This window comes from Vicia villosa, linkage group LG3 (assembly GCF_029867415.1).
Source record: "Vicia villosa cultivar HV-30 ecotype Madison, WI linkage group LG3, Vvil1.0, whole genome shotgun sequence".
In the NCBI taxonomy this organism is placed as follows: Eukaryota; Viridiplantae; Streptophyta; class Magnoliopsida; order Fabales; family Fabaceae; genus Vicia; species Vicia villosa.
In genome coordinates this window covers 193,368,375-193,440,463 of record NC_081182.1, presented here as the reverse complement: position 1 = coordinate 193,440,463, position 72,089 = coordinate 193,368,375, and the positions used below count along the sequence as shown (strand labels likewise).

The following is a 72,089-nucleotide window of genomic DNA, read 5'->3' as shown; positions in this document are numbered from 1 at the left end:
TTAGCATAAGGCTTCTCAAAATCCAATTTAAAAAGCAAACAATCTCTTTCTTCTTTTCTATCATAATCCACCACTTCATTCGCCACTATAAGGAAGAAGATTAACACAATTTGGTTCACTACTTCTTGGTGTATATGGATTATGTGAAATGAAATACTCTTTGATAATGTTTCATATAGTTTTGATAAGGTGTATTTCAATATTTTGTATTTTTCTTGGAGTTGGTTAGCTAGTTCTAATCCGCTTTCGCTTCCTAGTATCTACGATTGGTATAAAGTACCAATGGATTGTTTCAATCATGTGTAGCTTCTCTGTATTGTAAGGGTTTCACCCCTAGTGCGAGTTCTTATATTCAATTGCCTATTAAAAAAACAGTACTTTGTTATCATCAAAACTCAAGGAGTATCAATAGATTTTGTTCTTACGACAATTTATTTGATTAAATTCTTTGATAAATTATGTGCGAGATTTAGGGTGTTACAGGGTAGGAGAAGGGTTATATATGATAGGCGATATTGGGTTCAGACAACTTGGAATGAACATTTGTGAAACAATAAATATGATTCTCCAGCTTTAGATATTTGACTGGAATAGAACAACATACATTATTTTTTATTTAAATTTTCTAAGATGGATAAATTGTAAAACTAAAATAATTATTAATTTTTTATTTTAACAAATTTTAGTTTTGGAATTGTTATGATAGATCTTCAATTTATTATTTAATTTATAAATTAATGATAGATACAACTCATTTTACATTCTAAAATGAATTTTTCATTTAAACTAAATAATTATTTTTTTATATATTAAAAGAATATCCATAAAATTTGAGATGATTAACATTGTATTTAAAAGAATATTATATTTAAAAATCATTAAAAAAAATAACAAAAGTATAGGCCGGTTCCTTTTAACTTTAAAAAAAGTGAACTTTTTTATTTTAAAATTATTTTATAAAAGAATTTTATAAAAAATTTAAAATTATTTTGAAATTTATTTTTTATAAATTGAGAGATTAATTTTGACGATTAAAACATGTTCAAAATCTTACTTTAGTTATAAAAATATTTATCTCAAAATAACTTTTAATGAAAGCCTATTTAAAAAATGTTTACAAATTTAAAAAATTTTAATATCCAAAATAATAATAAAAAATATTGAAATATTTTAAAAAATTATTTAAAATATGTTTTTAACAAATATTTGTAATTTTTAAAGAAGAAAAATATACAACACCATACAAATTAAATAATTTTTAAAAATTTGAAACGAAAAAAATATTATATAATTATTTTAAAAAAAAGCTGAAACAAATTAGAGCTATATATGATATTAAGTCATTATTTTCCTTAAAAAAACAAATTATTATGACCCTAATTTTAAAAGTGCAACAAACTAATCCTATAAAATCCGCCTTCTATGTAGATTAAATATTAGACATTCAATCAAAAGTTTTAATAAGGAGTGTTACTAAAAGACTAAATAATAAAATAATATTTGAAATTATTGTAACAAACTATTCCTATAAAATTAGTGTACCAAACTATTCCTATAAAACGAGTGTAACAAATTTTTTTGTAGACTTACTAAAATACTAAATAATAAATACGTTTAATATTTTTTATTCAATTTTATAAACCAATTTTTTTTTTGAAATTTATTTTAAATTAACAGTGAGGTAACAACGACAAACACAGTGTGAAAAAAATGGTTACATAATTTAAAAGTCAAGTCAATAAATTATTTATAATCTTAGTTTCAAATCTCTCTAACAAACTTTTCCTTAAAAAAATAATAGCCTTTATCTAACTAATCTACCTATTTAATGGAGAATCACAAAATTATAATTCATTCTTTAGACTCATTTTCATATAAAAAGTCACAAGAAAAAGCCTAATTCAGATAGTTACTACTCGTATACAGTAAAATGAATCCATCCAAAGCAACGTTGTCACCAATATCAAAACCAAAGAAAAACCATGATTACAAAATTAAGGGTGAAAATATAAGTTACACAAGTAACAACATGATACTCTTAAAAACGGCAATGAAGAACTCAATGAAGAAAAAAGGAGGGTTGGAGGCTAAGCTTGCAAATAAAATGTTTATACAATCCAAACGTGTATCGAAAACTCATTGTTATCTTCGTCGTCAAAACTTTCAAACCAAGCCGTCTAGATTATCCATCATGTCTACCGTACAAGAAGAAGACTCGTCCGTCTCACCGATGCCATCTAAGATACACAAAGGTGAAAATATAAGATACACAAGTAACGACATTATACTCTTTAATACGGCAATGAAGAATTTTTTCAAGAACAAAAGAGTGTTGGAGGCTAAACTTGCAAATAAGAGGGCTATAGAGTCCAAACGGGTATGGACAACTCAATGTTATCTTCGTCGTCAAAACTTTCAAACAATGCCGTCTAGATTATCCATCATGTCTACCATCCAAGAAGAAGACTCGTCCGTCTCACCAATGCCATCTAAGATACACAAGAGTGAAAATATAAGATACACAAGTAACGAAATTATACTCTTGAATACGGCAATGAAGAATTTAATGAAGAACAAAAGAGTATTGGAGGCTAAGCTTGCAAATAGGAGGGCTATAGAGTCCAAAAGGGTATCGACAACACAATCTTATATTCGCCGTCAAAACTTTCAAACCAAGACGTCTAGATTATCTATCATGCCAACCATCCAAGAAGAAGAAGAAGACTTGCCCATCTCACCATTGTCGTCTAAGCTATGTTAAGTAGACTTAGGAAAGTTTTGATACTATCGGTACCGTCCTAACACCCTAAATTCCCTAAGTATGTGTGTCCGATTTGAATAACCATTATGTCGAGACCTCGAGTTCTAAGTTTTGAAGTAGCCTCTTAAGTAGTTTATACTAGCAGTCGGCACCATCTTAAGCACATCTACATTTGGCGGCCGATGAATATAAGTGAATGATCCTGAAAAATAACGAATGAATGTTCGATTAAATTGAAAAAAAAAAGGAATACACCTTCTAAGTTAGGTGACCCTCACCCGGTCATTTAGCCCAACGGTTGTTGATTCTAAAAAAAAAAAGTAACGCCCATTGTTAGTTGGTCCATTGGTCTCTGGTATTGGACTCGGGAGGGCGGATTACGGTCCGATCCCCCACAATTGCGATGGGTTATAAAAAGGGGTGTGCCACTTTTGTAACTAGAACCCTGTGCTAATGAAAAGGATCATAGTCGCTAACCGGTTTCCTTACTATGAATGTGTACGGATAACGGGCTTAATGTGATTGCGCTAATGGCATAAATCGGATTGGTTTTGCATAGGAGGGAGTTTTTGTCTGTGAAATGCGGATATGTGTCACTACGGTATCCTTGTTATCAATATCTATTACCTATCTATTTAGCACTAGCCTGACAGCCTCGGGAGAGTATGGTTTGTTGTTTTTTTTCTAGTATGGAATCCTATGTAATGTGCATAATGAGATGAAATAAATTTGTAGAGTTTTATTGGTTAGCCACTTTATTTTTTATTTAATTTTTTATTAAGCTTGCAAATGCAACCAACAACTTTCATTCATCGAATAAGCTTGGACATTGTTATGAAAGAGTGGACAAACCATATAATAAAATGTATTTTTTTAATGAAATTTGAAGAACACGCAAAAAAAGAGTGGACAAACCATATAATAAAATGCTTCAAAATTAAAATTGCACCAAATATCTTAGAGTATAACAATATGACAGCCACTGTTTGCTTCTAATCCATCATAAAATTATAAATCTAAAAACTTACAACCACCTAAATATGCATGTGCATGAGATCCCTACAAAGCAATAAAGTGCAATATGATTTAAAACCAAATCCAATTAGATAGTAGTAGTCACCAAATCCAGTCAAATAAGAAAACAAAGAACTCACAACACAACACATGACAAAAAACACATCCAATATAAAATGATCAGCTTCTAATCTTTCTCTCTTTGATCTTCGTTAGTGGAAGGACTTGGAGAATTCCTTTGTTCGGGGGAACTAGAAGCATTTGTCACCTATAAAAAATAAAACAAAAAAATTTACAAATTCAATTAAGTTATTGTTTTGATAATATTCTAAAATATGAACTCAAAGAATAAAATAAAATATACCTGTCTTGCAGCTCGTAAAATGTCATTCACATCTTCTCCCGCAAATCTATATATAACTGAACAAAAGTGTTGACACTGTAAAAACAACCATGCAAAAAAAACTTAAACTTAAAAAATGGTTGAAATACCACCTCTTGTACCATTTTCAAAATAAACTAGTGATGAAGTAACTAATGTTGAAATATCATATATAACTGAACAAAAATGTTGACACTGTAATTGCAAACAAGCCAATACTACTAGCAACAAGATTCATGATAAGGTCCATAAAGCTAAACAAAAAAAATGATATAGTCACCATGTTAGGGGACTAAAGAGCTAATGAAAAAATTTATAATTCAAATAGTAAAAAGTTGTGGACTCAAATGCAATGACCATACTAAAAAAATGATATAGTCAGATGTGCCAGCTTATAAAGTTAGAATCAAAGTGACACACAAAAACTCTAAATAACAAATTCTCCAAAATCAGAAGGTAACAAAGCAGCAAACCAAAAGATATATATGAATGAAAGAAAATCTTACAATCAATCTTGCTGCTTTTCTCAATTGAGGATGATTGTAAGAAATTAGGATGGCAGGCCAAGTGCTATGAGTTATACTCATAGTCTTAAAAGGATTAAATCCATCAGAAGCCACCCCTAATCGAACATTACGTGGATCTAACAAAAATGTTGGATATCGGGAGTTAAATTCCTTCCAAGCAAGTGATTCAGCCGGATGCCTAAGAGAACCATCATTCAATCTACTCTCATGGTGCCATCTCATTGATTCAGATATTTTAGATGACAAGAATAACCTCTACAACCTTTGTTTCAAAGGAAACCAACGAAGGATTTTTGCGGGTAAGTTCTTCCGCTTTTCAGAAGTCTCTTTTCATTAGCTTGTACATCCTCATTTGTTGTTTTCCACCTTGAAGTACCACACTTTTGACTTATTTGGTCATTGATATGTTTATCCCAATACAATAGGAAATCATTGGGACAAGCATGGATCTTTTCATACCCCATTTCTAACCCTGAAATCATCTTCTTTGTTTCATAGTATGACTTTGGTAAAACATTTCCTTCTGGTAGAGCATCTCTCAATAAATTTAATAACATAGAGACTGACTTGTCGCTCCACCCATGAAGACACTTTAAATGATATAAATGCACCATAAAGGATAGTTTGCTATACTTCTTACAATTTGGATATAGAACTTGCTCATTCTCTTTCACCAATTTGTAAAATTTAACATTTTCTCCTACTTCTGGATTCCTTTCACCTTCACCAGAAAATGTAGGCATTGCAAAAACATCATGAATTAACCCATCCATATCATGTCCCATTTTAAAATGTTGTTCATTTGTGTCACTTGAAGTTGTGGGTCTCTCACCGTGAAATATCCACTGTGTATAACCTCTAAGGAATCCACGACGTGGATCAATTAGGTGTTCATAAACACTTGAGCGAGTATGTGACTTACAGTTGGCACATTTTATACAAGGACACCATATTTTTTCATTGTCTTTAGACTTTTGAAAAGCAAATTCAAGAAATTCATTAACCCCTCGAATATATTCTTGACTTTGTTTTCATAGATCAGGGATCCACTCTCTAGACTCCATTTGACGAAATTAACTAAAACATTTTCATTTAATTAACAAAAACAAATGAAAGAGCTAGTGCAACAGTTATTCAAGATTTACCAAATCAAAAAACAATTCTATTTTTCTATTTTCTATTCCAAATCACAACCAGACAAATATTTATTACACTAACATCGAGTAAAATTTTATAAATCAGATATTTTTTTAATAAATAAAAAAATATCCAACATGATTTCTAGGTAGTATCATTGCGATAAAGAATAAAAAAGATTCCTTCTTAAAATTATAAGTCCGTAGAGCATTTTCTAAAATTCCAAAATTTCTAACATATAAGCTCTTCAATCAATAGTGAACTAAGATCCAAACATATAAGCTATTAAATTATAAATAGGTTGATTAGAGTGTTTCTATGATGCATCCGATTGTCTAATACTAGATACATTTTCCTAAACAACTATAAAATTTTGCCCTTCTTTTGAACACAAATTTGATAAGTAGCTGGTGGGCCATGGTGTTTCACAAATTTGATGAGTATTGCATTGCTTAGCTAGGGAAATGTATTATGTGAGATGAAAACAAATGGATTTAGTTGTTTAAATAAAAATCCTCTAACAGGGAATGTTTTTTTTGTGTAAGCAAGATATATTAATAAACGGAGAACTAAGGGTTCTGCAACCTGTTTACACGAGGAAACGGGAAAAACCCGACAAAAAAGAAAATTACAAACCAATTACGGCTACGACAAAAAATGCAAGGGATCCATGCAAAACTCGTAGAAAGAGTAATTGGGGTGCGTAATTTTCCCGTAAAAAGACCATCTCCACGCTAAATGCTTAGCATTCCAAACTGTATTATTCACATTCCAAACTTCCTTCCGGAAACAAGCACCATTCCTAACCAACCAAATGGTCCAAGTGGTGGCAAGCCACACCACTCCCAACTTCCTATGTTTAACTTATTTGCTATGAAAAAACAAGTGCCAATCCATAAAATTCGACAAACACTCACTCTCTACTCTGTCCCCTTTACCAACCCAATTAGCTATCTCACTCCAAATATTTTTCACCACCAAACAACTAAAAAATAAATGGGAACTAGATTCCAACCAATTACCACAAAAAAAGCACTTTAAATCATAATATGCAAACCAATTCCAGATAGCTTCAGAATCCTTCAAGGATTGTATTGCAGCCTTTAGAATGCTTCGAAACTCTCCCAAACTCCAAAACCGAATCTATGTTCTTGAGTGAATTTTTACTTCTTGATTAGGGTTCTTTCTCCAGAAAATCCCCCCCTAATGCATTGCACTATGTTATGTATTTATAGGAGAACATGTTAGGTCAACTAAATTGAATCAAATCTTCATAATTTGTGAAATTGAACTTTGATTGATAATTGAATAAAATCTTTCTAAATTGGACCAATTTTGTTCTTTCTCTTTCCAATATCCTTTCACACGAATTTGATTCATATCTTGTCCCATTGAGTGATTGAAATTGATTGGAATATTCATCTAAACAAAATTTATGATTTTCCATTGATTTATTTGACTTTTAATCACTTTTTAAATGAATAAAAATTCATAATAAATAAATTAAATCATGAATATTCGTGGAAATCATATTTGGAGTTTTGGATAACTTGGGGATCAAGATTAAATCCTAAAAAGTTAGGCCCATTTATAAGAAAATCCATTTTGAACCACTTTTGTTTCACATTTTTCCTTCAAAATTGCCAAACTTTGACAATGCATATCTCTCTCAATTTTTAAGATATGGAAGAGTTTTATGACTTTTGGGAAACCTAAAGATGTCTTCTATAAACCACTTTGGAATCTTTTTTTCATTTGAAGATTTTATCTTGATGATATGGGCTTTGACAAAAAAATTGCTTTTGGTTGACTTTTGAAAAGGACCTATAATCTTTTGGACCATATCTCTTGAATGAAGCGCCTCTGGCCTTGGCATGTGTGAGACAAAGTTGTAGAGAATCCAATTTCCTTCAGACACTACGTCAAATTTGTCTTTTAGCAGCACCCCTACGAAAGCGCTTTTAGGAAAAGTGCTGGTATAGGTTTTGCTAAAAACAAAATTAAAAAACACGCAAAAAAGCGCTCTTATAGGGGGGGTTACAAAAGCGCTTTCAAAAAGCGCTGGTAAAGGCATGGGTTAGGGGACCCTACGAAAGCGCTTTTAAAAAGCGCTGGTATAGGGGTATATAGGGGCCCTACGAAAGCGCTTTTGAAAAGCGCTGGTATAGGGGTAGGATACGAAAGCACTTTTATTTTAAAAAGCGCTGCTATAGGTATGGTTACAAAGGCGCTTTTGGAAAGCGCTCTCGTAGCTTATTTAATATTAAAAATTTTAAAACAAAATAAACAAATCACGCGTTTTTCCTTCACTTCTCTCCCCCTTTCCTGCAACGACCACACACGAAGAAACCTTGCAACCATATTCTTCTCTCTCTCTCGCCAAAAACGCCAATAAACCTTGCAACCATCTCCTTCTCTCCCTCTCGCACAAAAAGGCCGTTCACCATTGAAACCATATCTAACGAAAATCCCTTCAGCGAATTCGAAAAACCCTAATCTGACCCCAGTTGCGAGTTTCTTCTTCTGCAAAACAAAATATCTTTCATCTGGGTATTAGAGGTATGAATTTAATTTGGAACTCTCTCTTTGCTCATTGTTGTAAGCTTCCACTCTCTCTCTGCTTATTGTTACTCAGATTCAATTTTATTCACTCTGCTATAAATTCAGTTGTATGACATGATTAGAATTTAGAAACTGTTATGAATTGAGTATTAGAATTTCTGTTCTTGGAACTTTGCACCAGTGTTAGAATTTAGAAACTGTTATGAATTGAGTTTATTTGATAATTTAGAATTTTAGTTATTGGAAGTTAGAACTGTTATGAATTGATGTTGGATTGAAGGCTAGTGTTGTTGGTAGAATTGGGGATGATGTTCTTGTTTTGAAGGTTTTGGGGAGTCGTGGGGAAGTTAATGTTAGGGTAGAGGATGTTGCTGAATTGGGTTCTTGTATTACATTGGAAACATATATAAGGGTGCCTTTGGGAGTCATGGTACAATAGTAATACATATGTTAATACAGGGCAATAAAAGTTATAACAATGTAGATATTATACATAATTTAAGCATGTTAATAATTGCCGGTTTGCAACAGTGGGGAGACATGATAAAAAGTATGAAAAGAAACCATGTATCTATTATGTTTTCTCATGTAATGCAATGAAAAGTAACAATTGTTCACTCATTATGTGCTTTGTAGAAACCATTATCCTTCAAAATGGACAACTTGAAAACTACTAATATATATATGTAGGATGGTAGTAGTGGTATATTGATAGCATTTAGAACCTTAAACATTTTTTAGGGTACATTCTATTCTATATGATAAATTTATTATATTTCATGAAGTTTGGTGCTTCAAATTTTTTTATGCCATTTTGAGAAGTCTCTTCCCTGTGATATGCTTGAAATGACCTTTTGATGTCAATTGTTTCTTATCCCTACAATCCATTTTTTTCTTTGCTTTATCTAACTATTTGTTTAATCTTATGTATTAGTATATCTGTAATGAATTAAGATATGGTTTGTATCGAAGAATGAATTAAAAACACACTGGAACCTATGTTGTAGCGGTACAGCGGCAAGCAACAAAAGATTTGGAAATATTTATCCGGGAATTATCGTGTCCACAGAGATTGGTGACAACAACTGCCGTTCGACTATCTCGCATTCTAAGTTTCATGAATCGGGTGCAGAAAGGTAAATAAAAGCAAATAAACATTCTCAATAGTCTAAGAGAACTAGTTGTGGAATTGCATTTCGTTCTACCCGTCGAATACTTAAATCGGACGATCTTATCGCAACACACTCACAATACGCATCAAAAGCACCGGGCATCAATCGACGCCACATCGGTGTCCATGTCTGAAACACCGACGAAAGCTCAACCACACTATTCACATCAGCGATGTCTCAACCGACACAAACAACACGCAGGCATTAAACTCGATACCCATTACGGTCATTAGCCCTAAATCCATGTCTGAAACCTAGAAACTAACGGTTATCATTCCTAATCGAGATCTACGATGTCCATTTCTGAGACAACACAAATCCAGAGCATTTAAGCAAAAAGATCAAGAACAACAACAATGATGATTTATAAAGCGAATATATAAACGATCCCAAGATCGACAAATGTACATACAAGAAGAGTAGAAATATACATCCAAAACCCACCACTGGAATGAAACATAGGGAAGAAAGAAGATGAACCGGAGAAATCTCACCGTCACAATGAAATCGATACGAATCCATGATCAATCCACGTGATGTAGCATCCAATGGTGTTTCCTAAACCTCTAAACTACCAAAAATGGATCAGAGCCACTCCAAGGGGGAAATGGGTGATAAAAACCCTAAAAAATCTGTTCTAAACTATATATACAAAAGCTGATATTGCAGAGCGCGCGACGCAAGCTCCAGCGCGCGACGCGGGCTCTCACTTAAATGAACTAAACCGCCCTAGCGCGCGACGCGGTCTACATAGCGCGCGGCGCGAGCAACACTCTGCAGGGATTGTTTATTTTTCATCTTCAGCGCGCGACGCGAGCTCCTGCGCGCGACGCGAGCTACACCAGAACAGCAGCTTTATTTCTTCAAAAACGCGTCCGCAGCCGTGTCTTCGACACTTTATTCCTCGAGGCTCCGAAACGCCAAAAATACCTACAAAAAGACAACAAAACTATCAAACGATATATATTTACATAAAAACATATTAAAACACAAACGATACAAAATATACACAAAACGGGGAATTATTCAAACGGTATTAACAAAAAGTATCGATAAGTGCCACTATTTATATACACAAAATCACTACATTTTGGCACTTATCAACTTATAATCATCAACTTATGGTTATATAGTATTTTCTATGTATATATTCTCTTTAAGAAAAGAAAGGAAGTTAACTTCAAATTTTATAATGAGGTTAGTAAAAAAATCAAAAAAAAAAAATATAGTTCTTAATACTAAAAGCCACTCAAATCATATGTGAAAGAATATTGGATATCAGTTAATGTGGAAATTAACCAATAACAAATTAAAAACTCATCTTATAACTGTCATTTTCCTTAATATAGGTTAGATTATAGGATATCAACTAATAGAGGTTAGATTATTCTGAGCAAATAAAAATAAACTCATTTTGATATTATTTGACTTTGGCAAAACTACAACATGATTCTTAACTTATATTTTTGTATCAATATAATCTTTAATATGTTTTATTTGTTTTAACTTGGTATATATTTTTCATATCAAGTTAGTTTTTTATGTTTAAAAACATCAATAAAGTTAACGAAGTTGGATCAAACCCCATTATTGTGTTATAAGTAAATAAAAGAGAAATGTATAAATAAAAAAGAAATACAAATATTTTTATTATGTATGCATGTATGTTAAGTGGTGGCTGTTATTTTACAAGTATGATGCAACTATTTTGATTAGGAAAGTTAGATAGGCTACAAAATATTTGTATAGTTGTGATTTCAAATTAAAAGGAAAGTTAGTATTTCAAATTTCTTTCAATCGATTTTGTCTTGATGGTTACTAACTTTGTGAATTTGCTATAGGGGTAACTTGTGTAGATTGAAAGTTTGATCGTTTCCCGGCCTAGTTCGACGTTTGGCATTTTCTTGAGTTCGGTAACATCCGAGGTAAATTTCTTTCTCAAATTACTAGTATTATGATGAATTTGTCTGAAATTGTGTGATTATATATGTTGCCTTTTATTGCTCCGGATTCATTCCGTTTATACTTTACGTTTTGACAGAAACGCATTATACTGACATTATGATGTGATATAATATGATCACATGCACCTACTTTTTGTAACCACTTGATTTTAATATTTTGTTTAATGGTAAACTACAAACATAAGAGTACCCTCCTTGATAGTTCATTAGTTTTATGTGTTTAGAGAGTTAATATATGATACAAAATTCCAAGATAATAAGTTGTTTTTCTATTTTTCATGCACTATCAATTTCTTGGCTTATGATTTCTAACAAAAACTATAGTCATGTTATCTATTTTCAAAGAAGAAATGAAAGAGGCTCAAGAGCTTTGCTCATTATTCCGACATGTGGAATATTCTTGATGTCAACTTCGTTAATCATTAAGATATGAACTTACTAACTTTGTGAATTGAATTCGCTATACGGGTTACTTGTGAAGAGTGAAAGTTTGATCGTTTTTTGTTTAGCTTAATTAAGACATGGATAAGACATGGATGAATTCAAACCGATTGTCGAAAGAGTACGAGAAAGGGGTATGTGAATTCGTTAAGTTTGCGGTTGCGTACGCCAAAGACCCAATTCGAATGGCGTGTCCTTGCATGGGTTGCTGTTATGGGGGTAAGGTTGACGGGAATCAGTTGGCATCGCATTTACTACGGTTTGGAATTGATAGAAGTTATACAGTTTGGAGTTTGCATGGTGAGAAAAGTAACGGGAATGTTGAGTCAAGGTGTGATACGAAGTATGCTTCAAACGACGATTGCACAGACACATACGATTATGATCGAGTCAAAGAGATTGAAGACACGCTTGAAAAAGATCTTGAGGATTGTCCCAAAATGTTCGAGAGGTTGGTAAGCGATACAGAGAATCTGTTGTATGATGGTTGTACAAAATTCACAAGATTGTCTGCGGTGTTAAAGTTGTACAACTTAAAGGCGGACAATGGATGGTCGGATAAAAGTTTCACAGAGTTATTAGCCCTTATGAAAGATATGCTACCAGAGGATAATGTTCTTCATAATCGAACGTATGAAGCCAAAAAGATGTTGTCCTCTATTGGCATGAGCTATGATAAGGTACATGCATGTCCAAACGATTGCGTTTTGTTTCGAAACGAGTATGCAGCGTTGAATGAGTGTCCTCAATGCGGTGCCCCTCGATATAAGAAAAAGTTGTCTCCGGCCAAAGTCTTATGGTATTTTCCTATAATTCCGAGATTTACACGCATGTATCATAGTGAAACCGATTCAAGACACTTGACTTGGCATGTAGATGAAAGAATTATTGATGGAAAATTGCGACATCCGGCAGACTCTCCACAGTGGATGAAAGTTGATAGTGATTATCCTGAATTTGGAAAAGAAGCAAGAAACCTTCGCTTGTCATTGTCTACTGATGGAATGAACCCGCATGGTATTCAAAGTATCTCGCATAGCACCTGGCTTGTGATTCATATGATTTATAACCTACCTCTGTGGCTATGTGTGAAGCGTAAGTACATGATGTTATCTATGCTAGTTTTTGGGCCTAAACAACCAGGGAATGACATAGACGTATACTTGGCACCTTTAATCGAAGATTTAAAGTTTTTGTGGGAGAACGGTGTGGAGGTTTACGATGGGTATAGGAAAGAAATTTTCAACTTGAGGGCGATTTTGTTTGGAACAATTAATGATTTTACAGCATACGGAAATCTATCCGGGTACAGCAATAAAGGTCAAAAAACAATGAAGGATAGAAAAACACTTAGAAAGGGGGGTTTGAATAAGTGTACTTTAAAAACTATTAAGATAAAAACAATTGCACAATGATTTTTCTCCTGGTTCGTTGTTAATGAAACTACTCCATACCACCCCCTTATAGTGATTTACCTCACCCGATGATTTAATCCACTAATCACACTTGATTACAATGGTTTTCCACTTAGATACCCTCTAAGTCTTCTAGAGTATTTTGATCACAACCTGATCACTCTAGGAACACAATGCTTAGATACCCTCTACGACTTTCTAGAGAATTCGATCACAACTTCATCTCCTCTAGTTCTTTACAAATAAATGTAAACAAATTCTTACAAGAGTATTACAATGCTTCTTAAAAGCTATAATCACAACTGTGATATTTCTCTTAAAGTTTAAGCTTAATCTCACTAAGATATTACAACAGTAATGAAGTGAGGTTGAAGATGAAGTTTGAGAGCTTTTGAATTTGACAGCGTTTCTGTATGTATGCGCAAAGTGATGTGTTCAGCTTCTCATCAGAACTTCTATTTATAGGCGTTTGAGAAGACGACCGTTGGGAGCATTTAATGCGTTGCGTGATCCGTACAGCATTGCATTTAATGTTTCACTCTTTTGTCAACTACCTCGAGCCTTGTTTTTCCTGCTTTAATTGACGTTGCCTTTAATAGTTTCTAACGTTCCTTTTGTCAGTCAGCGTAGCCTGCCATCTTGTACTTGCTTCTGATCTGATCTTTGTTGATACAACGTTTGAATATATCAGAGTCAAACAACTTGGTGCAGAGCATCTTCTTGTCTTCTGACCTTGAAGTGCTTCTAGCTTGATACCATGAGAACTTTAGTGCTTCTGCTTCTGATCTCAAGTTCTTCTGATGCTTCAATAGACCATGTTCTGATTTTGCTTGACCATCTTCTGATGTCTTGCGAGAGCATGTTCTGATGTTGCATACTTGAACCTTCTGAGTCAGTGCTTCTTGTGTTGATTTTGTGCATACGCTTTATATATTTCCTGAAATGGAAATTGCATAGAATTAGAGTACCACATTGTCTCAAGCAAAATTCATATACATTGTTATCATCAAAACTAAGAATATTGATCAGAACAAATCTTGTTCTAACAATCTCCCACTTTTTGATGATGACAAAAACATATATAAATGATATGAATTTGCAATCAGAATATCAGACGGCTAAAGACAGTTACACAGTTATAGCATAAGCATATAAACATAGTGTGTGAATATGTCTCCCCCTGAGATTAACAATCTCCCCCTGAGATGAATAATCTCCCCCCTGAAATAAATACTGGAAGAAATTTATAAATAAAGGACTTCCCTGAGTTTTTTCTCTTTCAGTTGAGACGTTCACATATGCTTAGATCTTCAGAACATTCAGAGCTTCTGCTTCTTGCTTCCATAGGACAGCTTCAAAGCTTTGAATTACTTCTTGAATCATTGCATGCTAGATTGTATCAGAACATTGTTGAATGTACCAGAGCATCATCAGAGCATCTCTACATCCTGAAATTTTTCAGAACAAACTAAACGACCAAAGTCAGAGCATGAATGAATCAGAACATAAGATATGTATCAAAGCATATAGTATGTATCAGAACATATAAAAATGCATCAGAACATATAAGTAGTAAGAATGTGTTAGAGCATATTCTGCCACGAGAATATCAGAACATTCTTCCTTCTTGCTTCTGATCTTGAAGCTTCACAGCACTAAGCTTGCTTCAGATTCCATGAGCATGTTTCTATATAGAATTGCTTTTCCCCATGTCTTTGCTTCTCATGCTGAGCTTTTTCAGAATGTCTTCAACCCTACAAAAAATCTCGAGCATAGAACTTGCAAATTCTGTTAGAAATGTGGAGACTTACTCCCAGCAACTGATAATATAAATCAAAATCATTTATCACATTTTCTCCCCCTTTTTGTCATAACATCAAAAAGCATAAAAGATTCAAGATAAAAACAAACAATATGAGAGAAGAAGATAATATTCATTGATTTCATCAGAATAATCATTAGAAGATACATAAGGAGATGCAGAGAAACAGATGCAAGAACAAAGAGACAACTAAGACACAAAAGACTACGACTAGCCTAGTATGGAAACTATCTTGGCCAGAAGGTCATGATTCCTAGCATTGCTTTCTTTCTGTTCCTTAATGAAGTCTCTGAACTCAGCATGTGCTACGTCATGCTTATCCAAGCGAGAAGAAAGAACATCTTGATTCTGTTGAAGAGCCTTGATAGCATTCACCAGAACTGAGGGTTCAGCAGAAGAATATGCATGGCTATCATTCAGAGGGATAGCATTCCCAACAGCAACATCCAGACTGAGAACATCATCTTGATTTTCCTGAACAAGACTATTCTCAGAAGGATGATTCTCAGCATCTTCCATCTCAACATCAGAATCTGATTCAGAAGCATCTTCAGCATATTCTAGATCAGGAATCACATAATCTTCATTCTCCAAAGCTTGAAGAATCTCAGCCAGATCCTTTGGAGGAATGGGAGCAGCAACTTCTGAAGGGTAAACAACTTCAAGAATGACCATATCTGGTGCTTCCTTAGAAGGATTTACCCTTAGCCAGTTGAGAAACCATTGAAAGTCTCCAGTCAGAACCGGATATCTAGGCTTCCATTCAACAATCTCCCAAGAATGTGCTTCTTGTTCAGCTGCAGGAACTTCCATCAGTTCATCAATAAAGACTTTCTCCTCAAAGCAATACCTGCCTCCAAAAGGACTATGCCAGAAATCTTCATAAGATCTGAGAATCTTACGAGGACCTGGAGCTGTTGCTACGCACTTCTTCTGAAGCTCCAAGGACATATAGTCCATCTTTCTTCTAAAGATCCTCCAGAGATTTCCGAAAGCCACATCATCCATCTTTGTTTGATATGCGGCTTTCAAGGCATCTAACCCTTCCTGCATCTCAATGTTTAATATTGCAAAATATACACCAACAGAAAATTCCCGGCGAGATTTGAGTCTGGTGATAGAAAAATTTGGTCTCAGAAAGAAGTAGGGTTGAGGTTCTCTATCGATACGAAGAGATGATTCTGCTTCATTCTCAGAGTCAAACACCACTAATTCTGGTTCAGGACAAAGCTTGGGTGTGTAGTTGCAATCACGAAGCAATTGCTCATGTGACGCAAAATCTGGGAGGTCTGAGATAAAGGGATTATTTTGAGTGGGGGATGAGATGGGTTCATAGTTAGCATGCGGAGGAGGTTGAGAAATGGAGATATTTGTGTGAGGATGAAAGAGGGTTTGAAGGGGTTGGATATCAAAAACTAGTGTTTCAAGGGGATGGTCAGAAGCAACGTTGGTTGTGGATGGAGAGGGAGGAATGAGAACGTTTGTGATAGGTGAAGAAGGAGGGGTAAGAACATTGGTTTGGGGAGAAGAAGGAGGTGTGAGAACATGGGTGAGTTGAGGTGATTCTGATGGGGCTGTTTCTGGTAGAATTTTTTGTTGAGGGTTAACCGGAACTTCTGTTGGTACAGATTCTGAATTTAAAACATAGGCAGAGACAGGTTCAGAAATATGTATACCTTTGGACATATTCCGAAGAGCTTCAAATTCAGCTTCAAGTCTTTTCTGCTTCTTCTTCTTCTCATACACAGTCTTCGCCTTCCCAAGAGAAATTTCTCTTCTTCTGACATTTTCCGGTCTTTCTTTTTCTTTATCCACAACTTCTTGACCTTCAACTTCTTGAGTTACTACTTCTTGATTTACTTCTTCTTGCTGATTCACAGCTTCTAGAATCTCTTCTTCTTCATCTGAATCTACTATTAATAATTTTCTTTTCTTTTTCTTTTCTACTTCCTTTCCATCTTCTACATTCTTATTATTTTTCAACTTTCTCTTATTCTTCTTCCTCCTCTCAGCAGTTTCTTGTTCAGTATTTACAGCAACAGCTTCTTCTTGGGTTTCCTTCTCCTGGTTAACAGAAGGACGATCAAACTTACGCTTTGTCCTTCTTTCTTTATTGGCAACAACTTCTGGTGCGGCTTCTGAAACATCTTCTGAAGCTGCAGGTCTGGAAGTGGAAGCTTTCTTACGACCACCTTTAGCAGGAGCATCTTGAGCACCACCTTCCTTGAGAGTGTTAAGATATTTGGCCTTAACTTCTGGCAGCTCACTTCTGAAGAAAGTTTCGAACTCAGCAAGAACATGACTTCTTCTGCTTCTTGCTCCAGGGAGAGGTTGAGGAATGACTCTAACAGCTTGTATAAGATTCATCTTTCTCAAGGTGTAGGCATTCAAACAGCTTCCTGTATCAATAACAGGATCCTTGATAATTTCTTGAGTTTCCAAGTCTTCAATAGTCTTGGTATGAACCAGAAGATTGGTAATTATTCTTCCGAAAGGAATAATATTACCTTTCTTTGTTCTGAAGGCATTTCTGGAGTCCATTACAACATTCCACAAATGATTGAAAATTATGTAGATAATATCAACCTTCTTTTTAGTGGCAATGCAGTACAGAATGTATTGCTGCTCTTTATTGACAAAATTTGGAGAATGGGTTGCCTTCCTGTGATAAAAACACCCTAGAAGAATCATGGTCCAGACTTTGTAAAGATCCTTCATATCTTTGGCACGCTTTGTTTTCTCTACATCTGTGTAGAGTTCAGTCAGAACGGCATCCCAATCTGTTCTCTGATCAGATTCAAAAACACCTTCAGGATTTCTTAAATCGAACATCATTCTCAGAATGTTCTCAGTGATGACAATCATCCTTCCATGAACAAAGGATATAATAGCTTTAGGGGCTACTACAGCATGAACCCAAAATTCCTTCACCAATTCTGGATACATCGGTCCACCGAACTCAAAAAACAATGACGTTCAACCTTGAAAGAGCATGTTATCCTTGAGATGAAACTCGTGTTCTTCAAGACTGTCAAAATCAACCACTAGTTCACAAATCACTTCTAACTCATTCCTCGGAATAGAGCAAGTGATTACAGGAACAAACTGTTATTCTTCTCCTTAATCATGTTGCTGAGATAAGGTACCAAATACTTGCGATGAAGAAGCAGCCATTTGAGCACAATTGAGATTACTTGATTTCTTCTTGGATTTGTGTTTAGGGTTAGAGAAAAGGGCAAACAGGTTGCAGAAATGCATGCAAGAAGAGAGAGAATGAGAGCGAAAAAGATAAATGTTATGATTTGAAATGTATATATAGAGGCGGACTTGAAAAAGAATGCAATAAGATTACGAGAATGAACAGTTACAGAATCAATTGAAATCAAATGCATTAAATGATAAATGACATTAGGTGAGAGAACGAGATATTTGAAATGATTTACATAGTTACCTATGGCGGCGTCCCATCAGTTTCACGCACGCTTTTACCTATCGTGTGAACACGTGTTCACCATCAGAAAGCACTTGATGACAGCTGTGTTACATGGTATATGCTCCTGTTGAAGAAAATAACTCTTTCGAAATACATCTTGGTAGCACCAGGATGAATATTTAAACCACTACGGTGTCCTTCTTCCAGAATACTCTTTCGAAGCTCAACAACATTGGGAATACAAACTCGATTACCAAACCTCAATATACCATTCTCGTCGATTCTGAATTCACCGCCTTTACCTTGGTTAATCAAAGTCATCTTATCGATTAACTCAACTTAACACTATTAGGAGTATCTTCACACACCAAACTCGAGTCTCTGAATTGTTCAATCAAATCCAATTCCTTCACCATTAGCATAAACATGTGCAAAGACTTCCTACTCAACACATCAACAACAATGTTTGCCTTACCAGGATGGTAATTCAAACCAAAATCACAATCCTTAAGAAATTCCAACCACCTCCTCTGTCTCATATTAAGCTCTTTCTAATCCATAAAAAAAATGGATTAAAAAGTGAAACCAATAAGACAATAAATGATATTAAAAATTAAATATATGATAAATTAAAGAAATTATTTTAGAGTTTAAAGGTAGTGCACTGACAGTGTAAACTAATTTTACACATACCACCAATCAAAATACTTACACTTGTCATGTCATATTAGTTTTTTAAAACTAAAATTGTTTTTTAATTGGATACATGGTTGTGATTGGTTGACCGTGTAAAAATATTTTACACTGTCAGGGCATATCCTTTTCCCATTATTTTATACTATTTTTATTTACCGTATATGTTCTTATTTATAGTTTTTTAAATGAATTAATTCACTTATCTATGAACATTATTATAATTTATTTTAAATAAAATTAAAATCTTTATTAAAAAAGTTACATTCCCATATAAATAATTATATTTTTTGACATTATAATGTAGGGAATTGGATCTCAACGATGATGCTTTCTACTATATGTTTGATGCTTAATAATAATAATGAATGAATTATTTAGATTGGATAATAAATTTTATAAAAAATTTAAATTTATTTCTTTTATAAAAAATTACTTCTTTTATTTCTTTTAAAAATTAATAATTAATATTGGTATATAAAAAATATCTTTGCATAAATTTATATTTGTTAACACATTTTTCTTTTTCAAAATATGAGTTTTATTTTGAAAAGATTCAGACTTTGATATATTATTTTAAAAATATTCTGCTATTAATTTTAATCTCATATTTTTGATAAAATTTTATTTTGTATAATTTTTTATGATATATCGTTAATAAATATTCATTATATGTTTAGTTTACAATTTTAGATAGATTAAAAAATAATTTTTTTAATATTTTAGAGAGATTGAAAACATATTTCATTTTTATTACATTTTAGAAACAAATGTGTGTAACATATCACTATCCGTACAGACGCATGGGTATCCATTCCAAAATTCGTGCAAATTCACTAGTTATTACATTTTTTGTATAATTAAAAAAATAAAAGTAAATATATTTTAAATAATGTGTGAATTGAAACACTGGCAAAACATATGTATTTATGTTACTAATATTTATTTATACAATTAAAATAATATTTTTAAATACTATGTTATTAGTAGATATTTATAAAACTAAATGATTGCGGAAATATTTTTATAAATAATGTAAAAAAAATAATATTTACCTATGGAAAAATATACGATTGATCAAAATATTTGTATATATAGAAAAACTATATTTATATTTGTGATCCAAATATAAATAAAAATATGTTTTTCTTTTGAAAACAATAAATTTTTTTGATTAAATAATTTCGTCTTTCTGTTTTATCATTCTTATTATTTTTAGAAACATATGTGCGTAACAGCAGTACCCATACGAATGCACGGGTATCCATACTAAAATTCATACGAACCAACATTTTATTATATTGTTGTACAATCAAAGAAAATAAAACTAAATATATTTTAAATATTATATGAATCCAAACACGGGAAAACTGTATTTATTTACTTTACTAATATTTATTTATACAGTTAAATTAATATTTTCAAATACTAGGTTATTAGTTGATATTTATAAAATTAAATAATTGCGTAAATATTTTAATAAATAATGTCAAAAAAATTGAATATTTACATATGGGAAAATATACTGCTGATTCAAATATTTATATATCTAATATTGGATAGTATTTTTTTTGGTATAACAAAAAATTTAAGCTCGAACTACAGCCATACGAAAGCAACGACATTAGTTTCTACATATGTGCATAATGGATATCTTTATCTTGGAATGTTTTAAAGCATGTACAAGTATTTTTTGTTTACAGCTCTAAGAAAGAAGGGGTTCTGGAAAATCGCAGTGAAGCCGACTCTTCAGCCGTTGAAAACTATTGCACTTGGAGAATGGAAGTGAAGGATCCGAAGACTTTTAAGAGAAATATTCGGGTAAGTTAGTTGTTACTATAATATCTAAGCTACATATTAAAAGTTATATATTATTATATAATCTCATGTTGTTTGATATGTAAATGTACTTTGTTGAAGGCATCTTCTCCACGCTCACCGCACCAATTTGTTGTGAATTCAATACCAAGAACAAAGTATAATGCAAGGGAAGAATAAAGGACAAAAAGAAGAGGAATACAAGAATTGGTTATAACTGCTATTCTTTCACTTTCTCTTAGAAAACAAGATTACAAGTTTACAAGAATAACAAATAACCTCTCTCACCCTAAATTAGGATTTGCAGCTTAGCAATGATGAGAGACTAGTATGCTATTTATAATAAAATCTAACATACTAACTAATGGGTTTTTTCAGCAAGGCCCATTACACAAGCCAACTTAATAAACAAGCTAACTTAAGAAATTAGGGTTTAAACACTAAACCTAATTTAACATTCTAACAACCCTAGCATCTTCGACACAAGCATGTGAACAATCTTCGACTTCATACTCAATCATGTCGAACCAAGAAGCTACCCTTCGACCATACTAGAGTTCGATCCAATATCTCACATAATTTCTTTCTATTTAGCACTAACTTAGCAGTATTGTGCCTATGACATTTCTTTTTATTATGTTTAATGCTATTAGATGTGAAAGTCTTATTTAAGACATTGGGTGTCACTCAAAGTCTTGTAGAAATCAATCAATGATTTTTAGTTATAAATGTTGAATTACACAATTAGTCGGTCTTTAGTAATACCATTACGTTATATTAAATGCTTTGTTGAATAATAATGCTCTTTTTTTTTTGACAAAAACAAACTTAACAACTTTCATTCATCAAACAGAGTTCAATACAAGGAAGTATCACATTAAGGAAACTACGCCTAGACCAAGAATTGACCGCCTTAGCTAACAAGTGGGCAACCAAATTCGCTTGGCGCTTAAAAAATACAAAATTATTGTATAAAAACGCTCTTAAAAAATACAAAATTGTTGTATAGAAACGCTCTTAAAAATAGAAAAGAAACACTAGATAGTTTTTTTCAAAGTTCTCAAAATATTTAATTAAAAATAAATTATCAAAATGTACAAACAAATTACTCATCTTCAAGAGAACATCTTTCCATATTCCTATGGACTTTATAATTAAATAAACCTCTAAATTCAAAGTAACGCTAACATACTTAGCTTTTTATACAAAGATATGTATATTCACTTTCATATAAACTATCACAAAATTACCACGTTCAGAAAAATTACTCATCTTCAATAGAACATCTTCCATATTTCCATAGACTTTATAATTGAATAAGCCTCTAAAATGAAAATAATGCAAATCAACTTCAACTCGTTCATACTATAGTTTTCTGAATTCATATTTTTTTAGAGAGTGGTATCTTTCCTTCTGTACCCGAAAGCATACCGGTTGAGCATGCCTCACGTAGTCTCCGAAAGTTGGTCCTAGACTCCTTCAAACTCAGGACCTCAAGAGAAAGTTTTTTGAACTGTTGCTCAATTTCTACATGTACAAAATTGTTTAGGCATGATAGTTTATATTAGTGTGAAAGCTCCCTTTTACCTCTTTCAAATAATTCACTGGTTCTTTGTTATTCTTCAACTTTCTTTCGTCTTATACATTATAAAAAAAGAGCTCTATAAGGTTGTAATTTTGTGATGTGATATTCACGTGGCTAAAAAGAGAACTTGCAGCGTGAAATTCACGTGGCTAAGTATTTAAAATAAAAAACGACAAGTTTTCACATGAGGATTTTTAAAATTTTCAAAAATGTTGTATTGTGAAATGTAAAAAACGTCGCTAATCAAACATTATAAAAATTGAGTGGGAAATGTTGACTGGTTGAATTGATTTAGGTCTGACAACTTTAAGCTTGAAATATATGATTTTCACGTCGCTACTAATTTAATGTTCTAACGTATTTTCATAGAAAGTTTATCCATGTGGAATTCATGTCTCTACCTAGCAATGTGGTAATCACGTCGTTACCCTAATGGTATGTTGATTTGCGACGTGATTTTCACCATGATGATTGACTATTTAATAAGGCAGCTAGACCGGTTTCCCATATGTTATCATAAGATCATAGCAAAATAATTTTCAATTCATCTTCCTCCACTCAAAATACAGTCAATGTCACTTCATTTTTCCTCTCCTTCACTTCATTTCAATTTCATTTTCATTTATTTTCCTTTTTATAAAAACGGGTATGTTTCGCTTTTTATTTTTTTCCGTAGGATGACCCTATTTTAGAGGATAATTTCGTTGCAAATCTTGCTGAATATGAAATGATTTAATGTGGATTATTTATTCAACAAATGGAAAGATTGTAAGTTTCTAATTTATAGATTTTTTTTTAAGTATACATGTTTTCATTTTTAAATTTAGTACTTATTCATGTTAAGATATAATCGAAGTTAGTTATTTGGTCATGTAGCCCAAGTCCAATTTATTTAGGGTTAGGATTTGTTATGTTAGCTATCGCGGCGGAACAATTGATATTAAGTTATTGATAAGTATAACTCGCAAAGCAAGAGTCGTCACAAAACTTTATTGTTTTCAAAGGAAAGCGAAAATATCGATGAAATCCAACACAAAGAAAATATCTGGTTACGGCTCAAATCCATGGTACTTCATGGGGACCTTTTAAAAATCTATGCTTTTAGGCTAAAGGGTTAAAGCTTGCAAAATATTTGTGAGATGGAAAAATAAATTTTTTATTTTTTTGTGCTCAACAAGATGTCACATCTTGTGCCTACAAACCACTTATGTACAATTGGGAAGTCAGAGAAATTGTAGTTCTGCTCAAAAATAAAACACTGAAGTTTATTTTATTTTATTTTAATGGAAAAGACATTTTGTCGCCTTCTAGTGGAAAACACCGTTTTCCATCCACATGTATGAGGGAGTGTGTATTTGCATCATCTTGATATGGGAAAGAATGAGGAAAGAAAGAAGAAGGAGAGAAAAAGAGAGAAAATAAGTTGGAAAAAAAAGAAAAAAATAGCTGCACAGGCGTTATTTTAGGCGTTTCCAGAATTTTCTCCAGCAACAGCACCGTTTCACGTTTCAATTTTCTCTCTCCACAAAATTTTCTCAAGAGCTATTCTTCAGGAAACGATCTCCACTCTTCCTAAATTCTCTCAACAAAGGTAGTTATGAAGCTCACCTATAAAAGCAAGTTGAATGAACATTTTTACGGTCGGAAGTTTCTAGTACGAATTAGGCAGATATTTGATTTTTTCTTTACCCACCTCCCTATGGGGGTCACCTCCAGCGAAAAACTCATTTTACCCCGCTTCGGAAATGCATTTCCGAAATAATTTTTTTTTTAAAATTTTTCCAGACTTCGGAAGTGCATTTCCGAAAAAATCCCAACAATTGAGATTTTGACTAATTCGGAGATGCATCTCCGAAACAACAAAAAAAATCTTAAAAAATCCAAAAAATTAATTTTAGGATATTAATTAATTCACATATCATAAATTTGATATAATTTATGAGTATTAAATAATAATAATTATATATTTTGATATAATTTATGAGTTATGAATAATAGTTATTATATATTTCTATCCTAATTCAAATTTTAAAATTTAAAATAATTTTAATTAAAAAAATTAAAATAATTTCACTTACAAAATAAGTTATAATTTTTTATTTATATATTTATAATAATTGTTAATCTTTATAAAAAAATAACATATTCTTATTTTAAAACAAAACTCACGTTTTCATTTTCTTTAAAAAAATCATATTCAATTATTTAAAGTAAATAATAAAATTGTTTCAATTTTAAATAGAATAAAAAATAATGCTCAAAAAATGTGCATAAATAATGAATAATAAGCACACAAATATGTAAAAATAAAAAATATATATAATATTTTTTAAAATGTTTAAAAATGACTACAAAATATTATCAATTTCATTGTTCACTTTATATAATATTTTTGGATTAATCATTAATCCTTGTTTGTTTTTATATTTACTGTTTATATAGTTTTTATATTTTAACGCACTATTTAAAAATATAACAATTTTTATAGTGTATATAAAGTATATATAATATAAGTTTATTTAAATAAAAATAACAAAATTTGATTGAAGGTCAGAATTTTTTTTATTTCAATATAACGTTTATTATTTATTAATATTAAAAAATTTATAATTTGAAAATTAAAAATTAAAATAAGCTTGTAGAATATAATTTTTCTTAATTATCAAAATTGTCATTTGTTTAAAATTGAGATAAACCATTATTTAATAAAAAATAACATTTCCTACAAATAAATATTAAAAATCACGTATTTTTAAGAAAAATTAATATAAATTACGTGATTATTATTATTATTAGTTATAATACATTATTTTTATTATTTATTAAGAAAAAATGTGATTTTTTAATTAAAAAAACGTGTATTCATTATTTGAAACAAATTTCACAATTATTTAAAATACAATTATATTTTTTTTTCACAATAAAATTAATATGCTAATTATTATTTAGTTTTTGTATATTTTTTATAGACACTTTGTGAAGTTGTATATATTATATTTAAAAATGAAACAACTTTATTATTTATATTAAGTGAATTCAATATGATTAAATTTAAATAAAATTCAAAAAAAATTCAAAAATATTTAGCATTATTATTTTTTTTATATGAAGTATAATTAGATAGTTATACAAAAATGTGAATAATCTATTTTATGTATGAGAATAGGGAATTATGATTTATTAGAGAAGAAATTATTTATTACTAAAAATAGGAGAAAATTATTTTAAGTAAGAATCTTGAGAAAATTATTTTAAGTAAGAATCTTGATTTATATAAGTTAATAAAATAATTTTTAACTTTAAAATTATTTAGGAAATTTTGATTAACCTTAATTTTATTGATTTACCTTCATTTTATTTATTCACTTTCATTTTATACCTATTAATTGTATTGATTCACCTTGATTTTAATTTTTTAATAATTATTGAATTATTTCGGAAGTGTATATCCGAAACATTCCAAGACCAATTTGGTCTTGGAATATTTCGGATATGCATTTCCGAAAACACCTCCCTCGGTGTTTTCGGAAATGCATCTCCGAAAACTCAAAAAAGGGGGTGTTTTCGGAAATGCATCTCCGAAAACACCTTTTTTTCGTGTTTTCGGAAGTGCACTTCCGAAATCACCCTTTTTTTCAGAAAAAAGTGATTTCGGAGATGCATTTCCGAAATATGGGGGCATTCTGGGAATTTCGCCAGGGGTGGCCAAGAAGGTTAGGAGGTCTGTTAAGATAGTTTTACTTTGTAAAAATATCGGTTGGTCCACATTGGCTAACCGGCATACCGTTACTTTCCAATTCTGAATTCTACTCATGTACTTGATTGAAGGAGCTATTTAATTTTGCCGTTATTTTTTTCATTCCAAAGTTTTCTTTTCAACTAGTTCCATTTAATTTTCGTTTACCTTTAATTTCCAGCATTTAATTATTTTAATTCTTAATTTTGTAAGCTTTGTTATGTTTTTTTTTGAACGCAAACAACTCAATGAGATTCATTTAATAAAATTTGTTCAATACAAAGAGGAATCAAACTCAAAACACTACGTCTAGCCCAAGAATTGGCCGCCCTCGCAAGGGAATGAGCAACCATATTCGCTTGACGTTTTACAAACTTGACCTCAAAGTTAGGAAAAGATTGAAGAAGAGTAGAAATAGACTTAATAATAATGCTGAATTCGGAGACACCCTTATTGCGTGTGTACAAAGCTTGTGTAACTCGCTGGCAATCACTCTCAAAAATAACCGAAGTCAGGTTCATTGAGATGGCTCCAAGGATAGCTTCTTTAAGGGCTAAAGCCTCTGCTTCAATGACACTAAGTGTCCCTGGATCCCAATTAGTACCTGCACTAATGAAATTTCCAAAGTGATCCCGCATACACCAACCGCGATTAGTAGTGCCATTATTATTGTTAAAAGCTGCGTCAACATTGCATTTGATCCTCCCCGTAGGCGGGGGCATCCACTCCAACGCATTATAAGATTGAGTAATATTACCGTTAGCCTCCTGAGCCTGAAACCAATCATTCCACCTATGAAACGCATACAGCCCCAATTTAGATCCATCTTCACGCTCTTGGTGCCAAATAAAATCATTTCTGTTCTTCAATTCGAGCATAACCGCAAACCTTCCCGCTAACTTTTTATCCTCTTTCTTACAAATGTCAAAGATAAAAGCCGTAAAATCATTAGATAGCCGTAAAATCATTAGTAAGCTTTGTTATGTTTATGTCTATCATTTATAATTTTAGTAGCATGTTCGTGTTTAATTTCATGTCCGGTTAAATAGTTTTGAGTCTGGCGTGTGAGGACCGTCATTACCGACGAGACTCAATAGAAAATAATAGATACAAACTTATAATTAAAATTGGCCGCATATCAATATTACAAATAAATTTAAAATACATTTGGGTGTGAAAATATTGTTTGAAGTCTAAATTAAAAATCAACTAATAAAAGGTATTTAAAATATTTTAAATAAACCATTGAAATCAAGTTTTATTTAAAACATTATAAAATCTAAAAATCAATGAATAGATTTGCAAATCAATTCAAAATCTTACTTTTAATATTCTTAACATACTTTTCCTTAACAAAAGTAGCCACTTTTTCCTGCCAATTTTATCTATTTAATGGAGGAGAACCACCAAAATTTAATTCATTCATAACACATTTAAATATTTCACATTACAAGAAAAAGCCATACATCATCTAGCTACTACTCGTATACAAAGACGTGAATCCATGCAAAGCAACATTGCCACCAAAATCAAAGAAAAAGAATAATCACAAAAGTGAAGGTAAAAAGATAAGATACACAAGCAACAACATGATTCTTTTGAAATTGGCAATGAAGAACTCAATGAAGAATAAAGGAAGAGAGAAGGTTGTGTTTGCAAGAAGCATGGTTGTAAAAGCTAAACGTTTATCAGAAAAACAATGGAATCGTCTTCGAAACTTTCAAACCACGCCATCTAGATTATCCATCATGTCTGATTCTCAAGATTTGTTCGTCAAGCCAACTATAATCGGTGATCGATTTTCTCAAGATTTCTTAAGTAGTTCATTTGGTAGTTTACACTTAAATTGATCACTTTATCATTAGTCTTCAAAATTTTCTAAATAATTCATTAGGTTCTTTATACTTTCTAAATAATTGAATTTATAAATATTATAATTGACAATTAATTTAATATAATGAATTACTTCCAATAAATTTATGAAAGATTTGGTTACACTTTATATTATATTTTTTTTACAGAACAAAACTTTATATTTCTTAAACTATGTAATTTACATGATCCTACATTTCCATAGTATTAATATTTGAATACATGAAGGATTTCATTGCTTATAGATTTTTTTTAATATATTTTCTTCATGTGAGAATTGTTTCAACGAGATCTTGTGATATTGTAGAAATATTGTTTTTTGTTTTTATTCATTTGTTAAATTTATTTTGGAAGTAATCAAAGGAGAGACATTTATTCATGAATATTCTCTTGTTTCAATATTGAGATATGATATTGTTGTATTTCAATTTGATTTTTTTTTGTTGATTTATTTGTTTGATAAATTAAATCATCCTATTAAGTTATTTTTCAAATACTGGTATTATACCTAGTTAAATTTTTATTTAAAAGGGAAATCGATTCAATAGGGGTGGGAAACGGTTCCGGCCCCCAAGAAAAAGTTTGTTTTACCTGTTATTTTTTCGGGCCGAACTTGACTTTTGAACCTGCATATTTAAGTATGTCTGCCTAGAGATGCTCCCGGTGTGACTTTGGCGGTTTTAGGTTAAAAAATCATATGTACCGCAAGAGAAAAAAGCATACGGTTCGGTTTGGTTTGGTTGGATTTCAATCAAACCAAACCAAATCAAACCAATGCGGTTTGGATTGGTTCGGTTGGTTTGGTTTTTAAAAAAAAAATACAAAATTTTATTTGATATAATCTAGTAAGTTGTAATTTTTGTACCTCTTCATAATCAAAGCTTACACAATAAAATCTTACTAAGCCACAACAACAAAAGTAGGCGGGCATTCAATATATTCTTAAACTACACAGTAAAATCTTACAACAAACCAAAAATTATATAATAAAGTCTTACAAAGTCACAAAACCAAGCAATTTTGTTAAAGTTTCAACATGTAGACAAAACTGCAAATTAATACATAAATTAAAGTTCAACCATTCAAATCATAAACCATTCAAAATTCAATTTAACCATCATGTTTGTTCCACCATTCAAAATTCAGTTTAGCCACTCCATAATCCATATTGCTTCATGTTATCTTCTAGCATCCATCCTGCATCCATCCTAATTGTTCACAAATACAACATTTAGTCAAAATTATTTCAAATAAACATTTTCTACTATCAATTGCAAATAAAGTCAATTACATTTCCTTCAATCAATTACATTGCCTACTGTCAATTATTTCAAATAAACATTTTCTATTGTCAACTACATATCCTTCCGTCAAAATTATTTCCTACTGTCAATTGCAAATGAACATTTACATTATACATTTCAAAGGTACAACAATAATTTACATTCAAGTTTCCTAGCCTACAGATTCTTAAATAAAACTTTAGGTTCTATATTTTTAGCCTACAGATTCTTAAATAAAACTTTAGGTTCTATATTTTTACAGGATAACAAAGGCTTTAAACAGTTGTAGTGCTAGCACCGGTGATGATATGAGTACCACAGAAAGGCTCAAACAAGAACTTGAACCTACTACACAAAGACAAGAAATTGTAACATGTTTCTTACAAGAAATTGTAACATGTTTCTTACGGTGATATTATAAGTACCATAGAAAGGCTCAAACAAGAACTTGAAACTACTACACAAAGACAAGAAATTGTAACATGTTTCTTACAGGAAATTGTAACATGTTTCTTACGGTGACATTATAAGTACTAAAATATTTTAATAAACATTTACATTCATCCAAAATATTTTAATAAACATGTTTGGTGGACTAAATTTGAGATCAAAATCTAATAAATTCGTACCATTTTTTTCAAGCACGTTTACTAGTACGATTCAATGTCAGAAAGTCCCTCATTTAATTGTGGGATCGGAGCCATTTATACAAACATATTAACAAACATTAGACAAATGAAACAAACATATTAACAAACGTTAGACAAATAAAACAAATATATTAACAAACATATATATATATATATATATATATATATATATATATATTATATATATATATATATATATATATATATATAACATATATACCTTGTTCGAGCTGCTCCAATACTTCCAAGTGCTCTTCAATATCCACTTTCAAAAGGAAGGATCTTAACCAATTTTGTACACATATTAAAGCTTCAACAGTGTGTGGTGTAAGAGAGCTCCTATAACAACTAAGGACTCGACCCCCGGTAGACATTGGCATAGCCAAGATATCTCTAGCCATTATACCAAGCGTAGGGTATTTGGTGGAATTTACCTTCCACCAATTCAAGATGTCAAAATCTGGACTTTTCTTCTCCCTCGTCTCCATGAGATACAAATCCACTTCGTTTTTATTCAAATTCGGATCTTGATCCATGTCCCTCTCAAATTCATTATCCAAATGATCAGAAGATGTAACAAATTCGGATGGTTCTATTTCTTGTGGTACACCACCTTCTAACATCGCATACTCAACACATTTCTCGCCTAATCTCTTAAAGGCCTTTTGAAACTTCAATGCACTTTCAAGCATAAGGTATGTGGAGTTCCACCTAGTGGGACAATCATATTGCACTATAGACTTGTCTTGTATCCTAACTTCTTTAATACATGTTCTAAACCTATCTAAACGACCAGGTGACTGACGAACATATCAAACCGCACTCCTAATTTTGGAAATTAAATCATGCATGAACTTCAACTTCACCCCATCATTGACAACAAGGTTAAGAATGTGGGCACAACATCTAATGTGCAAATGCCCCCCTTTTAAAGGATGAGAATTCCAATCCTCCATTCTATTTTTTAGGTAATTCCTAGCAACATCATTTGAAGACGCGTTATCAATTGTGATGGGGAAAACCTTATCTACCATCCTACCCTCCAAGCACTTTTCAATGTTATATAGAACCCTTATGAGATGTTATAGGACAAAAATTAAGAATTTGTTTATGCATCTTCCAATCTTGATCAATTAAATGTGCAGTGAGAATCATATAATTAATATTTTGCACAAATGTCCAAGCATCAGTTGTTAGACAAACACTTTGTTTTGTTTTAGTAAACATGCTTATTAACTTATGTTTCTCACTCACGTAAAGACTCAAACAATCCCTAGCAATTGACATACTTCCTGGAAGTGGGAACCTAGGTTGTATAACACTCATAAAATGATGGAATCCTCCATTTTCAACAAAAGAAAAAGGTAACTCGTCCACGATTATCATTCTAGCTAAAGTTTGCCTACACTATTCAACATCAAAATGAATACCATTAAGTGCAGTAATAGATCCTTTAGAGCCTTCTTGAAGGCTAAGAGTGGTTTGTGTAGGATCAAGAACACTCTTGGGAATTTTTTCACATTGATTCATCAAATGATTATTTAAATTTGTGGTTCCATTCTTATGTGAATCAGCCGCATAAGATTTCGTACACCAATTACACTTAGCCCGAGTACCCGAATCATTTCTTGTAAAATCCCAAACCTAAGATTTAGGCCTACAAGGTTTTTGTTTACCTGAATTTTCTGCATTAGCATTAGAATCATCGACATTAGAATCCTCAGGTTCTCCAACTTTACTTTTCTTCCTGTTTTGAAGATTGTCAAAGTAAATAGTTTGTGGTGGATTTGTTGTTGGCGTCGGTGGATCATTTTGAGTCTGCAAGTACATAATGGACACCAATCAATTACACCAAACTTATGTAATTAAAGGACATTCAAAACAATAATAATAACAAAAGTTACCAGATTTTCTGCCATAGAAATGGAAAAGGATGCATCAAAACCAGTGGCGAATCTAGAAATATTTGACATTGGGGGAAAATTTATTGTCTAATATTCATTAAAATTTATATTTTATATTTCCAAAAATATTTTAAAACTAAAAAAAAAATATATATATATATATATATATATATAACAATATTTTTTAATATAGTACTATATTTTATATTACGGTATATATTTAATGTTAAATATATGATACAAATTAATTAACACCATCAATGATTACAATTGGTACTAATTTATTTTACGTTATCTCTTACTTAAATATTTATATTTATTTCTTATTAGTTTTGGTTCATATGAGTACAATTAATTTTTTTATGGGGACAAATTTTAATATTAAGAATATTAATAAACAATTATTTTTGGTTTAGTGGGGGCTTGAGCCCCCTTTAAGAAACATGTGTATCCGCCTCTGATTAGAACCATCCTACTTCTTTGTCAAAAGCCGTATTTAACTATAACAGTAGATGAAAATATTGCATCACTTTAAAATCATGCATCACTTTGTAGATGCAAATAAGCAATCAAATACTAGGAGTTGACACAGAAGAAAATGGTGCAGAATTTCAAATAACACAAGCACTGTTTTTCAAACAAAAACAGTGCAAAATTTTCAAGGTACCTGTTTTGATAATGATTGAATAAAACTATGAAGCTTTCAAAACCTTCTTCCCACCGCATGATCGAATTGAACAAAGTCTAAAAGATAATAAAAAATACATAATCAGAAACGGAAAGTTAATCGAAAACGAAAGATAATCGAAGTTGAAAGATAATCGAAACCAAAAGTAGATCGAAACCGAAAGATAATATAAATTTTAAATAACCTTCTGTGTTTCGATTTGGAGCTGAAGATAACAGAAACTGAGGTCACGAACTTTTGGTTTCGAAACATAGAAATTGTGTTTCTTATTAACAGAAGTCGAGGTCGTGATTTGGACTCGAGTTTCTATTTGGAACGATTGTGCTTGTTTCGTCTTTGGTACTGAAGGTAACGATGGTGATGGAACGATTTGGAACGATGCTTCGTGTTTGTTGTTTGTTGTGGAACGATGGTAACCTAGTGTAAGACTATAAGCTACGCAATGGGTCGGTTTTGGAAACTATGGGCCTTGAAATGTAAGCAATGGGTTGTACACTGTAGTTAGTTACTAGGTAAGTATATAATTAAAAGCAAAAAAGTTAAAATATGGGGTATTATGTAAGTTCAACGGTTTAGTTTGGTTTGGGCCGGTTTCAACATGTAAACCGCAAATCAAAACGAACCCCACGGTTTTGCCACAAAATGATCCAAATTCGTCCGAAACAAATGCGGTTTTTGCGGTTTTCGATCTGATTTGGTTCGATTTGCGGTTTTTTATTGGGTTATGTAATACGGTGGCAGAACTGACTTTTTTAAAATGTTGCGGATAGCAAGAGTCGCCACCGACTTTTATTTTATCCAATATATAGAAAGGCTAAAAGAACGAAAATAAAACCTTTTTAAAAGACTTTGAGTTCGGGGGGTAAGTTATACAAAGAGAAGGTGTAAGCACCCTTTGTATCCATGGTTATCTGTAACACCCTTCTAAACCCCACGGAAATTAAATAAATAAATCAGAGTAACATGCACAAGGGCGTCACAATTCATAATAAAATAAACACCATCTGTCATATGTCATGCATTCACTGAGAAACATTTAAATCATAACTCATAATTCCAGATCTCGTGTTTACACAGCGGAATAGATCATCAACTAGCATCACGTCATCGATACTTTAATCCTCACAATAAATCAAATAAAACAGAGTTATTATCATAAACTTAAAAACACGTGTTCCCCAGTGTTACATCAATCAGAGCACGACACCCAACGCTAACACACGTATTGACTCATGAGCTAATCCTCACCAAGTCGAAGCCGCTATCCTCAATCTAAAAAATATAGTGTAAGTGTGAGTCTCATTCGCAATTAACAAATATTATTGCATTATAAATGACAACACATCAATAGTTATATCATTCACCCAATCCATCTATATCAAGATAGTCCACCATCACACAAACACACATTACCAATCATAATAAATGAAGTACATTCAATCATATTATCAAATTCATGCATATGGATGCAACTGACTCTATGCATGTGGTACCAAACATCATCAATGGGAATAACCCACCTACCGATCTAACATCGTCCAGATACGGCCCTGCCAACACAAATTCCACACAATGGGAATTATGCCCTTCACTGAATCCTCTCATCATTAGGATTCAGCCCTCATCAAATGAGTATGAAATGAATGCAACATACACAACATGCTTATATCATCTTCATCATCATCATCATCATTAAGCATGTTCACATGTATATCAGCAATCATTCAATATAATTCAAATCATTATTAAACACAAGATTACATCGCAAGGTTCATCATCATCATCAAACAACACTCAAAACAGGCCTACAGATCAAAAGTTACGCATCATTGAACTTTCGAAGAAAAATCACAAAACATAAAATTTTAACACACAGCGGACATACGCGTATCACCTAGCCCATACGCGTATCTCCCTTCATCATACGCGTTTCACCAGAATAAAATTTTTCCAGAAAGCATCTCATACGCATATCAGCCTCTTCATACACGTATCATCAGAACTAAAATCCTCTTTAAAATTTCTCATACGCGTATGGCCACTCTCACACGCTCCTCATACGCAAATCACTAGCACTTGGCCTTTGGGACGGAGCAGTTGCGTATCATACGCGTATTGCCCATGGGGATTGCCACGTAATTGGTTCAGTCTTCGATCTTTAAACCTCGTAGGTAAAGTCTCAACCATCAAGTTGTCTTTCACCTGTATATGATCTACTTGTATCACATGGGACGGATCTGAAATGTATTTCCTCAACTGAGACACGTGAATACATCATGCAAATTTGCAAGCATCGGCGGTAAAGCAATACGATAGGCCACTTCTCCTACTTTTTCAGAAATTTGGAACGAACCAATGAAACACGGTGTCAACTTCTTTGACTTCAATGCCCGACCAATACTTGTCATTGGAGTAACCCTCATAAACACATGGTCTCCTTCTTGAAACTCAAGTGTTTTCATCCTCTTGTCATGATAACTCTTTTGTCGACTCTGAGAAGCCTTCATCTTTTCCTGTATCATCCTAATCTTTTCTGTAGTCTGTTGCACAATTTCTGGCCCGATCACAACACTCTCACTAGATTCATACCAACATAATAGTGTTCGACATCTTCTACCATACAAAACCTCAAACGGAGCCATACCAATAATCGAATGATAGCTATTGTTGTAGGTAAACTCAACAAAAGGAAGATAACTATCCCAAGCACCTCCTTTTTCCAACACAAAAGCTTGTAACAAATCTTCCAACGATTGAATCGTCCTCTCAGTCTGTCCATCCGTCTGTGGATGAAATGCTGAATTCAATATCAACTTATTACCCAAAGCCTTCTGCAAACCTTCCCAAAACTTAGACATAAATCTCGGATCTCTGTCTGACACGATGCTCGAAGGAATACCATGTAAACTAACTATCTTCTCAATATACAACTGAGCCAGCTTCTCCATCGGATAATCCATTCTTACTGGTATAAAGTGTGCAGACTTCGTAAACCTGTCCACAACGACCCAGATAGCTTCACAATTCTTAACACTTCTCGGCAATCTAGAAACAAAATCCATTGATATACTATCCCACTTCCACTCAGGAATAAACATCGGTTGCATAAACCCAGATGGCTTCTGATGCTCAATATTTGACTTCTGACACGTCAAACAATAATACACAAACTCAACAATTTCTTTCTTCATTCCCGGTCACCAAAACAACTTTTTCAAATCATGATACATCTTGGTAGCACCAGGATGAATACTTAAACTACTACGGTGTCCTTCTTCCAGAATACTCTTTCGAAGCTCATCAGCATTGGGAACACAAACTCGAATACCAAACCTCGATATACCATTCTCGTCGATTCTGAATTCACCGCCTTTACCTTGGTTAATCAAAGTCATCTTATCGATTAACTCAACATCAACTTTCTGACCTTCCCTAATCTCTTCAAGAATACCGCTAGTCAGTTTTAGCATACCCAACTTAACACTCTTAGGAGTATCTTCACACACCAAACTCAAGTCTCTGAATTGTTCAATTAAATCCAATTCCTTCACCATTAGCATAGTCATGTGCAAAGACTTCCTACTCAACGCATCAACAACAACGTTTGCCTTACCAGGATGGTAATTCAAACCAAAATCATAATCCTTAAGAAATTCCAACCACCTCCTCTGTCTCATACTAAGCTCTTTCTGATCAAAGAGATACTTCAGGCTCTTATGATCACTGAACACCTCGAACTATACAAGTAGTGTCACCACAACTTCAAAACAAAGACTACAACCCCTAACTCTAAATCATGAGTCGGATAATTCTTTTCATGCAATTTGAGTTGCCTCGACGCATAAGCGACCACTTGTTGATTCTGCATCAATACACCACCTAAACCCATATAATATCTCTCGAGAGTTCTTGTGTTCAAAACCTGTTGATTTTTTTATTGATTTGGTGCCTGTTATTAATAGATGAAACAACAAAGAAAGATAAGATATTATGCTAAAAATCTTATCAAAGAAGTCAAATATGAAGAGCTACATAATAGAGACGAGGAAATAATCAAAACGCAAAAGATAGCTCCTACCGTTGCTTCACTTGTTGTTTTCAAAGGGCTAAAATTTGTCTTACTTTTGAAATTGATCTAAATTACAACATAATAGTTAAAACTACAATGCTTCAAAACTATTTACTATGGGTGGCTTTATTAATATTATTGGGAGGGAGAGTATAATAAGATAATTCTTTGCTTAAGTTGCATATATATCATGGGGTTTAGCGATGTAGAAAACTTATATACACTTTTGTAATGTTTTGTATTTTTGTTTCATTGCTGAAAAAATAGAAAAAAATGACTAATATTTGTTATTGATGCATAAAATAAAATAAAAATTTATTTAAATATCTAAATAAAAAAATTTATATTTTTATTATCCACTATTTTAAAAAAAATCTACAAAATTATAACTTATAGATAAATATTTAATTTTATTAATTATTGTGAGTAAAAATGATTTTTCAAGTATAAATAATGTGTCATTAAAATTGTAAGCATTTAATGACATTAAATTTATATACTAATATAAACAATACATAAAATAAGAAGTGTAAAAAAGGAAAAGCAATCGATAAAAAAATGCATTAAAAAGTGAAACCACAATAAATGCTATTAAAAATTAAATATATGGTAAATTAAAAAAATTATTTTAGAGTTTAAAGGTAGTAAAGTGACATGTAAACTAATTTTACACATACAACCAATCAAAATACTTACACTTGTCATGTCATATTAGTTTTTTAAAATTAAAATTGTATTTTAATTGGATACATAGTTGTGATTGAGCTTTGACTAATATGCCTAAGGATTTTTCTTATGCACCATGCATAAGCCTATATAAGCCATTGGATCATGTTTTTAATCCAGTATTGAGTATTGAGTGGTGATTATTGAGTATTGAGTAATAATAATTAATGTCTAGAATTTGATCTAAGGGTCTATAATAATCTATGCATGGTGCATAGATTTTTATCTATGCACGGTAACTGCACCCGTTGTGATTGGTTGAGAGTGTAAAAAAATTTTATACTGTCAGTGCATATCCCTTTTCTCATTATTTTATATTACTTTTATTTACAGTAGTTTTAATTAATATATGATCTTATTTATAGGTTTTTAAATGAATTAATTCACTTATCTTTGAACATTATTATAATTTATTTTAAATAAAATTAAAATCTTTATTATAAAAATTACATTCCCATATTAAATTTTATTTTTTTGAGATTATAATGTAGGGAATTGGATCTCAACGATGATGCTTTCTACTATATGTTTGCTGCTTAATAATAATAATAATGAATGAATTATTTAGATTGGCTAATAAATTTTATAAAAAATTTAAAATCAACCTTAATTAATTTTAAACTTAATTCTTTTATTTATTTTGAAAATTAATAATTAATATTGGTATATAAAAAATATATTTGCATAAATTTATATTTGTTAACACATATAAAAAATAAAAATAAAAATATTTTAAATAATGTATGAATTGAAACATTGGCAAAACGTATGTATTTATGTTACTAATATTAATTTGTACAATTAAAATAATATTTTTAACTACTATGTTATTAGTGGATATTTATAAAATTAAATGATTGCGTAAATATTTTTATAAATAATGTAAAAAAAATTAATATTTACCTATGGAAAAATATACGATTGATCCAAATATTTGTATATATAGAAAAACTATATTTATATTTGTGATCCAAATATAAATAAAAATATGTTTTTCTTTTGAAAATAATAAATTTTTTTGGTTAAATAATTTCGTCTTTCTATTTTTCCATTCTTATTAATTTTAGAAACATATGTGCGTAACACCAGTACCCGTACGAATGCACGGGTATCCATACTAAAGTTCATACGAACCCACATTTTATTACATTTGTTGTACAATTAAAAAAAATAAAAGTAAATATATTTTAAATATTATATGAATCCAAACACGGGAAAACTGTATTTATTTACGTTACTAATATTTATTTATACAGTTAAATTAATATTTTCAAATACTAGGTTATTAGTTGATATTTATAAAATTAAATGATTGCGTAAATATTTTTATAAATAATGTCAAAAAAATTTGAATATTTACATATGGGAAAATATACTGCTGATTCAAATATTTATATATATCTGATATTTGATAGTATTTTTTTTGGTATAACAAAAAAATTTAAGCTGGAACTACAGCCATAGGAAAGCAACGACATTAGTTTCTACATATGTGCATAATGGATATCTTTATCCTAAGCATATTGTATTCTTCGTTTTAAACGGATGAACTCATTTCTGCGAAACATGTTTTAAAGCATGTACGAGTGTTTTTTGTTTGCAACTCTAAGAAAGAAAGGGTTGTGGATGATCGCAGTGAAGCCGACTCTTCAGCCGTTGAAAACTATTGCACTTGGAGGAAGGAAGTGAAGGATCCGAAGACTTTTAAGAGAAATATTCGGGTAAGTTAGTTGTTACTATAATATCTAAGCTACATATTAGAAGTTATATATTATTATATAATCTCATGTTGTTTGATATGCAAATGTACAACAAATACCTAAACATGTGAAATGTACAACAAATACCTAAACATGTGATAACGACATGCGATTAATTAGCGGGAATCGTTTGCATACTGCTCTTTCACTCTGACATCGACAATTATTATAATGGTGTAGTTCACACATACGTGAGGAACAACTATGTCGAAAAGTATGTATGCCACGATTGGTATGAACTTACAAAGAAAAGACGGTCCGAGAAAGGAGGTATTGTGGAATTTAGGATCAGGTTACCTCCACGTGTCCACGTGTCCGTCTTGAACGGTTGACATGCTAAGATGTTTTTTTGGGTCTGTTAGAAGTTTGTATGGTAGTGTTCATGAAGAATGTTCAATGTGTTTGGTTGAAGTTGGTTCAAATAATATTGTTGTCCTTTTTGGTTCTCTGTTTTTCTAGCAACAAATTGACGAAATTGTTATGATCCATTTTGTTTTGATGCGTAAGTTTAAGATGTTGAATTAAATTAATGCTACATTAACTTATTATAACCTAATGTTAGTAGAATTATGATTAAATTAGGATGTCTGACAATAGTGCTACATTAATTTATTAAAATTGGTAACCTTTGATGTTTTTACAAACATTTTTTTAATTTTTCTTATTTAATTTTTCTTATTTACATTTTTTCTAAATTCAAATTATATATGTCTTATTAACTGATTTTTATATAATAGATTTATTTTTAAATTTGTTTTATTATTACATATTAATATATACTTTTAAATAGTATCCTTACTATTATTTAGGATTATTTTAAATATAAAATTAATTTTTGAATCAAATACGCGTAACATAGCGGTACACGTGCGAAGACACGGGTATGCCACTAGTTTAAAATTAAAATATTTACACATAACAAAAAAATTGTTAACATTGTTATAATAATAGTAACTCATGATTTTTATTTCTGCAGAAAAATTAAACATAAATAAAATTTATACTAAAATAAAACCAAAGTATAGAACTTGGAAAAATAAGTGAAAAACTCCCACTAATCTAAGGCAGATTGAAAACTAAGATTCATATTAGCAATATGCCCGTGAAATGTCTTTGGTGTCAAACCTTTAATTAAAGGATCAACTAGCATTAAGTCTGTGCCCGAAAAAATGGAGGTGTTTGGGTGGAGAACAATTATGAACAAAATAGCAACAAAGGATCAATTAAGGAAGAGGGGAATAACTTTGAATATTATTCATCCGGATTGTGTATTTTATTCGACGGCGGAGGAAAATCTCGCGCATCTTTTAGGGTGCTGTACTATTGTGTCGGCCATTTGGCGAAAGATATTCGAGTGGTTGGGATTGCTAAAGGAGTCGTCTTTGGCAGAATTCCAAAATTTATTTTTCCACTTTGACAAGGTGAAAAGTAATTCTAAAAGAGCGATTGTGGCTGTTGTTTGGTTATCAACGGTATGGAGTATTTGGTGGATGCGTAATGCGATCATCTTTAAGGGAGAGGCTTTTAGCTTCGATGATTGCATCTCTAAGATAGTCGGTGACGTGTGGGTGTGGTTGAACTCTTCTGAAAAAATCAAAGATTGTTGTTACTTCTATTGTTGGAGTATTTTCCCGCTGTGGTGCTTTACGTAGTAGTCTTGTGTTGTTGTTGCTAGGGCCTGTTGTCGCCAAATATGCTTCATTTTGTAGCTTGGTCTGCGTGGCTTTTCTGTCTCGTTGTGTCAGTAGTTTGTCTTTGTTTTTGTCGTGGTTGTTCTCTTTGTTGGCTGGGCGTGGGACGGTGGTGTCGTTACTGTTAGTCGGGGTGTTGTTGGCTATGTTTTCCTTTTCCCTAGTGGCTGCTGGTTTTTTCTTGTATGGGAGTGTTTTCATGTTTGTTTTACCTCTGCCTGCAGTGTGTTAGCAGAGTTTTCTTATTGTTTATAGATGTCTTAGGCTTTGTCCTTAGTCTTGGCTCTTGTTGCTTCCGTATGTTCGGAGTTTGGGAGTCCCGAATTTTGTAAATTGGCGGAGTATCCCTTATACTCCCGTTATATATCATTGCCTATTAAAAATATATATATTCTATCAAAATTTTCTTCTCATGAACTCTTTCTTTCACAACATTGATATAAATAAACTTTGATTTTGTAGAACTCATATTGTTGTCGGAGTAGAGCAGAGTTTCATTATTCTCACTATCTTAGGGATAAGTTTAAGGGTATGACACCCTCCATTTTTTAAAATATTCTAATTATATCTTTTTTATTTATTACTTTTTTTTTAAATCGAAAATTTTTGTATCCCTAAACCAGTGTACTGCAGAATGTCACTTAAAAAATTGCCGTACATAGTTTTTCTTTGTTAAATAACTTACAATGAATTTTTTGATATTATAATTTTTTATTAAATTCTTGTTCATTAAATAACTTGCCATAAGTCTTTCACTATTATAATTTTTTAATCAAATTTGTGTTTAGTGGATAACTTGTTACAAGTTTTCTAATTTTTTTTCATTTCGCAATGACATAATGGACAACGATTTGAAAATCGTCGCAAAAAGTAAAGCGACCGTTTTACTTTAGTCCATAATTTTAGAAAATTTCTTTAGCCACCTCCCTATGAGGGTCACCCCCAGCGAAAATCCGAAAATACCCCTGCTTCGGAAATGAACTTCCGAAGCGCTTTTTTTTTTTAAAAATTTCCATAATTCGGAAGTGCATCTCCGAAAACACCTCATGGGGGGTGTCTTCGGAGATGAACTTCCGAAAACACCTCATGGGGGTGAATTCGGATGTTCATTTCCGAATTATGCAGAAACTGTGTTTTTTTTTATGTTTTTTCTTAAACAGTCTCGCATTTTAATTAAACGCAAACGGCAAATAAAATAAGCGACATATAAACAGAAAATACTAATATGATAAATAAAATCCAAAAACACTGTGCGAAAGATACAATCCGAAATCAAAACAAAACAAAACAAAACACGTCAAACAAAACAAAAACACGTTATTCTGCCCGACGAGCGTTACAAAATACACATCTAACAAAACAAAAACACATTATTCTGCCCAACGAGCGAACTCCTCCGAATGAAGATACTGATACCAATCCTCATCCCACTCAGTCTCAGAACCATCAGCATCAACCACGACTCTCACGCCAAATAGTTGAGCTTGAGCATCCGGGCCCCGGGCCCCATGGGAACGAGAAGTAGAGCCGGTCGAAACCTTCTTCTTCTCCTTCACCTCATTCACTCCGCGAGAGCACGAAGTAGAGCCGGTCGAAAGCTTCTTCTTCTTCTTCTCCTTCACCTCCTTTTTTCCCTTAGCGCCACCCATTCCTGCATAAAAATGAAGAAAGAAAGGTCCATGAGACCTCCTTTTATAAAAGAAGAAAGGGGACAAAAACGCTTGGGAAACGGACAAGTCGTTAAAGAACAAAGGAGGTGAAGCAGAACGCATGCACACAAACTTCAAAGAAACAGGCACAATAAACAAAAGCGTTAAAAATAAAGTACTTGCAAATTAAAACGGACACACTACCCTGTGTAGCCGACGCAGTCTGGGTCTCCCTACCCTGTCTGATGCGTGCTGGTTGGTTGCCTGACATGTTCCTGTAAACGATTGAAATCGATTAATATGCGAGACAAAATAAAAAACTAAAAAATTTGAACTTCTGATACAATTCGGAAGTTCATTTCCGAAAACTGGGATGGAGGTGTTTTCGGAAATAAACTTCCGAAACATCCCTGCGATGGAGTTTTCTGAAACTTCCATGGCAGACCCCAAAATCAAACATAAAACCAATTCAAAAAGCTTCTAAACAACCTAAATACTACTAACAACCAGTTCATATATCATTTATGCAATTGAAACCCTAAATAACATGCATTTGAATAATGAATCTAACAAATTTAAAACTTACAAATTGAGTGATTTGTGGGCTTTTGAATGTTGTATAGCAATGTGATTGGAGCCTTGATGCAGCCTTGGAAGTGTGTTTGCACAAATTTTCGCTTTTGCTTGTTTTTGATTTGAGTTAGTGTAAATGAATGGTAAATGAATGGGGGAGGGGGAGTGTTTTAATAAATCTGCAGAACGCGCAGTATTTCGGAAGTTCACTTCCGAAATGATGTTTTCGGAAATGAACTTCCGAACTAAGACAATTTTTTCAAAAAAAAAAGGCGTTTTCGGAGATGCATCTCCGAAAACACCTTTTTCTTGCATTTCGAAAATGCATTTCCGAAGTCAGGGGTAGTATGGGGTTTTCACTAGAGGTGGACTAGAAGGTAGGGAGGTTGGCAAAGAAATTCTCTAATTTTAACTGTTGACTAATGTCATCTTTGTTTTAGTCACTAGATACTTTAACATGAGTCATTCGAAAGTTCTATTGAGGTTGTGGAGCATTTGTTGGCTTTTTCTACGGGGTTGCTCAGGGTGGTTTGTGCGAGAAAGCGTTTGATTACGTGACTAGCCATTTGTTGGACAATATGAAGCATGCAGAATGATATGTATTTTAATGCAGTGGTATTTCAAGTCGCCGAAGTGGTTCATAGGGTAAAACTTTTGTCGTGGTTATTGAACATTTGTAGGAATTCTGGGGAAAGTTTATATTGTACTTATACTCTTTGGTGCAATCGGCCCATCGACGTTCTTAATTGTTGATTTTGTATGTGTCGGGGAGTATGTTTTGTACTCAATCGTTTCTAATGAATCTCATTGCTTATAAAAAAAAATAAAAAATGAGTCATTCGAAATGCAATTTTTTTAATTCTTTTTCACATAATATAAAAGTATTTTGATCAAATCAAATAAATGTTAGGGTATGGCCTAAAAGTTTTCTGTTTATTATATGATGGGGGCTAAGTTTTGATACAGGTTGGATTATGAGAACCAATTAGGCAGACTGGTTGCATATCATGGGTTCTTAAAAAATTAAATTAGATAATAATAATAATAATAATAATAATAATAATAATAATAATAATAATAATAATATTAATAATATTAATAATATTAATAATAATAATAATATTAATAATATTAATAATATTAATAATATTAATAATATTAATAATATTATTAATAATAATAATAATAATAATAATAATAAATCCTTATAATCAAAATATATTTTTTCAAAACAAATCCGAAAAGTGTGTAACAGCAACGAACATGAAGTGGCAAAATATATAAAATAAAAAAAAATCAAATGAAAAGATTTGCAAATCAAATAAGAACTTTAATTTTGATATTCTTTAACAAAAATCTCCTTACCAAACTTTTCCTTACCACTTAATGGACGACTGAAAAATTAATACTTTCAAACAGAAATCACGAGGGAGAGAAAATACATCATCTTGCTACTAATCGTATAGAGACATGACTTCATGCAAAGCAACGTTACCACCAATATCAAAGAATAATCACAAAAGTGGAGAGAAAAAGACAAGCAAAAACAAGAATCTTTTGAGATTGGCAATGAAGAATTCAATGAAGAATGAAGGAAAGGAGAAGGTCGTGTTTGCAAGAAAGATTGTTGTAAGACCCAAACGCTTATCGCCAAATCAATGGAATCGTCTTCATTGATCCTTTCAAACCATGCCTTCTAGATTATCCATCATGTCTGATTCTCAAGATTTGTCCATTATGCCAACTATAATCGATGATCAGCTTATTACTATTCCTCAAGATTTTCAAAGTTCTATTGGATTTGGACCCAACAAAAGTGAAAATAAAAAGATAAAATACTCAAGCTACGACATGATTTTCTTGAAATCGGCAATTAAGAACTCAATGAAGAAAGCAGGAGCAGAGAAGGTTGTATTTGCAAGAAAGATGGTTGTAAGACCCAAGCGCTTGTCGCCAAATCAATGGAATCGTCTTCATCGAACCTTTCAAACCATGCCTTCTAGATTATCCATCAAGTCTGATTCTCAAGATTTGTCTGATTCACAATGAAATTCGTATTCTTGCATATGAAATTTTTGTACAAACTATTAAAGAGAATTTCTTTCTTCACCTCCCTATGGAGCGGACCCAGCGAAAACCCCTAAATACCCCTACTTCGAAAATACATTTTCGAAATAATTTTTTTTTCCAAATTTTCTCAGAATTCGGAAATGCATTTCCGAAATCCCATTTTTTGAGATTTCGAAAATACACTTCTTAAAAAACGCAGAAGTTTTGAAGTATATAATTATTTTGAAATAGTGGTTTAAAATTAAGATCTTAAAAGATTTATACTATTTATTAGTTAATAAATTGACAATAATGTTTCTTATGACAAATATGTCGATTTTAATTATAGGGAACAACTATATACTGTTTATTAGTTAATAAATTGACATAATGTTTCTTATGACAAATATGTTGATTTTAATTATAGGGAACAACTATTTCAAATTTTGGACCGATCAAATAAAATATCTTATAAATGGAATATTTTAGAATGAAAAAAGATATTTTAATAATTTTGGAAATTTGTTATATTTAATTAATAATGATACACAAAATTAGAATGAATTTATTATACTAGAATGACTCAAAAACTGTCCTATTCAATTCATTTTATTTCTATCAATTAATATTTTTTTTATTTTGATGCTTTGTTTCTTTATTCTTTTGAATCTATCAACTATTATTTTTAGTATAGTAAAAAAATTATAAATTTTGATTCCTCTAAATTATTTGCTACTATTTTAATTAAAAAAATTTTTTGCAAAGTTTCACGTGGTGCACTTGTGTATTTCATATGATTTTTTTATGACCTTTCATCAATACAAATTGAAATTATTATTAGTTTAATAATTTTCTATTTAAATTTTAAATTTTATTAATTTATTTATAAATTTGAGTTAAGCTTTAATTGTTAAAATTAAAATTTTAATTGAATTTTTTAATAAATTTTATTATTTTTAGATATTTTATAATTAACGTAATAAATTTTAATTAAAGTTAAAATTATATTTTGTAATTAACTATTAAACTATTTATATTTATAAATTAGCTATTTTATAATTAACGTAATAATTTTTAGATAATCTCAATAGTTAAGTTAAATAGTTACAATTTTATATATAATTTATTTAATAATTCAACCTTTTACTTTTTAAATAGTTAACAATCGTTTAAAAATAAATTAATAAAGATTAAAGTTATAAATAATTAAATTAGTAAAATAATAATATTTTAAAGTTTTATCAATGATATATAAAATACTCACGGTACTTGTATATTTAGTATATTAAAATATATATAAATTTTTTTGATTAATTATATGTTCTAATTATTATTTAATGACATATCATTCATAAAATATATATTAAAAAAATAAATGAAGATTAAAAAATAAACAATTAAATTAAGAAAATAATAATATCTTAAAGTTTTATCAAAATGAAAAGAATTAATATTTAAAAAGAAAAAATTGAATAATTATTTATACTAATTTAAAGTTTTATGTATAGAATTAAAGTACCAAAATTAAAAAAATTAGTAATTGGCAGACGTAAATATAATTAAATACAAGTTATAATTTTTTTATAGAACACTTAATATAATATTGGAAATTAATCAATTAATTTTATTAGGAAATTATATAATCAATTAATTTTAATCTAATTTTGGTAATTATATAATTTTAATTAATACAATTGATTCATGGGCATTTTAGAAATCCAGACAGTCCAGAATATGATGCAGAAAAGTAAAAGCGCACATAGAATGCAATGCAAACAGGTAAATATGCAAAGCAGTAAAAACACCCAAAGATAAACACACAAGCGCTAGGATCGACTCGCTAGGTCCGGACCAGCAATAGGTCAAGACGTCCCCAGCAGAGTCGCCAGCTGTCGCTACCGCGAAAATTAACAGAGTCGCCACTAACATATTTATCCCGAAAAGGAAGGGAATGCCAGCAAACCACAAAACAAAACAACGGTCTCACGACCAGAGAAAAAGGGTAAGGGAGTCGGTTACGCGAGGGGAAGGTATGAGCACCCCTCACGCCCATCGTACTCGATGGTATCCACGCATGTGTCTAAATCTATGGGTGTGTAAGCAAACTACGCTAATCTGGACTAAAATGAATGCAGAATGTAGGGAAAAGAAAGGATTATGCTCGCACGGGCCCTACCCCGCTGCCTACGTATCTGTTTTGCAGAATCAGAGCTACCGTAGCTCGACTAACTAATTTCTGTTTGTTTTGTGTTTTTTAGGTGAACGAGTTACATTCACACTCCGCTGCTCGACCTTTGGAGGCTTATGCTTGGGAATGGAGCGGAAATAACAAGTTCTTAAGAAAAGAAAATCAAAGAGTGTGGTTTGTGTTTTAAAGAATGCATGAGGAAAACCTAATCTAAGGGGGGAAGCTTGCTACCTAATGTTATCATACAAAGGGTACATATCTAAGCTAAGCAACCTACGAGGGAAAAGGGAAGCAAACAATGAGCACACAAACGAGCATCCACTCGTGAAGCAAACAAACCAAAGGCACTGGCCAAATGGTAGAAAGGCGGTCCCGCCATAGCCAAGGGGAGCAGCTCAACCCAAGTCAACCAAGCATCAGACCTCGCGAAAATGATCGGGCCATAGACAAGAAGGCGGACCCTTCTCAGCAACCAAGCCGTCACGGATCGTAAAGGAAAACGGTGCGTGCATACACCGAGCATCAACGTCGAGTGACATGAGCTATAGGAAAGGCGGGGGTCCGGCTACATGAACCCTTTTCCTGACATACTCGATAACAAGATCTTTTGCACGTTCGGAAGCGAGCAACGCGAGGCGTGCGCATACCAAACAGACTCGATGAGACTAGGCGGGGGTTGATTGCTAACCCTTTCCGCGTGCCTTCCATGAGGACTTAACGGAGTGCCATATAGGACTTATTACACCGTGACTCCCTGCCGCAAAGCACAAATATAAACACACCAACAAAAACAGAGCCTCTTTCGAGGGCTTGGCCAGATGCATGTCTAGGTCCTACTTCTCATGTTATAGGATGATGCGGAAAGCAATAAAGTACAGAAAGAAGTAAAAGGGAATAGGAAATGATACAGAACGGATAGCAAATCCGCAATGAGCTAGCAAGCGTAAGCAAAGAAGTCCGAGATACTCCGCGTAAGCCATCATCAAGCAAAGCGAGTCAGAAAGCGTCGTCGTGAAAATAAATCACGAGCGACATGTGGTACACGTCGAGCATAACCACATGAGCAACCTGCAAGAGAAACACAAGCCAGACAATACAGGAATATACATCTCAATGAATGAGAGACCAGATGAATCGATCGGAAATACGTTCATGTCCCACAAATAAAGTGGAACATGATGCAAATCAAGTCGCATCGGAAGCGAATTCGTGTCCCACAAATAAAGTGGAACACGAAGCAATCAAATCACAATCGAACCCTCTCAAAGTACCTCGCACATCTCAGCAAACAAATCAGTAATAACAAAGAGACACGCACCCGCCATAGAAAATAATAGAAATTAAATTCTAATTAAATCCTAAACAAAAGTCTAACAAGATTAAATTGCTTTTATGACATTTTTATCTAAGAATAAGAACAAAACTATGTAAGAAACAATTAAAGTCTAACAAGCAAAAGATCACATGTTTTTTATTATCTCTTTTTATCAATGCGAGAAATCTAATCAAACATAATAGTTTTCATGACATTTTTATCTAAAACAATAGAACAAAACTATGTACAAAATATTAAATCTAACACGGAAAATAGTACATGTTTTTATTCATTTTATCAACCAAAAATTAACAAAACTCAATGATTCTATATTCTATTATCATGTCAAAATATAACAAAAATATCAACGATTTCATGCTTTTATTATACTAACAATATTAGAAAACAATGTGGTAAAAAAAACTAAGTGAACTATGTAAAATCAAGTACACAGGGGGTTCAATGTGAAATTTATGGTGCAGACAGCAATGAGGGCGCAGGCCCACTGAGCTTAGTCCAATGCCTTTTTTTTGTTATAGTTTTCAACCAAAAATGAAGAGTGTAGCGGGCTCACAGGGGTGTAGGAAGCAGATTCGGTCAAGGCCCAAGGAGATGGAATTGATCCATTGAGCCTGATTTTTAGATTTTTGTAGCAATATTTTGTATTAGAAACAATTATCTAATTTCAATTAGCAGTAACTAATTCAGATTAATTCATATCAATGCTAAAGTCCTAATTATGTACATTTAGTCCTAATTAACACCAATTAAGTACAATTAATCACATTAAATCACATTAACAAAATAAGCCAAATAGAAAGGGGGTTAGGTTTACGTGAACTGAATTTGATCTTCTCCTCCTTCGCCCACTCAAGACACGGCGGTGCGGCGGCTCTCTCTCGATTCAACTCATCGCGCCGGTGAATGCTTCACGGCGGCGGAATCTCAACTCTCTCATTGCGCAAATCTCTCGTCTCTCGATCTCTGCTCACATCTCTCTCGGTTCTTCGCTCAAATCTACCGGACGAAGTTCCGGTGACTCTTCAACGGCGACGAAAGCAAAAGAATCCCGGATGAATTTTGATTCAGGTAGCAAGTTCTCCATCCTTTTTGTTTCTGCGAAGCCTTCTCCCTCCGTTATTCTGAGTTGTTGTGTTGTTATCGTATCATGTTGATGCAGATAAAGATGAAGATGAAATGAATCGGCTAAGATGAATTCTGCCAATTTGTGAAGTTCTTGAAGATTATCGCGTCAAGGATTGAAAGAATAGATCGTGAGGATGATGAAGATTTGAAGAGAGGTTTTGACTGAAGCGTGATGCGAAGGTGTTGAAGATGATGAAGGTGAGAATCGTTGTATATCTTTCTGGTTTTTCTTGCAGGATTTATGGAAAGTGAAGATTGAAGATTGTTGAATCGTGAATTGTGAATTCGGTGATGATCCAAGAATCGAAGATAGGTCAAGGTTGAAGTTATGGAGAAGATGAATTTAGAGAGAGAGGTTAGAGAAGAAGATTCAAACGTGAAGGTGAATGATGAAGAAGATTGGAGAGAGGATTCAAGAGAGTTTCAAGAAGTTTGTTACCATTCGGTTAGAGGTGAGTTTTCTCTTTTTGTTCAGATTTTCCTTTTTTAGTTATGAGCCTGAATCCAGAAAGAATTGAAGAGTCTTTTCTGATGAAGCTTTTTTTTGAGTTTTGCTGTTATCTGAGTTTTTGTGTTATGAATTCGATCCTCCCTCTTGCTGAGCTGGTCTTTTCTTCCTATTCCACTGTGAACCGGTTTGCGGTTTTTTCTATTGCAGGTTGCCGACCTTGGCTTGTTAGTACGCAGAGCTGCAGCTTCCTTGTTACAATATTTTGGTAGTCGGCTGAATTCGTTTGATGCAGGGTCGGTTTCTCTTGGTTAAAGATTGCTGCGGGTATTTCGTTATGCAAGCTTGATTAATGTACCGACTAGTCCTTGTCCGTGAAATTCATTTATCCTGGATGTATACAGCTGAATGACTCAGCTTAAACTTATTCTTCCCTTTGTATAAAATCATGACATGAAGTGAATGGGTTTTGGAATGGTGTAATCTTTTGTATGGTTTTTTCTGTAATGGGCTTTATATTTCAATTTGTTGTGTAATGGATGGATGTAATTTGGATTTGAATAATTGTGGAATTTGAGTTTTTTTTATCGAAATGAATTTTGTAAATTTGATGAATGAGTTTAAATCCGACTCTTGACCATCTTCCTATTTCCATAAGAGCATTGCAACAACAACACACTTAACCCATAATCCTCGAAACGAATCATCCTCAATAGCTTGTATTTGAAATAATCCAAAAGTTGAAAGAATGAGTCATGAAATGATAAGCTTGAACTCAAAACAACCCATGCTCATGAATTCTCTTAATCTTGAATGATGGACGGAACGTGGCAATTTAAAATGATGACAACTATGGATGAAACTTTGAATAGAACTCATGAATCCTAGCTTGAATTAAATTCTTGATGAACAAAGATGTCTTGAACAAAATCTGAGCAATAGAATCGATTAGATCACCACATCAAATTCATCCTCGAATCATTAGGATCTAATTCAATCTCAATTCCTTAATTCAAACCAAACCACCAACAAATTGAATGTATATCGGCGCCTTGAACACAATGCTCTCCTTAAGCTCATAACCTTGTACCATGACTCAGTATCTTTCGCAATTCACCTCAGAAATCTCTTGACTTAACAATCTTAAGACAATAGAAACTCTTTATTATTTTTCTTCCATTTTCAAACGACGAAATAAACGTCTTTGATAACTTATGGCACAGAGAAAGAGGGCAAATTTTGGGGTGCAACAGCTGCCCCTATTCAAACTTCTTGAACTTGACGGGTGAGAGACGAAAGTTTAGAACCGTTGAGGTGGAAGAAGATTGAATACCAGAATGAACTCGAAAATTTGCGCTCTTGATCAATAGAAGATTCCATCTTGCAATAAGAAGGAATGTACCACCCCGCAAGCAGGGAGAAAAAACTTCAATTGATCTGGACAAATAAATATGCTCCAACTTGTGATAAGAAGGAACGGGCACCCACAGGCAGGGGAAACACTTCAATTGATCTGGGCATCAAGAGAAGGAACATCTCGACTGATCTGAATATCATACGTAGCAGATGTCTCCGAACTTGCATCGGGATAGATGTCTTAAGTCGATCTGGGAATCGAAGGAGATACATCGGTTGAATAGGACATCAACGGGTAATAGGTATCTCTGATCTGGGAATCATGATCTGGGAATCTGGGCAGACATCTCTTCTGATGCAATTAAATCATCAGGTAGATATTCCAACTAATCTGGGAATTAGCGGCTAGCTCCTTCGTAAGACCACGGGGATCCGGAGGCGGTTCCTTCAACTGAACTGGAAATCAGGATAGGAACAATATCTCTTCCGAACTGTGTACGCCGGGGAAAGAATGCCTTTAAACTGATCTGGACATGATGCCAGAAAATAAGTAGGACAATCTTCATCTGAATGAAAAAGTCAATCAGGCAAACATCTCCATCTGATCTGATGATATCAGTGGCTGGCTCCTTAGTAAGATCACGGGAGATCCGGAGGCGGTTCCTTCAACTAATCTGAAACTGGATATTAGGATAGGAACGGATGTTTCTTCCGAACTGTGTACGCCGGGTAAAGAAAACGTCCTCAACTGATAGTAAGGTATCAGGACTGGGCAAACGAGTTTCTTCTTCTGAACGAACTAAATCGTCAGGGAGTAGATATTTCCAACTGATCTGATGTATCAGAGGGCTTGCTCCTTCGGAAGATCTTGGGAGATCCGGAGGCGGTTCCTTCAACTGAGCTGAATATCAGGATAGGAACAAATATCTTCCACCGATCTGGGGGCATCGGGAATAGGAATGTCTTTGAACTGATCTGAGCTATGCCAGAAAATAAGTAGAACAATCCTCTTCTGATTCAAAACATCAGGATAAGCGCCTGTAATGACTAGGCGAATATTGCTCTCTAGGGAGCATTTGAATCTTGATAACTTTCCTGCAGAAAGAAACAGATATGATATGATTTATGCATGATGCATGTATGAATGTGTATGGAATAACATTTCCGAGGAGGAAGATGCTACATGCTTAGAGAATGCAATGCGAATGATGCATGGTTCGAATGTTGCTTGGGGAGACAACGGATGAGCACTGAATTGCTGAAGAAGTCCTAGAGAGAGTATGGAACTCTGCGGGGAGGACAAGATGAGTGACCAGAAGTCACTATTGCGAGCTGTCAAAGATGGATCAGGAATCTGCTGGAGACGATCAAATCTGGACGCGAGCTCTGTTTGGGGAATAAATCCTGTTTGGGGATATGGACATCCCAATTAACTGCTTGGGGAATACCCTGGCAAACTTCATTAGAGAAGCAAATTCTCGACACTCTAGGGATGTGGAGATAAAGGCAAGTCATGGAGACAACTCTGATGGAGAGTAATCAACTTGCTTGCGTGGAACGCATCCCGCTGGAGAAATCCTTGACGGAAACAGATTATGCTGAGGATACATGTGAAACTCTGCTGAGGAAAGAAAACTCAGTGGGGAAGATGAATACTTATGCAAAGCGAGCTGCTGAGGATATGAGAGATCCGCTGGGGATAAGGAACTTAGCATAAGAACCTTTTGTTTAGGCAACTCCACTGGGGAATAAGATGACTCTCCTGGGGAAAACAGGTCCATCTGATGGAGAGAGAAGCGCTCTACTGGGTAAAGAGAGGCATTCGGGCAAGGAACCTCATTAAGAGCTTGCTAGGGAATCAGATACCATTCAATCATGATTCAACTGGGGAGAAGACATTCCACCGGGAATAAGGCTTCTGAAGCACGAAAATCTCGTTGAAATGTGCTTTGCTGAGGAGATGAGAATCTTGGAACAAAGAAAGTCTCATCTAAAGGTACTTAATTGGGGAATGAGAGTCTCCCATTAGGATGCACTCAGCTGGGGAGTGAGAATATCTCACTTGGCTAGGTCTGCCAATGCACTGACATGGTGTACTCGAAAGGATGTACCTGCAAGATAAACAAATGACAATGCCCCAGGATATAGCATGATATCTTTCACAGGATCTCCTCACATGGCAGAGAACGGTAATGCTCACCCACAATGGGCAAATGCAAGAGCAAACAGATTGTCAGACATCTTAGCTTTGAAACTTCCCCTACAAGCAATGGATTCAATGAGTTGACAAGCAAGCATTGATTAGAACACCAAACAAGTATCGGGTAGAGTATCAAACAGGCAATGATTTTCCGAGAGAGTGCAACCAGGAAGTGGGCTTAAGAGGTCAAGCAAGTGTTGACTTCAAATGGACCAAACAGATATTGGTTTTCATAGTGTTCTGCATATTCGTGTTGATTGTAAAGATGCCAATCAAGTAATGGGCCTACAGACACATTGGAGTCTATATGACAACTATCTGCAACTGTTGGAAATCCATGACACGAAGGTCAGAAAGGAGATAGACTCACGACACGAGGGTCGGAAAAAAGATATACTCACGACTCGAGGGTCGGAGAGGCAAAGAACTTCGATGTCCACGTAACAGGACTCCAGTTAAGGGATACCGATAAGCAACGGTTGCAACCTCTGGAAGAGATTTGAAAATCGCACTGAAATGCAAAGAGATGCCACTAAAGATTGGACTTTTAGTTTCTGGCTGTTGAGGATGACGACCCTGATGGTTCTCAAGTTCATAAGTTGTTTAGCTCACCTGAACTTTAAATTGAACACTTCCTGATGAGGATAAAATGCCAATGCATAATGTCTTGCCCCAGCCTGTAAGGACTTTGAAGAGATTAGTCTCGTAAGGACCTTCTGTAAGTATCAAACTGACTTTCCGAGTATCATCAACTTTGGAACCATGCCCTTGCCTGACTTGTGTTGTAGGTAGCTTCAGCTACGCTTGGGTGAATGCCCCTGATTGCTTTGCATTTTGAGAAATTTTTCGAATCTTGACTTGATTGCCTCAGATTGAGTGAAAACTTGCTCGACAAAGTAATCAAATGCTTTTGTGCCCCTGAGGGGATCAGACTTTGAAATATTGCTGCCTCTGCTCAACGGAGTTCGGAAGACAACCTGTCCTTCAGGAGGATAAAACTTTTCATCTGAAGTTCATTGTAGAAACTTTCCTGATGTTAAGCACTTGTTCATATGCAAAGAATGTTTATTATGAGAAATATAATTCTAATGCAAAGTGTATGTTTGTCTTGAAGTTTAAAGAAACCTTTGAAAAGATGTCGTAACATCGAGTTTTTATGAAAGAAAGAAAAGATGGTGTGATACCAACTCAAGCGCTTAGCGGATCTCCTAGGAGTCAGCTTACCGTACTCTCGTGTATAGTTTGCTTTCGAATTAACTCTGCTTCAATTAGGACTTTTCAGGGTTGTAACGTGGCCAGGTTCACGGTTTTAGAAAAAGGATTTTTAGGCTCAAATTATTTGGTGCCCACCCCCTTCGTGATGTTCTCCAGTCCTAAGTTCAGTTAACTTGACACGAGCATTCATCTTTCAAGAGGAGTTTGGAAATGATTGAGGAGTCAATGAGGTATTCTGGACACGGCAATCACTTCACCTTTCTTGATCCCCTGATTTAACATCACACGACTTTGTCCTTGATTAACAATTTCATTATTATTTCCTTTTTTTTCTTTTTTTTTTCTTTCTCTTTTTTTTTTTCTTTCTTTTTTTCCTTTCTTTCTCTTTTTTCTTTTTTTTCTTTCTTTTTTTTTTTGACAAGTCGTGTGATCCCGCACTACCTCTGCTTTGTTTGAAGTGATTGTGACTGCCTGAATTCTTGGTAGATGAAGAATTACCATTGTGGTATCCTTATCGTTTAACCTTACGATATGAGGGATAACCACCGCGACTCTGATGTTGGTCTCAACCTTCGGAGGTGAGGAATAATTTTGATGTCTCAACCTCCTGAGGTGAGGGATAACCGTTGTGGTTTTGACGTTTCGTCCTCCTGATGCGAGGGATAACCATTGTTGTATCCTTAAGTGCACACTCCTGATGAATTTTGAATGCTCAACCAGGTTAACTGAACACTACCCGGCCCCTGGGTTAAAAATAAGGGTTTTTTTTTAATAGAAAAGAAACTCCTACTTCGAAGGCTCAGAGGGGTTAACGAAGGTTTCACTCCCTTATATCTCCAGTGTTTGGGGATTTGAAACAATGCCTGTACATCATCAACAGGGTTCTACTCAACAGCATACCATTTGAGGTTATTGGTATTATGTTCATCATTCTCCCTACGGAGTTATCATGCTTTATTAACAAGAGTTGAGTATCACAAAAAGCATAGAAAAACATATAAGAGCAAAAGCGAATGGATTTTTTCAAGACAAACATATCCAATGCATTATGATTATAGTTCAAAAATAAACAAGTTTTGCATGCAATTAGTACCGAACAAAACAAGAAAACTTAAGCATGAACATGCATGATGGAATAGGAATTGCCAATGTTGAGGAGATCCTCTCCGTATGGACTTATTGCTTTAGAAGATCCGTTGAGTCGGAGGAGAACTTCAATTCTGGACCTCAAGTGCGAATGTGATAGTCTCAATGTCAATCAGGTCTTGAACCTTGTCTTTGAATGGCTGACAGCCTTCAATCAGATAACCAAGTGCCTCCAGGGTGGAAAACACCAAGCGTTACGTCAGAACACTTTAGATCACTTCCTGGAAGAAGATTTCGGAAACAAGAATTGTAAGTGTTCAACTTTAGGGATTTGAGTCGTGCAAGTGGTGCACAAACTCAAGATACAAGGCGTCTTGCTTATCCCTTGGTCGGGAGCCCTCAAACAACAGCGAATAGAGTTTGTGAATGCTTTAGGGATTTGAGCTGCCAATGATGCGAACTCAAGAACACGGAGTCTTGCTTATCCCTCGGTCGGGAGCCCTAAATATAGCTTCTGAAATAGAAAACACCATCATGAATGGAGGAAACTTGTATTACTATCAGCGAACAACAATAACCTCTGACGCTTGGCTTTCAAAGTCATTACTTGGAACAAACAATAGCTGTTGTGAAGGAAGCCTCTGGCAGTACGAGTTGCAAGTGGTTCTCGTGCGTTACTCCTCGAGGAAGAATAAACATTCTACTTGCGGAAGATGAAATGAGATTTACCAGTAGAAACCATTATGAGTAAACTCAAACATCTATGTATCGAGCAAGTCCTGGACTCTTTGTACCTCAACACCTTGTAAGGCTTGACATTATGATCAGGTGCCCGAGAATGGAAAACACCGAGTATTGTCATCAAAACCAGGAGAGCTATATGTAGTGAGAAAGACCCAAAGCAACTAATCTTAACCGATTGAAATTCCATCAAGCAGGGAAGCAACCGAACACCAGGCATTAGGATTACATCGACTTGTTACTCATACTTTTTTCAGCCTCTGTTGACAAGCAAAGGCTACAGACAAGGAAACTCCAGGAAGAGGAGACTCGGGATGTGAAGCAGAACCTTGAGCATGAGAGGTGTTCCCTTGCGGATCACTCTTGATTATTGTCTGGCAGAAGGTTCTGGCAAAGTCACACGGAATTTGTAATGCTTTAGGGATTCGAGCAATGCAAATGGTGCAATGCTCAAGATAGACAATGTCTTGCTTATCCCTCGTGCGGGAGCCCCAAGCAATTTCAAAGACCTGTAGATACTAACATCTCGACCAGGTGCTCCTGAATAGAACTCACACCTAGTGTCATCGTCATCAAGCAGAGAATCTGTAAATATCAACATAGTACGGAGCTTAACCAGTTGCAAATAAAGCAAGCATAGAAGCTACTGAGCATAAGATACGTCCTTATCAATATCCCCAACTGAGCTTTCTTCTTGGTCACCCCACAAAGTTGTTTCATGAATGATGTTTGAACACTCAATAAGAACAAGTCAAGTCTATGAGTCTGAAGGAAAGTACCAAGTCTGAATAAGAGATCCTCAATCCTGAACACCTGTTATGAATGAAATGTATGAGATGCATGATATGCGTGCAATGCCATGTTCATTCGATTTCCAAGGAATCCTCGTGTTTTGATTTTTTTAGCAAATAAGAGATAGAAAAGGTCAACACGCGGCTTAAAGACACGATTCCTCGGAAATGAAAGGAACATGTATGCTAGTTATGCTAGTTATTTTTTTTGTACATCATTTTTTGGAAAGTAAATATGCAATGATGCAAGGTGGTGAGAACCACAATACTGGATATATCTGGGATGCCGAGAGATCACACGGCACAAGTTCAAAGGTTCGGCATAGTTTCGGACCACCACACAAACTACAAGTCACCAACGGAACAATTTACCATCGGAACCAGAACATATAGTCACCAACACACTGGAATAGAATACAGACTATCACTCGAACAAGAACCATAGTACCCCACGAACAAGAACCAATAGTATACTCGAACGAGAACAGCGGTAACCCACGAACAAGAACAGCGGTAGCCCACGAACAAGAACAGCGGTAACCCACGAACAAGAACAGCGGTCACCAACAATGTACCTGTTAAGCAATGATTGATTCCCGCCCCACTCACGGGTAAATCTAGGCCAAGGTAGGTCAAAAGCCAACAGAGGATCGAATGTAGGCGCTATCATACGATATTGCCTCATTCCACCAAGCTCTGCCCGTGGATACGTGATCAGATCAATCCGGCATACACCTTCTGTCCGTCACGGCCACTCTATTCCTAGTTCCTATGGTATCACTCATAGCCTGGGTATTGGGCCTTTTACCTCTTGAAACACCCACCCACAGATAGAAATCCAGACAGTCCAGAATATGATGCAGAAAAGTAAAAGCGCACATAGAATGCAATGCAAACAGGTAAATATGCAAAGCAGTAAAAACACCCAAAGATAAACACACAAGCGCTAGGATCGACTCGCTAGGTCCGGACCAGCAATAGGTCAAGACGTCCCCAGCAGAGTCGCCAGCTGTCGCTACCGCGAAAATTAACAGAGTCGCCACTAACATATTTATCCCGAAAAGGAAGGGAATGCCAGCAAACCACAAAACAAAACAACGGTCTCACGACCAGAGAAAAAGGGTAAGGGAGTCGGTTACGCAAGGGGAAGGTATGAGCACCCCTCACGCCCATCGTACTCGATGGTATCCACGCATGTGTCTAAATCTATGGGTGTGTAAGCAAACTACGCTAATCTGGACTAAAATGAATGCAGAATGTAGGGAAAAGAAAGGATTATGCTCGCACGGGCCCTACCCCGCTGCCTACGTATCTGTTTTGCAGAATCAGAGCTACCGTAGCTCGACTAACTAATTTCTGTTTGTTTTGTGTTTTTTAGGTGAACGAGTTACATTCACACTCCGCTGCTCGACCTTTGGAGGCTTATGCTTGGGAATGGAGCGGAAATAACAAGTTCTTAAGAAAAGAAAATCAAAGAGTGTGGTTTGTGTTTTAAAGAATGCATGAGGAAAACCTAATCTAAGGGGGGAAGCTTGCTACCTAATGTTATCATACAAAGGGTACATATCTAAGCTAAGCTAATCAACCTACGAGGGAAAAGGGAAGCAAACAATGAGCACACAAACGAGCATCCACTCGTGAAGCAAACAAACCAAAGGCACTGGCCAAATGGTAGAAAGGCGGTCCCGCCATAGCCAAGGGGAGCAGCTCAACCCAAGTCAACCAAGCATCAGACCTCGCGAAAATGATCGGGCCATAGACAAGAAGGCGGACCCTTCTCAGCAACCAAGCCGTCACGGATCGTAAAGGAAAACGGTGCGTGCATACACCGAGCATCAACGTCGAGTGACATGAGCTATAGGAAAGGCGGGGGTCCGGCTACATGAACCCTTTTCCTGACATACTCGATAACAAGATCTTTTGCACGTTCGGAAGCGAGCAACGCGAGGCGTGCGCATACCAAACAGACTCGATGAGACTAGGCGGGGGTTGATTGCTAACCCTTTCCGCGTGCCTTCCATGAGGACTTAACGGAGTGCCATATAGGACTTATTACACCGTGACTCCCTGCCGCAAAGCACAAATATAAACACACCAACAAAAACAGAGCCTCTTTCGAGGGCTTGGCCAGATGCATGTCTAGGTCCTACTTCTCATGTTATAGGATGATGCGGAAAGCAATAAAGTACAGAAAGAAGTAAAAGGGAATAGGAAATGATACCGAACGGATAGCAAATCCGCAATGAGCTAGCAAGCGTAACAAAGAAGTCCGAGATACTCCGTGTAAGCCATCATCAAGCAAAGCGAGTCAGAAAGCGTCGTCGTGAAAATAAATCACGAGCGACATGTGGTACACGTCGAGCATAACCACATGAGCAACCTGCAAGAGAAACACAAGCCAGACAATACAGGAATATACATCTCAATGAATGAGAGACCAGATGAATCGATCGGAAATACGTTCATGTCCCACAAATAAAGTGGAACATGATGCAAATCAAGTCGCATCGGAAGCGAATTCGTGTCCCACAAATAAAGTGGAACACGAAGCAATCAAATCACAATCGAACCCTCTCAAAGTACCTCGCACATCTCAGCAAACAAATCAGTAATAACAAAGAGACACGCACCCGCCATAGAAAATAATAGAAATTAAATTCTAATTAAATCCTAAACAAAAGTCTAACAAGATTAAATTGCTTTTATGACATTTTTATCTAAGAATAAGAACAAAACTATGTAAGAAACAATTAAAGTCTAACAAGCAAAAGATCACATGTTTTTTATTATCTCTTTTTATCAATGCGAGAAATCTAATCAAACATAATAGTTTTCATGACATTTTTATCTAAAACAATAGAACAAAACTATGTACAAAATATTAAATCTAACACGGAAAATAGTACATGTTTTTATTCATTTTATCAACCAAAAATTAACAAAACTCAATGATTCTATATTCTATTATCATGTCAAAATATAACAAAAATATCAACGATTTCATGCTTTTATTATACTAACAATATTAGAAAACAATGTGGTAAAAAAAACTAAGTGAACTATGTAAAATCAAGTACACAGGGGGTTCAATGTGAAATTTATGGTGCAGACAGCAATGAGGGCGCAGGCCCACTGAGCTTAGTCCAATGCCTTTTTTTTGTTATAGTTTTCAACCAAAAATGAAGAGTGTAGCGGGCTCACAGGGGTGTAGGAAGCAGATTCGGTCAAGGCCCAAGGAGATGGAATTGATCCATTGAGCCTGATTTTTAGATTTTTGTAGCAATATTTTGTATTAGAAACAATTATCTAATTTCAATTAGCAGTAACTAATTCAGATTAATTCATATCAATGCTAAAGTCCTAATTATGTACATTTAGTCCTAATTAACACCAATTAAGTACAATTAATCACATTAAATCACATTAACAAAATAAGCCAAATAGAAAGGGGGTTAGGTTTACGTGAACTGAATTTGATCTTCTCCTCCTTCGCCCACTCAAGACACGGCGGTGCGGCGGCTCTCTCTCGATTCAACTCATCGCGCCGGTGAATGCTTCACGGCGGCGGAATCTCAACTCTCTCATTGCGCAAATCTCTCGTCTCTCGATCTCTGCTCACATCTCTCTCGGTTCTTCGCTCAAATCTACCGGACGAAGTTCCGGTGACTCTTCAACGGCGACGAAAGCAAAAGAATCCCGGATGAATTTTGATTCAGGTAGCAAGTTCTCCATCCTTTTTGTTTCTGCGAAGCCTTCTCCCTCCGTTATTCTGAGTTGTTGTGTTGTTATCGTATCATGTTGATGCAGATAAAGATGAAGATGAAATGAATCGGCTAAGATGAATTCTGCCAATTTGTGAAGTTCTTGAAGATTATCGCGTCAAGGATTGAAAGAATAGATCGTGAGGATGATGAAGATTTGAAGAGAGGTTTTGACTGAAGCGTGATGCGAAGGTGTTGAAGATGATGAAGGTGAGAATCGTTGTATATCTTTCTGGTTTTTCTTGCAGGATTTATGGAAAGTGAAGATTGAAGATTGTTGAATCGTGAATTGTGAATTCGGTGATGATCCAAGAATCGAAGATAGGTCAAGGTTGAAGTTATGGAGAAGATGAATTTAGAGAGAGAGGTTAGAGAAGAAGATTCAAACGTGAAGGTGAATGATGAAGAAGATTGGAGAGAGGATTCAAGAGAGTTTCAAGAAGTTTGTTACCATTCGGTTAGAGGTGAGTTTTCTCTTTTTGTTCAGATTTTCCTTTTTTAGTTATGAGCCTGAATCCAGAAAGAATTGAAGAGTCTTTTCTGATGAAGCTTTTTTTTGAGTTTTGCTGTTATCTGAGTTTTTGTGTTATGAATTCGATCCTCCCTCTTGCTGAGCTGGTCTTTTCTTCCTATTCCACTGTGAACCGGTTTGCGATTTTTTCTATTGCAGGTTGCCGACCTTGGCTTGTTAGTACGCAGAGCTGCAGCTTCCTTGTTACAATATTTTGGTAGTCGGCTGAATTCGTTTGATGCAGGGTCGGTTTCTCTTGGTTAAAGATTGCTGCGGGTATTTCGTTATGCAAGCTTGATTAATGTACCGACTAGTCCTTGTCCGTGAAATTCATTTATCCTGGATGTATACAGCTGAATGACTCAGCTTAAACTTATTCTTCCCTTTGTATAAAATCATGACATGAAGTGAATGGATTTTGGAATGGTGTAATCTTTTGTATGGTTTTTTCTGTAATGGGCTTTATATTTCAATTTGTTGTGTAATGGATGGATGTAATTTGGATTTGAATAATTGTGGAATTTGAGTTTTTTTTATCGAAATGAATTTTGTAAATTTGATGAATGAATTTAAATCCGACTCTTGACCATCTTCCTATTTCCATAAGAGCATTGCAACAACAACACACTTAACCCATAATCCTCGAAACGAATCATCCTCAATAGCTTGTATTTGAAATAATCCAAAAGTTGAAAGAATGAGTCATGAAATGATAAGCTTGAACTCAAAACAACCCATGCTCATGAATTCTCTTATTCTTGAATGATGGACGGAACGTGGCAATTTAAAATGATGACAACTATGGATGAAACTTTGAACAGAACTCATGAATCCTAGCTTGAATTAAATTCTTGATGAACAAAGATGTCTTGAACAAAATCTGAGCAATAGAATCGATTAGATCACCACATCAAATTCATCCTCGAATCATTAGGATCTAATTCAATCTCAATTCCTTAATTCAAACCAAACCACCAACAAATTGAATGTATATCGGCGCCTTGAACACAATGCTCTCCTTAAGCTCATAACCTTGTACCATGACTCAGTATCTTTCACAATTCACCTCAGAAATCTCTTGACTTAACAATCTTAAGACAATAGAAACTCTTTATTATTTTTCTTCCATTTTCAAACGACGAAATAAACGTCTTTGATAACTTATGGCACAGAGAAAGAGGGCAAATTTTGGGGTGCAACAGCTAGACCCGATATTTCCGTATTTATTCGTCCTCTGCATGGATAAGTTGTCTCATCCTATTTAAGAGGAAGTGGATCAGAATAGGCGGAGAGGTGTTAAGCTTGTAAAGAACGGTGTTTAGGTGTCACATCTCATGTTTGCAGATGACATTCTCTTATTCGGTGAAACTACAAAACGACAAATGTCGTGTGTTACAAATACTCTTGATACTTTTTGAAGAATGTCAGGGCAGGAAGTAAGCCAAGATAATACTAGCATTCTTTTCTCCAACAATGTCTTGAGAAGTATTCAAGCAAAGTAACTGAATTCGTCCAAGTTTCGGCGGACAAAAAATTTCGGTAAATATCTTGGAGTCCCCTTAAGTGATAAAAGACTTGTAAAGGAGGACATCCAATATGTTGTGGATCAAGTGGCGGAAAAACTAAGCAGCTGGAAGAAAAAATACATGACTTTGGCTGGAAGATTAAATCTAGCAATAATTGTTATCGAGGCAATCCCAATTTATCTGATGATGACGAACAAACTTCCAAAGAAGAGTATTGATGATATTCATGCACTACAAAGGATGTTTGTCTGGGGGGAAACTGATGAAAAGAATAAGAAGAAGATTCATGTTGTGGCGTGGGATACAATCCTTAAACTGAAAAAGTTTTGAGGCACGGGATTAAGGGATCTAAATATTCTTAATGATGTTTGCCTTATGAAGTTGGGCTGGAAATTATATACAGATTCTAATGAATTTTGGTGCACTATTATGAAAAGTAAATACAATATTGAAGCTGCTAAGGATTGTTTGAATACGAGGCCTTTGGACTCGAGTCTTTAGAAGGATATCTCAAATACTATTCCTCTCATGCTAACTATGGGACAATGGATAGTAGGAGACGGGAGAAGCATCAGTGTGTGGGAGGACAATTGGTTAGGCCATGATTATGTTGTGAATAACATGGAGGTGCATATTCCTAATGATATATGTGGGGCTAAAGTTTGCAACTTAGTAAATGAGAGAGGAGAGTGGAGAATAAACAGTCTATCTCATTGGGTTCTAGAACAGTAGATTAGAAAGCTGAGAGCTTGTGTACCACCCTGTTCAGGGCAAACTTCTAACCTTTTTTGTTTTGCAAGTGCGTGTGACGGAAAATTCTCGGTGAAATCTATGTACCAAGAGCAGGATGGCCATAAGGAAGATAGGGAAGATGGCGATTGGATGATGATTTGGAAGGCGGCGGTTCCGGAGAGCTGTAAAGGTTTTTTGTGGCTCGTTAATTATGACGAATTCTAATAAACTATAGTAAGATCATAAAAGGGATTGGAAGTGCTTGGTGCAAATTATATGGAAATGCGTGTGAATCTATGATACATGTTGTGTCTGACTGTCCTAAATGTTCTCATGTTTAGAGAAGTCTAGTTCCTAGTGAGATTAGAGGACATTTCTTTACAGCTGATTTGAAAAGTTGGATCCATATCAATTTAAATTAATGTGGTGCTGGGAATGAGGAGTTGAAGAATGTGTGTATTATTATGTGTCATCAGCTGTGGACTTGGCATAATCTGGAAGAGCATGATGTTCAGTTTGAGAGGCCGCGGGATTCTATTTGCCATATTCTTTGAAGACACAAAGATTATAAGCAAGCGTTAGAAGCATCTAAGAAGATTATTATGGTGAAGAATGGTAGCAAGTTCATGGGGTGGAATCCTCCTGTTGTTGGCATGATGAAACTTAACACAGATGGTGCGAGTAAAAATAATAGTGAAGTTGGTTGTAGGGGGATTATTAGGATCATAGAGGAGTTTGGAAAGGAGGTTTCTCCAAGTATCTTGGAAATTGCAGTGCAGTGCTCGCTGAATTTTGGGGTGTGTTGAAAGGTCTAAAACTCACTAAATTACTAAATATTCAATGAGTTGAACTTAATGTTGATTCGGTCATTGTGGCCAAAGCAATAGAAGAGTTTAACTTATTATTATTATTATTATTATTATTATTATTATTATTATTATTATTATTATTATTATTATTATTATTATTATTTCCGATTATTATTATTTAATTAATTTAATTATTAATAAAAAATATTACAAATTGTAGTTTAAATTAATAATTAAAAATATAATGACATAAATTAACAATAATTTAATAGTTTGTATGTCTTAACAAAAATACCATGTATATTAACAAAAATGATAAATAAATCATAGAGTAAAAATAATGAATATTAATTGAGTAAAAATAATAAAATTAACAGCGTAAAAAATATTTAAAATGTTGTCATTGTTATTATTGGTATAGAAAAAAATCCATATGCTAATTAACAACCAGTAAATTTAAAAACAAATATAAATGTTATAGGTGATATATTATAGTAAATTATGAGTTTGTAAAAATAATAACTATTACATTAATTCAATTAATATTTGATCTATGATTTGACAAAAATCAATACTTTTTAACTTAATCAATAGATAAAACAAAAAATAGCAATAATTTAATTGTTTGCATGTTTAAAAAATGAGAAAAAAATTTTATAGTGGGGTTATGCAAGTGAAAGATGTTGGTTTTTATTGTTTGTAATGGAGAGTTATTATTTATTTATTTATTTTAATATTATTATTATTATTAAATTATTATTGTTACAAATTAAATAAAAGGCGGGTAATTATTGCATCGACACATTAAAAATAAGGACTTCCTATTGCATCCACCTTCTATCATGATACAACGTCTTTAGTTATCCCACTAATCTAAAATTTCTTTTCATTTTTTATTATTCTTTTCATTTTTCTATTATTCATTTCTTATTTTGTTTATCATGGTTTTTCTAATTATTATACTTTAATTTTGAATTTTATTATTTAAGTATGTAAGATAATAAGTTGATTTTTAAAAATTAAATAGTATATGATTTTTTCATATACAGTTTGCATTTTTTAATTATCTTATAAATAAATATATATGTTATTTTTTAATTTAATTCAAACCATCAAAAATTTTTTTTCGTAAAATTTATACTTATTAGAAAATACTTAAATAATTTTTTTAATATATATATATATATATATTTTTAATAAAATTTTAATAATATTTACCGTACATCACACAGGTAGACAGCTAGGTCTTATAAATATTCATATGTACATTATATACTATATTGAGGAGGGATATATTTACTCCAAGAGAAAGTGTTGATCACTTACTCCAAATCTTAACCATTGATTATCGAAAATATTTTCAAAAATAATTAGATTAAATGATCAATTAAAACCATTATTTTAATTTAAAAAATTGTAAAAATTTGAAATAAGTGTTCAACTCTTACTCTTGAAGTATATATATCTCTCCTCATATATATATATATATATATATATATATATATATATATATATATATATATATATATATATATATATATATATATATATATATATATTAAAATCCCTTTGGGAGCAAGACCACTCGAACAGTTCTCTAGACCGAGCAAGACCACCTTTAGGAGCTCATCCCTTTGAGGACCCTCCTCCTCGTAGGGTTCTTCAACTTCAATCCTTCGAATAGGGCGGAGTCTATGCGCTTTCAAGAAGACCACGTCTCCCCTGAAACTTCGGAGTGGTTGACCCAGGATGGAGACAACATGTTTGTCTTCACTACACACGTAGATCCTGGCAGTCTCCATCTTGAGTCTGGGCATCCTGTCCAATATGGAGATCTTAGCCCAACGTCAGGGACTATGAATACCCTCTTTCACTAGAGGGTCAAGTATTCATTCACCCTCACATATTCTCTATACTTGCACTCTTTTGCTCTCTTTCATACTTTTAGCATCGGCGTACCTTGCAGGTACATCCCCTCTCATTTGAAGTCCAGCAGTGGAAGGTTAGTGACGATCCACTCTGATCAGATACGATCAATAAGTTTCCTTAATTTAAAAAAACACTTTATAAAAAAATTCCATTATTTACTTTAAAATTTTTTTCAAAAATAAGACTAACAAATATTTAATTTTTTCTTTAAATTAATTTTTTAATTGATTCATAAAATAGATTGAAAGAAAAATATAAAACTCTACAACTTCAACAATCATTATATTAAATGAAAATTCATATCATATATTTTATTCAAATGTGAAAGGAAAAAAAATCACAAATGGTAAAAAGCAAATTTTAACAAAAAGTATAAAAATGCAAATAATTTATTAGTATCTTTTAATAAAATTTTAAAAATACTAATAAATAATAAATTTGATACACTATATTTGAATTAATGTTACAAAATGAAAATGGTCAATTATATTTAAAACAAATAAAATATTTAAAATAAATAAATTCAAATAAATTAATAAATGAAATTAAAAAATATAAATTATCAAATAATAAATTAATACAACATATCAAATGAATAAAAAATAAATAAATATAAAAATATATACACATTATTCGATTTAGTTTGAATTGGTTTTGAAAAATCAATTCAAATTTCGATTCAAGATATATTTTTGAATTCACATACAATAACATGGAGTTAAAGTAAGGGGAGACTCTTCCGATTATCATCTTTTATTGACTTGTAGATGATAGGATTGAAAAGGGTATATTGTTTGTGTCAATTATGATGTATGTTAGGTTTTGGGAATTTGGGGTTTTGGGAGTTATAGAGCAATTTTGGTGAAATCAAACTATTATAGAACATATATGATATTAGAGGACCCCTAAGTATGTTAGAAATATGTTAGATTTTGTTATCTGGTACTATTTTTGTGTTATATTGATGTTGGGATGAATTGGATTGAGTTGGATATGGGGAGGTGCTGTCAAAATGGTGATTTTATGCTACTGGGTACGCTGTAACGTAGCAACCGATTACAGCGTGAGAAAATAGAGAAACTGTGAATTTTTTTGTGCTATAAACGATTACACGCGCGTTGTGGAAATAGCGAATAGAAGTACATAAACGTGTAACCGGGTAGCGCCTCTGCTGTAACCGATTACACCTGATGCTTATTTTTAAAATATTTTTTAAAATTAACAACTTTCAAATCGTTGGATATGGGGAGGTGCTGTCAAAATGGTGATTTTATGCTACTGGGTACGCTGTAACCGGGAAACAGTCCTGTAGCAACCGATTACAGCGTGAGAAAATAGAGAAACTGTGAATTTTTTTGTGCTATAAACGATTACACACGCGTTGTGGAAATAGCGAATAGAGTTACATAAACGTGTAACCGGGTAGCGCCTCTACTGTAATCGATTACACCTGATGCTTATTTTTTAAATATTTTTTAAAATTAACAACTTTCAAATCGTTGATCTGTTTTTAGTGCAGTTTCGAGCATAGTGAAGCTCATGAGATATTCTATATGTTGGGATGATGAAACGGGGAGAGGCCCAATTTTATTTTAAAAATCACGACTTTATGAGTTGGTGAATTATATATTGTTGGCATGTATAATTGTATGTAACCATGTATAGTTGTGTTTATAACATGATTGTTGTGATCGGTTGGTGATTGTATGTAACCATGTATAGCTGTAATTGGTTGGTGATTGTTGTGAATATTATGGTGATGAATGATTTGTTTCGAATGATAGTGAGACATATACATACTTTATTTGGTGATGATAATGGTGAATTATGATGAGACGATGTAGTTCATCAGATCGGTGATGTTGTAAGTATGTTATATGTGTGCATTCATTCATAATTCATTTTGGTGGCCAAATCCAGGTGATGTGTTGGATCAGTGAAGGGCATAATTCTCATTGTGCAGAATTTGTGCTGGCAGGGCCGTATCATGGTGATGTTTAGATCGGTCAGATGGGTTAATCTCATGTTTGGTACCACATGCATAATGTCAGTACATTGCATATGCATAATGTTATAATATGATTGGATGAGTTCCAATGTTATATTTTGGTGATGTATCTTTCGTTGTTATTGATGAATACTTTACAAATTAATTTAAATTAACTATTTTTATTTTTCTTTTTAATGTTAATAATGTTTTTTAGTTTTTTGTTATGTTTTATTTTGTTAGGTTCTCTTCTTAGTTTTATTATTGTTTTCTAATTTTTACTTATGTTTGATTAATATATTTTTTTTAATTTTATCTAATAGGTTGTAAATGATCTTATTGATCTTTACAAATTGTTCTAAATTAATGATTTCTATTTTTCCTTTTTACTTTAATATTATTTTCTAATTTTAGTTATGTTTTATTTTGTGGTGTTCTTTTCTTAGTTTTATTTTTTTATGTTTAATTAATAATTTTTTAAATATTTTATTATTGTTTATTAATGTTTTTATTAATATTTGAAGAAGTCGAGTTGAATGAGAAAGTAACTTAGAATTTTTTTTTTCATATGGTGTTATGTGAATAACATCACATACAATAACATGAATTAAGTTAACATATATATTTTTGAATTCACAATGAATTTTTAAATTTTAAATATTTAAAAAACTATGAATGGAACAATTCATTCTTAAATAGATATAAAAAATAAACCCAAATATATTGTATTTCAAATTTTAATCTTCTATCCAATTTGATAACATGTTTATAGATGTCAAAATGAGTAGCATATTTATAGATGAATTTAAAATACATTTGGGTGTACCAACATTGTTTGGAGTCTAAATAAAAAATCAACTAATAAAAGGTATTTAAAATATTTAAAAAAAACTATTGAAATCGATTTTTATTTAAAACATTATTTTATTTTAAGAAAACAACAAAAATGAAGTGAAAAAAAATATAATTATAAAATCTAAAAATCAATGAATAGATTTACAAATCAAATCAAAATCTTGATTTTAATATTCTTAACATACTTTTCCTTAACAAAAGTAGCCACTTTTAATGGAGGAGAACCACAAAATTTTAATTCATTCATAACACATTTAAATATTTTACATTACAAGAAAAAGCCCTACATCATGTAGCTACTACTCATATACAAAGACATGAATCCATGCAAAGCAACATTGCCACCAAAATCAAAGAAAAAGAATAATCACAAAAGTGAAGGTAAAAAGATAAGATACACCAGCAACGACATGATTCTTTTGAAATTGGCAATGAAGAACTCAATGAGGAATAAAGGAAGAGAGAAGGTTGTGTTTGCAAGAAACATGGTTGTTAAAGCTAAACGTTTATCAGAAAAACATTGGAATCGTCTTTGAAACTTCCAAACCACGCCTTCTAGATTATCCATCATGTCTGATTCTCAAGATTTCTTAAGTAGTTCATTTGGTAGTTTACACTTAAATTGATCAGTTTATCATTAATCTTCAAAATTTTCTAAATAATTGATTAGGTTCTTTATATTTAACTTCTATTGGTTGGTGCACATTAATATGGTAGTCGAAAGGACTAATTCACATGTTAATATAGATTTTAAAACAAATTGTTATATTTATAATTATTGCATAAATCTATTGGTTGGTGCACATTAATATTGGTTTGCTCACCTAAAAATAAATAAATAGTACTATACACAAAACATATAGATATAAAATACGTTATCAAAATTTAATTTAGCCAATACTTATGTACTTGTAAGCAATGAAACCAAATTTCAAATGTAATTTTCCTTTCTTGGAGATGAATGACTTTAAGTCATTCTTTGTATCAAAATAGTTTCTACCATTGGTATAAATTACCGCTTTCTTGTAACCATTCAGTTTAGAGTTTATGTTTTTGTAAGGGTTGCACCTATAGTGCGATATCTTATAAATTGCTTATTTAAAAAAAATACTAGTTTTGTTTCATAAACATTTGTAACAAATTGTTATATTTATAAGTATTGCATATTATTTAACTCGTTTGAATTTTTATGGTAGAATATGTAATTCTTAAAATAATGAGATAAATTACAAATAAACTATATTAGATTGGATAATATTTTAGTGATGAGACATGATTAAATATTCTAAATTAAATTATTTATATTTATAATATAATCTAAAAGTTTAAATTTTAGCTGGAATCAAGCCAATAAAGACTGCTACAGTGTTACTTCTTAGAAATTTAGGCACTGCAGAACAATAGTTTGAATATATTGTAGTTTTCATTCATAATTTGATTGGTTGAAATTCGATAATGATTAATTGAATTTATAAATATTATAATTGACAATTAATTTAATATAATGAATTACTTCCAATAATTTTTTTTTGTAAGCAAGATATTAATTAACGGGAGATCTAAGGATTCTCCAACCTTATACACAACAAACGGTTTGAGGTCGCCTACTTACGATATTACAGACCAAATAAAATTACGACTTAAAAGGCAAATAGTCTTTGCTAAACTCATAAAAATTACAATGAGCAATATCGCCAAAAAAAAAGACCACCTCCAAACCCAAACCTTGATATTCTAAACCATATTGTTGATATTCCAACTTTGTTGCTAAAACAAAAACCATTCCTTGTCAACCAAATAATCCAAGAAGTGGCTAACCAAAACACCCTCAATTTACCAACCTTAATTCTTTTTACATGGCCCAAAGAATGCCATTCCATAAAGGACGGAATACACCCTTCCGTTGTCCCTTCCGGGAAACCCACCCACGAAGCAATTTCCTTCCAAATAATCTTAATCATTTTGCACTTAAAGAAAATATGATCTCTATCTTCCAAATGCAAGTCACAAAAAATACAATTTAAGTTAGTAGAAGTTAAATTAATACCTCTATACACCAAGAGGTCTTTGGTGGGTAACCTATTCACAAAAAGCCTCCAATCAAATGCTTTTATCTT

General features: G+C 33.2%; 1 protein-coding gene across 4 annotated transcripts; it reads right to left on the bottom strand.

Annotated features, from left to right (window-relative positions):
* Positions 1 to 29,325: 29,325 nt before the first annotated feature.
* Positions 29,326 to 32,917, bottom strand: LOC131657057 (zinc finger BED domain-containing protein RICESLEEPER 4-like). 4 transcript variants are annotated; one of them, XM_058926563.1, is made up of 4 exons: positions 32,839 to 32,917; positions 32,172 to 32,223; positions 30,488 to 32,085; positions 29,326 to 29,531 (listed from the first exon to the last, which is right to left on the bottom strand). In XM_058926563.1, the coding sequence occupies exons 3-4, from the start codon at positions 30,957 to 30,959 to the stop codon at positions 29,482 to 29,484; spliced, it is 522 nt and encodes a 173-aa protein (XP_058782546.1). In that variant the 5' UTR covers positions 30,960 to 32,085; positions 32,172 to 32,223; positions 32,839 to 32,917; the 3' UTR covers positions 29,326 to 29,481. The 4 variants fall into 4 exon arrangements, 3 of the variants coding, with proteins under 3 accessions (XP_058782546.1, XP_058782548.1, XP_058782547.1); XM_058926565.1 differs by having other exon boundaries at positions 31,944 to 32,085; positions 32,839 to 32,911; XR_009300454.1 differs by lacking the exons at positions 30,488 to 32,085; positions 32,172 to 32,223; positions 32,839 to 32,917 and adding an exon at positions 30,247 to 30,371.
* Between the last annotated feature and the right edge of the window lie 39,172 nt (positions 32,918 to 72,089).

Bases quoted from the DNA above. Each gene is read 5' to 3' on its own strand.
- LOC131657057 (XM_058926563.1), bottom strand. From the start codon at position 30,959: ATGCTTGAAAGTGCATTGAAGTTTCAAAAGGCCTTTAAGAGATTAGGC. The intron at 29,532-30,487 runs GTATATATGTTA...GGATGGATGCAG, and splicing joins ATTGGAGCAGCTCGAACAAG to GATGGATGCTAGAAGATAAC.